The sequence below is a fragment of the Struthio camelus genome, chromosome 3 (genome assembly GCF_040807025.1).
Source record: "Struthio camelus isolate bStrCam1 chromosome 3, bStrCam1.hap1, whole genome shotgun sequence".
NCBI lineage: Eukaryota > Metazoa > Chordata > Aves > Struthioniformes > Struthionidae > Struthio > Struthio camelus.
The window spans coordinates 144,573,919-144,642,797 of record NC_090944.1 but is presented as its reverse complement, the minus strand read 5'-3'; positions in this window follow the sequence as shown (position 1 = coordinate 144,642,797).

The window sequence follows — 68,879 nt, the reverse complement described above, 5'->3', positions numbered from 1 at the left end:
CCATTTGGTGACTTAGTAGACTTTAGAGTTGGCAAACAAATAGTGATCTGAGTTGCATCATGGATTTTCCCAAACGATTGTATAAATTGTAAGATCAGATTTGCGTTACTAACAGGTAAACATAGTACAATTAAGAGTGTTCTTATCCATAGTCCTCTAGACATTGTAGTTTAGCTTGAAAAGATCAGTATTCTATGAATAAATCTTATGACTACAGGCAGCAATATTACTACAGGCAGCTTTTCCTTTCTTTCACACCCCCCCCCCCAGTGCCCGTTGTCCTTTTGATATATCCAACCCAAGATACCGGACTTTCTCTCTTGCAATTTGGACCTTTCTTTTTGAGACCCGGTCTCCAGCCAGTCCTAGAAAGTTCAACAGGCTTATTGTTGCTTCCATACAAGCTTGTTCAGTATCAGCTCCAATTAAGATGGCATCCACATGCTGCAAAAGAGTAACACCATCTTGAGCATTTCGCCACTGGTCTAATTCTTTGGCCAATGCCTTGCCAAACAAAGTAGGACTGTTTTTAAATCCCTGAGGAAGAACAGTCCAGCACAATTGTCCTTTCCTTCCAGGGGTCGGGTTCTCCCATTCAAAGGCAAAAAGAGTTTGACGTTGCTCATCTACTGGAATGCAGAAGGCGGCATCTTTTAAGCCTAATACTGTGCAATAGGCATTACTCTCCGGTGCAGATGCTAATCGGGTGTAAGGGTCAGACACCGTGGGATGTATATCTTTAGTTATTTGATTTATAGCCCTCAAATCTTGCACTAATCGGTATTCCTGGGAATGGGGCTTTCTTACTGGCAAAACCGGTGTATTATATTCAGATTGACATTCCCTAAGTAATCCATATTGTATGAAGATATTTGTCAGGGGCTCAAGGCCTTTGCGAGCTTCCAGCCTAATGGGGTACTGATGTACCCTTACCGGTTTTGCCCCATCTTTTAGTTCTATTTTGATCGGACTTTTTGGCTCTTCCTGGTTTCTTAGAAGCCCACACCGGTGGAATTACCGCATCTAGTACGATGTTCGGGATATTTTGCTCAGGTTCTTGCGGTGTCCTGTCCGTCAGCAAGTAGATCTGAGCCTTCCAGGCAGATTCTGGTGGGATGCGGAGCTGCACAGCGTTCTCGGAGAAAGTTACTTGTGCATTTAATTTGCACAGTAAGTCTCGTCCCAATTCTGGCATATATAGAAATTCATGAATGAATTTAGTGTCCCCAATTGTACATTCCGTCGGCTGTAAGAATGGCCTTAATGTTCTTTTTCCAGTTGCCCCAACAATAGGTATAGTTACTTTACTTAGAGGTGCTTTACAACTGTTAACTACTGAATGAGTGGCCCCACTGTCAATTAGAAAATCTATAGTTTCATTCCCCAACTTAACGGGAACCAGGGGATCAGCTGGGGAAACTTCAATATTTTCCCCCGGTCCCCTTCTGTCTGAATCTTCTAACACAATGAGGTTAGTCTCTCCCACCTGATCCTGCCTTCTTACCCCGCTTCGATTTGGGCTTTCATTCTTCCAGTGTCCTTCCTGTCTACAGACTGCACATTGATTTGGCCCCAATGGAATTCGGCTTTGTGAATCTCTTCCCCTTGTCATTCCACCTCGTCCCCCTCCACCTCTGCCTCTCCTGCTGTTTCTCCCTCTATTGTTATTCCCATTTATTGCTGCTGCTAACAGAGATGCTTGCAACTTTATGCTATTCTGCTTCTCTTTTCTTTCCTTCTCATCCCTACTGTTATACACTTTATATGCTATTTCTGTCAGTTGAGAAATTGGCATTCCTGCTGCTCCGTCAACTTTTTGTAGCTTTCTCCTTCTATCCTGGGCTGACTGGCCAATAAACAACATATTGAACATTTTCCAGTTTGCCTCCTCATCTGGAGTCAAATCAGTCCATTGTCTAGCTACTTCACATAACCTTCCATAAAAGGTTGATGGATTTTCCTCTAAGCCCTGCCTCCCTTCGTAACGTTTAGACACATTCTTCGGTGTAGGCACTCCATATCGAAGCCCGTATAGTATCAACTGCTGATATTGCTTCAGCTGAGCTCTTTCTCCCCTTACATTAGGATCCCACTCCGGGTCCTTTGTAGGTAGAAAAGTCTCAGAGTCATCCTGCCCATCGCTCCTTCTCTCCCCTCCTTCTCTGGCTTCTTCCACAACCATTCTCTTTTCCTCTAGCGTGAAAAATGTATTTAACAAAGCTTGTACATCTCCCCACTTGGGATTATGTGTTAGCATTATAGTCTCTAACAACTGGTGCATCTTTTCAGGGTTTTCTCTGTATGATCCAACAGATTGTTTCCGATTCGACAGGTCAGAGGTAGTAAACGGAACATGCACAAAGACTGGCTGTCGCTCTGGCCCCACCGCTTGTCTCAAGGGAGCTTGGGAAACTGGTTGGGCACGCCCTCTAGTCCGACTGGGAACAGGACTCAAATTTTCATTGCTCAATGGTGAGCTAGGATCACCTGGGCACTGCTCAATAGCTCGGTATGGAGGTGGGGCTATTGGGACCAGTAATTGTACATCCTCCTGTTCTTCTTCTCCTACAATTTTTCTATCCCCCCCACATCGACCACTTTCCTTTTTCCCAGTGGCCGCATACCTCACCGAGTCAGCTGTTAGCTTACATTCCTGACTAACATCAGGATGTCTGTACAGAGTCGTAAAAGCATCAGCATAAGGTACTTCATCCCCCTTTCCCGTCTGACGGCAAAATAACATCAATTGTAATATAGTACTGTAGTTTACCGATCCATTCTCTGGCCAAACCTCACCATCACCCAATTTATAATTTGGCCACCATTGATTACAGTATCTCTTCATCCTTTCTTTTGTCATCGGGTCGCCTCCAAACTTTTCCCAATTTTTCAAAACACACTCCAAAGGGCTACAGGGAGAGGAAGTCGTGGATTGCTTTGATCCCATAATTGTACTTATACCTGTACCTGTACCAATTTTTATACCTGGCTGCACCCCGTGTGAGCTCAGCTCTGACAGCCCCCTGCTGCCACGCGTCTACGCACACACGCTTCGCGAGACTAAGGAACCAAAACCCACCTTGTGTCTGCGCTCGGGCTATGGCAGCCCCCTGCTACCATGAGACTACGCACGGACACACTTCTTATTCCGCGGAAAAACCAACCGTAAAAAGGTGACACTTACGAATCCAGGAGTTCGCCCCCCCTTTCGCCCTTGATATTATAAATATCTCTGTGAGCGTTGCACCGTTGAGCCACTCACCGGTCCGACGCAGGAGGAGACCTGAAGGAGTCCCCGATCAATTAGTCGGTGCGTGCTGGAGTCCTGTCTGATCTGCCTCTGGTCTGCCGGGGACGGCAAGACGATCTGGGCAAGGCTTTACGGCCGTCCCATCTGGGTCGCCAAAAATGTTGTCCCAAAGAAGGGTTCTTTCGCCCGGTGTGCAATGAGCCTAAACCACACAGAGTCGAGATATTTGTTTAATTCATTTCTGCGCAGAGATGGGTGCTAGGTGGTAACTCCACCAAGCTAGCACACCTCATTACTACACAGCTTACACTTTATACAGTTTAAGCAACAGTTCTCAGTATAGTTTACAAGGCCATTAAGTCCTCCTCATTCTTATTGGTTCTGTTAGGTCTCCTCTTCATTGGAAGTCACAGTATCCTCTTTTTCTACTCGGCATGCTCTATGGGGAAGGGGCTTTGATCAGCAGGGGGCTTCCCTGCTTGCAGGTGGGTTTTTTATTATGCTAATTAGGATAGTTCACCCGGAGTTCAAGTAGTTCTCTCCTCTGTTTATCAGCTGTTTTTGTTCTCTTCGGGTTTATTTGGGAACTTCCTTATCTGGTTGCCTTATAGTGTTGTCTTGCTCCTTCCTTCAAGGCCTTGTTTTGTTAACTACCTGTGAAAGACTGAATAATACCTTACTCTCCTTTTTCCCCATACCTCCAAGAGTTCCCCCCTTTGAGACTTAGATTGATAATTCATTATTTCAAATAAGTCTCATTCAATGGCTTTTGTTTTTTTCCCATTGGCGTATATCTTGTTGGATTTCTCCTCTATTGCTTATAGGAAGACTTTTAGGGTGGGTCGTGCTTATCCTTACAGGTGAGGATTGTGACGTTGCAGCTCGGATGATTAGACCCTTGATACAGCTGAAGATTATGCAAACTACTAAAATCAATATTACAAGTATAACCAGGGTTTGAAGCAAATTCTGCGGCCATCTTATTAAAGAGATTCCCATCCTGTGAAGGGTGTTACTTAACCATTCACTTTCCATACTGCTCCTCAGATCACGCCTAGTGTTTGCCAGTTGTTCTAGTTGATCAAATTGTTTATCTAGATTTTCAGTGATGTTAGGGATATGGACACAGCAACTGTCATTTCTTAAGTCTGAATAGCCGCAGACTCCATGTTCATGTAATGAAAGTAAATCTAGGACCAAATGACTTTGTACAGTCATTTTGGAGGGGGCCTGCAAGTGAGAATTTAGTTTCCCCATCTCAGTTCGTGTCCATTTTAAAAAATATGTCCCTTCTCTGCTACACCATATTCTGGTACTATTGGGTACATTTTTCCACATATGTTCCCACGTTGATGTTAAGTTAGTTGTGAGTGTTCCCCAAGTCCCCCATTTGGTGACTTAGTAGACTTTAGAGTTGGCAAACAAATAGTGATCTGAGTTGCATCATGGATTTTCCCAAACGATTGTATAAATTGTAAGATCAGATTTGCGTTACTAACAGGTAAACATAGTACAATTAAGAGTGTTCTTATCCATAGTCCTCTAGACATTGTAGTTTAGCTTGAAAAGATCAGTATTCTATGAATAAATCTTATGACTACAGGCAGCAATATTACTACAGGCAGCTTTTCCTTTCTTTCACACCCCCAGTGCCCGTTGTCCTTTTGATATATCCAACCCAAGATACCGGACTTTCTCTCTTGCAATTTGGACCTTTCTTTTTGAGACCCGGTCTCCAGCCAGTCCTAGAAAGTTCAACAGGCTTATTGTTGCTTCCATACAAGCTTGTTCAGTATCAGCTCCAATTAAGATGGCATCCACATGCTGCAAAAGAGTAACACCATCTTGAGCATTTCGCCACTGGTCTAATTCTTTGGCCAATGCCTCGCCAAACAAAGTAGGACTGTTTTTAAATCCCTGAGGAAGAACAGTCCAGCACAATTGTCCTTTCCTTCCAGGGGTCGGGTTCTCCCATTCAAAGGCAAAAAGAGTTTGACGTTGCTCATCTACTGGAATGCAGAAGGCGGCATCTTTTAAGCCTAATACTGTGCAATAGGCATTACTCTCCGGTGCAGATGCTAATCGGGTGTAAGGGTCAGACACCGTGGGATGTATATCTTTAGTTATTTGATTTATAGCCCTCAAATCTTGCACTAATCGGTATTCCTGGGAATGGGGCTTTCTTACTGGCAAAACCGGTGTATTATATTCAGATTGACATTCCCTAAGTAATCCATATTGTATGAAGATATTTGTCAGGGGTTCAAGGCCTTTGCGAGCTTCCAGCCTAATGGGGTACTGATGTACCCTTACCGGTTTTGCCCCATCTTTTAGTTCTATTTTGATCGGACTTTTTGGCTCTTCCTGGTTTCTTAGAAGCCCACACCGGTGGAATTACCGCATCTAGTACGATGTTCGGGATATTTTGCTCAGGTTCTTGCGGTGTCCTGTCCGTCAGCAAGTAGATCTGAGCCTTCCAGGCAGATTCTGGTGGGATGCGGAGCTGCACAGCGTTCTCGGAGAAAGTTACTTGTGCATTTAATTTGCACAGTAAGTCTCGTCCCAATTCTGGCATATATAGAAATTCATGAATGAATTTAGTGTCCCCAATTGTACATTCCGTCGGCTGTAAGAATGGCCTTAATGTTCTTTTTCCAGTTGCCCCAACAATAGGTATAGTTACTTTACTTAGAGGTGCTTTACAACTGTTAACTACTGAATGAGTGGCCCCACTGTCAATTAGAAAATCTATAGTTTCATTCCCCAACTTAACGGGAACCAGGGGATCAGCTGGGGAAACTTCAATATTTTCCCCCGGTCCCCTTCTGTCTGAATCTTCTAACACAATGAGGTTAGTCTCTCCCACCTGATCCTGCCTTCTTACCCCGCTTCGATTTGGGCTTTCATTCTTCCAGTGTCCTTCCTGTCTACAGACTGCACATTGATTTGGCCCCAATGGAATTCGGCTTTGTGAATCTCTTCCCCTTGTCATTCCACCTCGTCCCCCTCCACCTCTGCCTCTCCTGCTGTTTCTCCCTCTATTGTTATTCCCATTTATTGCTGCTGCTAACAGAGATGCTTGCAACTTTATGCTATTCTGCTTCTCTTTTCTTTCCTTCTCATCCCTACTGTTATACACTTTATATGCTATTTCTGTCAGTTGAGAAATTGGCATTCCTGCTGCTCCGTCAACTTTTTGTAGCTTTCTCCTTCTATCCTGGGCTGACTGGCCAATAAACAACATATTGAACATTTTCCAGTTTGCCTCCTCATCTGGAGTCAAATCAGTCCATTGTCTAGCTACTTCACATAACCTTCCATAAAAGGTTGATGGATTTTCCTCTAAGCCCTGCCTCCCTTCGTAACGTTTAGACACATTCTTCGGTGTAGGCACTCCATATCGAAGCCCGTATAGTATCAACTGCTGATATTGCTTCAGCTGAGCTCTTTCTCCCCTTACATTAGGATCCCACTCCGGGTCCTTTGTAGGTAGAAAAGTCTCAGAGTCATCCTGCCCATCGCTCCTTCTCTCCCCTTCTTCTCTGGCTTCTTCCACAACCATTCTCTTTTCCTCTAGCGTGAAAAATGTATTTAACAAAGCTTGTACATCTCCCCACTTGGGATTATGTGTTAGCATTATAGTCTCTAACAACTGGTGCATCTTTTCAGGGTTTTCTCTGTATGATCCAACAGATTGTTTCCGATTCGACAGGTCAGAGGTAGTAAACGGAACATGCACAAAGACTGGCTGTCGCTCTGGCCCCACCGCTTGTCTCAAGGGAGCTTGGGAAACTGGTTGGGCACGCCCTCTAGTCCGACTGGGAACAGGACTCAAATTTTCATTGCTCAATGGTGAGCTAGGATCACCTGGGCACTGCTCAATAGCTCGGTATGGAGGTGGGGCTATTGGGACCAGTAATTGTACATCCTCCTGTTCTTCTTCTCCTACAATTTTTCTATCCCCCCCACATCGACCACTTTCCTTTTTCCCAGTGGCCGCATACCTCACCGAGTCAGCTGTTAGCTTACATTCCTGACTAACATCAGGATGTCTGTACAGAGTCGTAAAAGCATCAGCATAAGGTACTTCATCCCCCTTTCCCGTCTGACGGCAAAATAACATCAATTGTAATATAGTACTGTAGTTTACCGATCCATTCTCTGGCCAAACCTCACCATCACCCAATTTATAATTTGGCCACCATTGATTACAGTATCTCTTCATCCTTTCTTTTGTCATCGGGTCGCCTCCAAACTTTTCCCAATTTTTCAAAACACACTCCAAAGGGCTACAGGGAGAGGAAGTCGTGGATTGCTTTGATCCCATAATTGTACTTATACCTGTACCTGTACCAATTTTTATACCTGGCTGCACCCCGTGTGAGCTCAGCTCTGACAGCCCCCTGCTGCCACGCGTCTACGCACACACGCTTCGCGAGACTAAGGAACCAAAACCCACCTTGTGTCTGCGCTCGGGCTATGGCAGCCCCCTGCTACCATGAGACTACGCACGGACACACTTCTTATTCCGCGGAAAAACCAACCGTAAAAAGGTGACACTTACGAATCCAGGAGTTCGCCCCCCCTTTCGCCCTTGATATTATAAATATCTCTGTGAGCGTTGCACCGTTGAGCCACTCACCGGTCCGACGCAGGAGGAGACCTGAAGGAGTCCCCGATCAATTAGTCGGTGCGTGCTGGAGTCCTGTCTGATCTGCCTCTGGTCTGCCGGGGACGGCAAGACGATCTGGGCAAGGCTTTACGGCCGTCCCATCTGGGTCGCCAAAAATGTTGTCCCAAAGAAGGGTTCTTTCGCCCGGTGTGCAATGAGCCTAAACCACACAGAGTCGAGATATTTGTTTAATTCATTTCTGCGCAGAGATGGGTGCTAGGTGGTAACTCCACCAAGCTAGCACACCTCATTACTACACAGCTTACACTTTATACAGTTTAAGCAACAGTTCTCAGTATAGTTTACAAGGCCATTAAGTCCTCCTCATTCTTATTGGTTCTGTTAGGTCTCCTCTTCATTGGAAGTCACAGTATCCTCTTTTTCTACTCGGCATGCTCTATGGGGAAGGGGCTTTGATCAGCAGGGGGCTTCCCTGCTTGCAGGTGGGTTTTTTATTATGCTAATTAGGATAGTTCACCCGGAGTTCAAGTAGTTCTCTCCTCTGTTTATCAGCTGTTTTTGTTCTCTTCGGGTTTATTTGGGAACTTCCTTATCTGGTTGCCTTATAGTGTTGTCTTGCTCCTTCCTTCAAGGCCTTGTTTTGTTAACTACCTGTGAAAGACTGAATAATACCTTACTCTCCTTTTTCCCCATACCTCCAAGAGTTCCCCCCTTTGAGACTTAGATTGATAATTCATTATTTCAAATAAGTCTCATTCAATGGCTTTTGTTTTTTTCCCATTGGCGTATATCTTGTTGGATTTCTCCTCTATTGCTTATAGGAAGACTTTTAGGGTGGGTCGTGCTTATCCTTACAGGTGAGGATTGTGACGTTGCAGCTCGGATGATTAGACCCTTGATACAGCTGAAGATTATGCAAACTACTAAAATCAATATTACAAGTATAACCAGGGTTTGAAGCAAATTCTGCGGCCATCTTATTAAAGAGATTCCCATCCTGTGAAGGGTGTTACTTAACCATTCACTTTCCATACTGCTCCTCAGATCACGCCTAGTGTTTGCCAGTTGTTCTAGTTGATCAAATTGTTTATCTAGATTTTCAGTGATGTTAGGGATATGGACACAGCAACTGTCATTTCTTAAGTCTGAATAGCCGCAGACTCCATGTTCATGTAATGAAAGTAAATCTAGGACCAAATGACTTTGTACAGTCATTTTGGAGGGGGCCTGCAAGTGAGAATTTAGTTTCCCCATCTCAGTTCGTGTCCATTTTAAAAAATATGTCCCTTCTCTGCTACACCATATTCTGGTACTATTGGGTACATTTTTCCACATATGTTCCCACGTTGATGTTAAGTTAGTTGTGAGTGTTCCCCAAGTCCCCCATTTGGTGACTTAGTAGACTTTAGAGTTGGCAAACAAATAGTGATCTGAGTTGCATCATGGATTTTCCCAAACGATTGTATAAATTGTAAGATCAGATTTGCGTTACTAACAGGTAAACATAGTACAATTAAGAGTGTTCTTATCCATAGTCCTCTAGACATTGTAGTTTAGCTTGAAAAGATCAGTATTCTATGAATAAATCTTATGACTACAGGCAGCAATATTACTACAGGCAGCTTTTCCTTTCTTTCACACCCCCAGTGCCCGTTGTCCTTTTGATATATCCAACCCAAGATACCGGACTTTCTCTCTTGCAATTTGGACCTTTCTTTTTGAGACCCGGTCTCCAGCCAGTCCTAGAAAGTTCAACAGGCTTATTGTTGCTTCCATACAAGCTTGTTCAGTATCAGCTCCAATTAAGATGGCATCCACATGCTGCAAAAGAGTAACACCATCTTGAGCATTTCGCCACTGGTCTAATTCTTTGGCCAATGCCTCGCCAAACAAAGTAGGACTGTTTTTAAATCCCTGAGGAAGAACAGTCCAGCACAATTGTCCTTTCCTTCCAGGGGTCGGGTTCTCCCATTCAAAGGCAAAAAGAGTTTGACGTTGCTCATCTACTGGAATGCAGAAGGCGGCATCTTTTAAGCCTAATACTGTGCAATAGGCATTACTCTCCGGTGCAGATGCTAATCGGGTGTAAGGGTCAGACACCGTGGGATGTATATCTTTAGTTATTTGATTTTTTTGGTGACAAAGGATACAGAGAAGGCAGAGTTATTGAATGCCTTCTTTGCTTCTGTCTTCACTGCTAAGGCCAGTCCTGAGGAATTCCAGACCTTGGAGACAAGAGAGGAAGGCTGGAGAAAGGAAGACTCTCCCTTGGTTGAGGAGGATCAGGTTAGAGATCTTTTGTCCAAACTTGACATCCACAAATCCATGGGCCCCGATGGGATGCACCCACGAGTGCTGAGGGAGCTGGCGGATGTTATCGCTAGGCCTCTCTCCATCATCTTTGAAAGGTCCTGGAGATCAGGAGAGGTGCCTGAGGACTGGAAGAAAGCCAATGTCACGCCAGTCTTCAAAAAGGGCAAGAAGGAGGAGCCAGGAAACTACAGGCCTGTCAGCCTCACCTCCATCCCTGGAAAGGTGATGGAACAGCTCATCCTGGAGGTCATCACTAAGCATCTGGAGGACAAGAAGGTGATCAGGAGTAGTCAGCATGGATTCACCAAAGGGAAATCATGCTTGACCAATCTGATAGCCTTCTATGACAGAATGACTGGCTGGGTAGATGAGGGCAGAGCAGTGGATGTTGTCTTTCTGGACTTCAGCAAGGCTTTTGACACTGTCTCCCATCACATCCTCCTAGGTAAGCTCAGGAAGTGTGGGCTAGATGAGTGGACAGTGAGGTGGCTTGAGAACTGGCTGGATGGCCGAGCTCAGAGGGTTGTGGTGAATGGCGCAGAGTCAAGTTGGAGGCCTGTGGCTAGTGGTGTCCCCCAGGGGTCAGTCCTGGGCCCAGTCTTGTTCAATATATTCATCAATGACCTGGAGGAAGGGACAGAGTGCACCCTCAGCAAGTTTGCTGATGATACTAAACTGGGGGGAGTGGCTGACACACCAGAAGACTGTGCTGCCATTCAGAGGGACCTGGACAGGCTGGAGAGGTGGGCGGAGAGGAACCTCATGAAGTTCAACAAAGGCAAGTGCAAGGTCCTGCACCTAGGCAGGAATAATCCCATGCACCAGTACAGGCTGGGGACTGACCTGTTGGAAAGTAGCTCTGCCGAGAAGGACCTGGGAGTGCTGGTGGACAACAAGTTAAACATGAGCCAGCAGTGTGCCCTTGTGGCCAAGAAGGCCAATGGGATCCTAGGGTGCATTAGGCAGAGTGTTGCCAGCAGGTCGAGGGAGGTGATCCTGCCCCTCTATTCAGCCCTGGTGAGGCCTCACCTGGAGTACTGTGTCCAGTTCTGGGCTTCCCAGTACAAGAGAGACATGGCACTCCTGGAGAGAGTCCAGCGGAGGGCTACCAAGATGATTAGAGGGCTGGAGCATCTCTCCTATGAAGAAAGACTGCAAGAGCTGGGCCTGTTCAGCCTGGAGAAGAGAAGATTGAGAGGGGATCTCATCAACGTGTACAAGTATCTGAAGGGGGAGTGTCGAGAGGATGAGGCCAGCCTCTTCTCCGTGGTGCCCAGCAACAGGACAAGAGGCAATGGGCAGAAACTGAACCACAGGAAGTTCCATCTGAACCTGAGAAAAAACTTCTTCACTGTGAGGGTGACAGAGCATTGGAACAGGTTGCCCAGAGAGGTGGTGGAGTCTCCTTCGCTGGAGATATTCAAAACCCGTCTGGATGTGATCCTGGGCAATATGCTCTAGGTGACCCTGCTTGAGCAGGGAGGTTGGACTAGATGATCTCCAGAGGTCCCTTCCAACCTAAACGATTCTGTGATTCTGTGATTCTGTGATTTATAGCCCTCAAATCTTGCACTAATCGGTATTCCTGGGAATGGGGCTTTCTTACTGGCAAAACCGGTGTATTATATTCAGATTGACATTCCCTAAGTAATCCATATTGTATGAAGATATTTGTCAGGGGTTCAAGGCCTTTGCGAGCTTCCAGCCTAATGGGGTACTGATGTACCCTTACCGGTTTTGCCCCATCTTTTAGTTCTATTTTGATCGGACTTTTTGGCTCTTCCTGGTTTCTTAGAAGCCCACACCGGTGGAATTACCGCATCTAGTACGATGTTCGGGATATTTTGCTCAGGTTCTTGCGGTGTCCTGTCCGTCAGCAAGTAGATCTGAGCCTTCCAGGCAGATTCTGGTGGGATGCGGAGCTGCACAGCGTTCTCGGAGAAAGTTACTTGTGCATTTAATTTGCACAGTAAGTCTCGTCCCAATTCTGGCATATATAGAAATTCATGAATGAATTTAGTGTCCCCAATTGTACATTCCGTCGGCTGTAAGAATGGCCTTAATGTTCTTTTTCCAGTTGCCCCAACAATAGGTATAGTTACTTTACTTAGAGGTGCTTTACAACTGTTAACTACTGAATGAGTGGCCCCACTGTCAATTAGAAAATCTATAGTTTCATTCCCCAACTTAACGGGAACCAGGGGATCAGCTGGGGAAACTTCAATATTTTCCCCCGGTCCCCTTCTGTCTGAATCTTCTAACACAATGAGGTTAGTCTCTCCCACCTGATCCTGCCTTCTTACCCCGCTTCGATTTGGGCTTTCATTCTTCCAGTGTCCTTCCTGTCTACAGACTGCACATTGATTTGGCCCCAATGGAATTCGGCTTTGTGAATCTCTTCCCCTTGTCATTCCACCTCGTCCCCCTCCACCTCTGCCTCTCCTGCTGTTTCTCCCTCTATTGTTATTCCCATTTATTGCTGCTGCTAACAGAGATGCTTGCAACTTTATGCTATTCTGCTTCTCTTTTCTTTCCTTCTCATCCCTACTGTTATACACTTTATATGCTATTTCTGTCAGTTGAGAAATTGGCATTCCTGCTGCTCCGTCAACTTTTTGTAGCTTTCTCCTTCTATCCTGGGCTGACTGGCCAATAAACAACATATTGAACATTTTCCAGTTTGCCTCCTCATCTGGAGTCAAATCAGTCCATTGTCTAGCTACTTCACATAACCTTCCATAAAAGGTTGATGGATTTTCCTCTAAGCCCTGCCTCCCTTCGTAACGTTTAGACACATTCTTCGGTGTAGGCACTCCATATCGAAGCCCGTATAGTATCAACTGCTGATATTGCTTCAGCTGAGCTCTTTCTCCCCTTACATTAGGATCCCACTCCGGGTCCTTTGTAGGTAGAAAAGTCTCAGAGTCATCCTGCCCATCGCTCCTTCTCTCCCCTTCTTCTCTGGCTTCTTCCACAACCATTCTCTTTTCCTCTAGCGTGAAAAATGTATTTAACAAAGCTTGTACATCTCCCCACTTGGGATTATGTGTTAGCATTATAGTCTCTAACAACTGGTGCATCTTTTCAGGGTTTTCTCTGTATGATCCAACAGATTGTTTCCGATTCGACAGGTCAGAGGTAGTAAACGGAACATGCACAAAGACTGGCTGTCGCTCTGGCCCCACCGCTTGTCTCAAGGGAGCTTGGGAAACTGGTTGGGCACGCCCTCTAGTCCGACTGGGAACAGGACTCAAATTTTCATTGCTCAATGGTGAGCTAGGATCACCTGGGCACTGCTCAATAGCTCGGTATGGAGGTGGGGCTATTGGGACCAGTAATTGTACATCCTCCTGTTCTTCTTCTCCTACAATTTTTCTATCCCCCCCACATCGACCACTTTCCTTTTTCCCAGTGGCCGCATACCTCACCGAGTCAGCTGTTAGCTTACATTCCTGACTAACATCAGGATGTCTGTACAGAGTCGTAAAAGCATCAGCATAAGGTACTTCATCCCCCTTTCCCGTCTGACGGCAAAATAACATCAATTGTAATATAGTACTGTAGTTTACCGATCCATTCTCTGGCCAAACCTCACCATCACCCAATTTATAATTTGGCCACCATTGATTACAGTATCTCTTCATCCTTTCTTTTGTCATCGGGTCGCCTCCAAACTTTTCCCAATTTTTCAAAACACACTCCAAAGGGCTACAGGGAGAGGAAGTCGTGGATTGCTTTGATCCCATAATTGTACTTATACCTGTACCTGTACCAATTTTTATACCTGGCTGCACCCCGTGTGAGCTCAGCTCTGACAGCCCCCTGCTGCCACGCGTCTACGCACACACGCTTCGCGAGACTAAGGAACCAAAACCCACCTTGTGTCTGCGCTCGGGCTATGGCAGCCCCCTGCTACCATGAGACTACGCACGGACACACTTCTTATTCCGCGGAAAAACCAACCGTAAAAAGGTGACACTTACGAATCCAGGAGTTCGCCCCCCCTTTCGCCCTTGATATTATAAATATCTCTGTGAGCGTTGCACCGTTGAGCCACTCACCGGTCCGACGCAGGAGGAGACCTGAAGGAGTCCCCGATCAATTAGTCGGTGCGTGCTGGAGTCCTGTCTGATCTGCCTCTGGTCTGCCGGGGACGGCAAGACGATCTGGGCAAGGCTTTACGGCCGTCCCATCTGGGTCGCCAAAAATGTTGTCCCAAAGAAGGGTTCTTTCGCCCGGTGTGCAATGAGCCTAAACCACACAGAGTCGAGATATTTGTTTAATTCATTTCTGCGCAGAGATGGGTGCTAGGTGGTAACTCCACCAAGCTAGCACACCTCATTACTACACAGCTTACACTTTATACAGTTTAAGCAACAGTTCTCAGTATAGTTTACAAGGCCATTAAGTCCTCCTCATTCTTATTGGTTCTGTTAGGTCTCCTCTTCATTGGAAGTCACAGTATCCTCTTTTTCTACTCGGCATGCTCTATGGGGAAGGGGCTTTGATCAGCAGGGGGCTTCCCTGCTTGCAGGTGGGTTTTTTATTATGCTAATTAGGATAGTTCACCCGGAGTTCAAGTAGTTCTCTCCTCTGTTTATCAGCTGTTTTTGTTCTCTTCGGGTTTATTTGGGAACTTCCTTATCTGGTTGCCTTATAGTGTTGTCTTGCTCCTTCCTTCAAGGCCTTGTTTTGTTAACTACCTGTGAAAGACTGAATAATACCTTACTCTCCTTTTTCCCCATACCTCCAACACAACCACTCTGGCCTTTCTCGCTCTTCTCTTCACTTTTCCCCTGTAGCTTTTGCCTTGAGAACCGCTTCTGTAGCAGAGGAGCGGTCTTTCGTGCCAAAAACGTCCAAAGTGTAGAAGAGGTGGAAGCAGGTGGTCGCGTGCCTCAGGACACATAGCTGGAGACAGCGTGTGAGCAGGTGCGTGCGCATGCGCGCGAGGCTGGCATTAGGCAAGCTAAAGGCCCCCTGGAGTTGAAGCTGGCCAGGGCCACGAAAGGCAACAAGAAAGGCTCCTAAGCGTCCACCAGCAGCAAAAGGAAGGCGAGGGAAACCGGGGGCCTGCTGCGAGAGGGGGCGGGAGCCCTGGGCACAAAGGAGCCTGACAAGGCAGAGGTCCTGAAGGCTTTCTTCAGCTCAGGCTTCACCAGGAAGACTGGGCTTCAGCACTCGCAGGTGCCTGCGAGCAGAGGGGAAGGCTGCTCTAAGGGTGACTGCGCTCCCCAGTACAAGAGAGACCTGGCACTACTGGAGAGAGTCCAGCGGAGGGCTACAAAGATGATTGGAGGACTGGAGCACCTTTCCTATGAAGAAAGACTGCAAGAGCTGGGCCTGTTCAGCCTGGAGAAGAGAAGATTGAGAGGCGATCTCATAAACGTGTACAAGTATCTGAAGGGGGAGTGTCAAGAGGATGAGGCCAGACTTTTCTCTGGGGTGCCCAGCAACAGGACAAGAGGCAATGGGCAGAAACTGAAGCACAGGAAGTTCCACCTCAACCTGAGAAAAAACTTCACTATGAGGGTGACAGAGCCCAGAGAGGTAGTGGAGTCTCCTTCCCTGGAGATATTCAAAACCCGTCCGGATGTGATCCGGGGCAATATGCTCTAGAGGTCCCGGCTTGAGCAGGGAGGTTGGACTAGATGATCTCCAGAGGTCCCTTCCAACCTAAACGATTCTGTAATTCTGTGACCCTGGCTGGACGATCAGGTAAGGGAGCGTGGAAGCAAAGTGGACGCAGGCGCGTGCATGGGCCCGGGTGGGCTGCACGCGTGAGCGCGGCGGGCGCTGGCCCATGTCATTGTAAGGCCACGCGCAATCATCTCGGAAAGGTCGTGGCGATGAGGCGAGGGGCCTGCGGACGGGAGGAGGGCAAAAGTGGCTCCAGCCTTCCAGAAGGGCAAGACGGAGGATCTGGGAAACTCCGAGCAGCCTCTGCCCTGCACCTCCTCCTAGACAAGCCGAGCAAGGACAGGCTAGGTAAGCGGTCAGGGAGGTGCAGGCAACACTGCCTCGAGCGCTGGTCTCCGCGGGCTGTGCTCGGGGGCACAGGGAGCAGCGAGAGGCCAGGCACCACAGGTGTCCTCCAGGGCTCAATGCTGGAGCCAAGCGTGTGGAACATAGTGCTCAGGAGGTGGGCAAGAGAGGCTCGGCTACTGGCCGAGAGACCCTCAAAGCAAGTGGGTTGGGGGGGGTGGGTAACACAGGAAAGGACTTGCAGTCCGAGCTGCACGGGGAGCCGCGGGAACCGCGTGGCGGGGCTCGCTGATGGGAGGCTGCTGGAGGCACGGGCCGGCCGCCCAGGCGGACTGGACTCGTTGCAGCCTACGGGCCCCTTAAAGCTATGCCAACTCTTCCCTTAGCTCAGCTGTGCTAAGCCTGAGAACCTGCTGTCCGGGAAGCAGCTAGACATTGTTGCCAAAAGGGCGACTAGGCCCGCCTGGCCCTGGTGGGCACTTGGTCAGGGTGTAGTTGCACACACTGGGCCTGCTAGCAGCTACTCTGCCAGGCACTGACAGGTGTGCCAGAGCTTGCACAGGTGTTCTCACTCCAGAGGTCTTCCTTAGCAGCCTGGCAGATGCAACTGAATGCACCTGCAGCAAGGTCACACAGGTGATGCAAGCCTGGGAGGAGTGGCTGATGGCCCAAGTTGCTGTGCTGCTTTTCCCAGGGCCCTGCAGAGGCTGGCAAAAGGGGCAGAGAGCAAGCTCCTGGCGTGCCACAAAGGCAAAGGGTGCGCCCCGGGGCGGGGGAGACGAAGAACGCGGGCACCGGTCCGTGCTAGGGGCCAGGCAGCTGGAGAGCGGCTCGGCGGAGAAGGCCCTGGGGGTGGTGGTGGTGCACGAGCTGAGCAGGAGGCAGCAATGTGCCCTTGTGGCCAAGAAGGTATCCTGGGAAGCATGAGAAGAGCATTGCCAGCAGGTAGCGGGGGAAGGGTGGGTGTGGGGGAGGCTCCTTGCCCTCTCCTCAGCCCTGGGCAGGCCACCCGCGGAGTACTGGCTCCAGCTGTGGGCTGCCCAGGACACGAGAGACATGGACCGACTGCAGCGAGTCCAGCAAAGGGTCACCAAGGCGAGGAAGGGGCGGCAGCCTCTCTCCTCGGAGGAGAGGCTGAGCAAGCTGGGAGCGTTCAGCCTGGAGAAGAGAAGGTGGCGGCGGGTGGAGCTTGGCAAGCTCTTCTCTGGTGCTGAGCTGGGCCTCTGCCTCGCACTGGCTAAGGGAGGGCATCGGAGGGGCCCAAGACTGCTTTTCTGCAACTTCAGGCGAGTGCGTGACCGTTGCGAGGGGGAGGGGGGGCTGATGCTTTGGTGTCAGGGTCTGAGTGGGCACGGTGTGGGTTTGGGAGGAGCGAGCAGAAGCGTGGACGGGCAGGTCTCTGGAGGCTGCACTTGGCACGCCAATGCTACGGGGGGGTGGGGGGGCAGGGGCCGAAGAGGGCTTCTCGGCAAGCGCTTGGCGGTGGGTGAGCTGTTGGAGAAGCTGTTGCATGCTGTGCGACTCTCGCCAAAGCAGAGAGTTGACTTGTCGTTAGTGCCACTCGTGTCCTGCGTGCCCACTGCAATCTCAGAAGAGCTGCGCTGGTGTGTGGGGAGGTTGGTGTTGGGCACTTGTGGGTGCAGAGAGCGAGCCTTGGGCTGCTTTTGGGACAGGTTTGCTGGTGTTGGTCTTGACCCCCCAGCTCCAGCCCCCGACCTGGTGTCATTTGGGAAAGCTGAACCGGGGGCCTTGGTCTTTTTTCCCTGCAACGTCCCCTCGGTGTGGTGCATCCGAATTGGGCGGCCATTGCTGGCTGGGGGAAGGGGTGCCTGCGGCCTGAGCAGCGTGCCCATCATGTCGCCCTTTTTGGTGTGGGCAGACGGAGCGTGGGCTGTGTGCCTGCAGCGTGGAGGGGGTGGTGGTGGGTCAGGTGAATGGGGGAGCTGCTGCCCTTGGGGAGAAGTGTGCTGGGAAAGAGTCGCCGTATAGCCTGCTTCTGCTGGCAAAGGTGAGCCTGCACTTTGCCACTGTGTTTGGTGGTGGGAAGAGAGAGAAAAGGGCCAGTGGGCAGGGGGCTCCTGGGGCCAGAGCGTTGGCGTTGGGTGTGGCGGGGCTGGCGGGGGTGGTTTGTCCAGGCAGCGGCTTCTTGCCGCCTTTGCTTTGCGTGGCGGCCGAGCGCCTGTCGTCTTCTTGGCAGGGTGTCCTTGTGTGAGGCAGCCTTTGCGAGAGCAAGTGTCGAGTGCTGCAGAGGGATCGGGAGGTTGCGGATGAGGCCGGAGCAGCGGGAGGGTTTCTGAGCATGGGCTTTTGGCTGCCTGGGGCCCTTGTGCCAGGCTGCTTGGCGTACGGGTGCCACGGTGGGAGAGTTTGGTGGGGGGACTGGGGCGCTTGTTGGTCTTGCCGGGGAGGTAGTGCCTGTTGCTGAGGGCATTGTCACCGTTGCCCGGGGTGGCAGTGAGTTCTGTGTTCTGGTGGCCGTGGAGGGCGGCTCCCCTGGCCGCAAGGTTGGTGTCCTCGTGGGCAGCCGGGGAGCTAGCGTGGGGCTCAGCACTGTCATTGCCGTGGTGCAGCGTGGAGGGCCCCGAGCTGTGTGCGGGCCTTGGGGCCGAGGGAGCTGTGGGGAGTTGTTTGGGGCCTGGGGCCTGGCAGCTGCTGCTGCTGGCTTTGCTCATCGTTTGCTTTGCGCAGGGGCCGAGGGTGGCGGAGAGCAGCTCCCGAGGACGTCCCAGGCCCCTGCAGTGCAGTGCAGGCGAGCGCGCCGGTGTTGGCGTGCGGAGGGGCCGCGTGCCATGGCGGAGGTACGCAGCCACGGGCCGGGCCCCGGAGGGTTGGGGCTGTTTGGGAGGGGTTGGAGAGCCCCGAGGAGCCTTTTGGCTTGTGCTGCCTGGCCCCTCAGGGGTCTCGCTGGAGTCCTCCACAAGGGTGGGATGAGAGTGCCGTCGGGGCCCAGGGGGCTTGTCTCTTGGGGCTGTGGCCTGGTGGCAGCCGCTGATGGCCTCACTCCTCCTTTGCTTTGCACGGCGGCCGAGCGTGGCGGTGAGCAGCTGCCGAGGATGTCCCGGGCCCATGCGCTGCAGTGTGCAGGCAAGCACGCTGGCGTTGGTGTGTGTGGCCCCGGGAGGAGGTGGTGGGGGGTGGAGGGGGTCCCTTTGCAGCAGAGCAGCTAAGCGGCTGCGTGCTGGGCTCTGGTGGGCAGGAGGTGCTTGGGAGGTTTGGGAGAGGTGGCAGGGCCCTTTTGGGTGGTCCCAGCTGGTGCCTCGGGGGGGATCCTCAGTGGAGTTGCCCAGGGCAGCAGGAAGGGAGTCCCCTAGGGCTGGGGAATGTGTGTCACGGAGGGGAGGGGGGGGTCGGCTGCTTGTTTCTGGGGCGGCTGGGGCCCATCTGCGGCCACTGCTGGTCTCGTGGCTGCTTTGCTTTGCATGCCGGACGAGCGTGGTGGCGGCGGTCAGCTCCCGAGGGCGTCCTGGCGCTGAGCGGCTTGGCGGTGCACAGGTGATGGCACCAGTGTTTGCATGCGGGCCGCCCGCCCCCGGCTGCATCAGAGGTAAGCGTCTGCATGCCAGGCCAGCTGGGGGAGAGCTGGGTGTGCAGGCGGGGCCGGAGAGTGCCCAGGGCCCTTCTGGGTGGTCCTGCCAGGCGCCTCAGGGCTCTGGCTGGGGTTGCCCAGGGCAGGGGGTCCCCTGAGGCTGCAGCCTTTGGGGGCGCGCCTTTCTTTGGAGGGCTGGGACTGGCATGGAGCGCTGACGGCCTCGCTCCTCCTTTTCCTTTGCCCAGCAGCCAAGGGCGGCGGCGGCGAGCAGCTCCCGAGGGCATCCTGGGGCCGTGCGTCTTGGTGGCGGAGGCGAGCGCGCCGGCGGCACCTGAGGGAGGGCATTCGCTTTGCCCCTGAGAAACAACATGTGTCTCGTCCACTTTTGTAGAAAAGGAAAGACCTTATTAAAGAAATGATGCTCGCTGAGTGGCTCTTTGGGTTTGTCCGTCGCAGTCTCGAAGAGAGAGCGGTGTGCCTAACGAGGTCACTGCTACCGAGCAAAACAAAATAGCAAGGCAAGAAACAGCTCCCGGTGGAACTGCTCCCCCTGTGCTTTGGGAGTTTGTCTGGACGTCAGCTTGGCGTTCTGAAAGGCGCGCTCTTGCAAGCACGGGGAGTGCGTTTGCGACTTTCTGCTGGCCACCCACATGGAGCAGCAGCTGCTTGCTGGGCATATGGCAGCGTGCGCGTGGTGAGGGAACCGCCAGGGTGATGAGCGGCAGAGGAGCCTTTGGAAGCCAGCAGCAAAGAGCAAGAGCCGAGAAGCAGCAGATGGCAAAAGTGCTCTCGTGAGGCTGTTGAAGCCCAGGCAGTGTCCAGGCAGCTGAGGCCGGGCAAAGGCAAGGCTGCAGGCAGCTAGGGCTTTGACGTCTTTCCGAGGTAGTGGTGCTAGTACCCTCCTCTCAGCCTTCGAGAAGAAGCCCTGCTGCAAGGTAGCTCGATGCCTCTGAGTGCCTGTGCTCGGTGTTGACTTTTTCCCGTGTGTTTGTGATGGCTTGGCCGCTGAGCGCCAAAAGCAGCTGCAGCTCTTGTAAAAGGGCCTGTATGCCTGGAAGAGGCCTAGCCTTCTGCCTGCGCCATTTCCTTGCCAAAGGCTGCAAGTTGCTCAGGCCTTGCTCTTGATGCGCTGCCAAAGGTGCTGTAGCCCCCACACAGGTACTGTCCGCGTTCCAGTTGGCAGCACGCTGGGGAAGCCAAAACCGTCCCTGGCTTGTTTGAAATAAGGCAACCAGTGTTTTGCCTGAGACCACTGGTGCCTGTTTTGCCCACGGAAAACAGCCCTGGCTGCTGTGCGGTTTTCCCACTCGGGAACTCACGGAGCCCTTGCTGACGGGAAGGGCTGTGTTGGGACAGACCGCTCTCCCGCGATGCCTTGCTCTTCTGCTCTGCGCTAGCCCTCTGCTGTTAGCCAGCGCCAGCGAGAGGCTCCTGGAGCACAACTGGCCTTACCTAATGACCATGTTCATCCGAGGGCTCAGCAGCTTGACGTTCTGCACAGTGTGCACCTGTTGTCCCAAAGAAGGGTTCTTTCGCCCGGTGTGCAATGCGCCTAAACCACACAGAGTCGAGATATTTGTTTAATTCATTTCTGCGCAGAGATGGGTGCTAGGTGGTAACTCCACCAAGCTAGCACACCTGATTACTACACAGCTTACACTTTATACAGTTTAAGCAACAGTTCTCAGTATAGTTTACAAGGCCATTAAGTCCTCCTCATTCTTATTGGTTCTGTTAGGTCTCCTCTTCATTGGAAGTCACAGTATCCTCTTTTTCTACTCGGCATGCTCTATGGGGAAGGGGCTTTGATCAGCAGGGGGCTTCCCTGCTTGCAGGTGGGTTTTTTATTATGCTAATTAGGATAGTTCACCCGGAGTTCAAGTAGTTCTCTCCTCTGTTTATCAGCTGTTTTTGTTCTCTTCAGGTTTATTTGGGAACTTCCTTATCTGGTTGCCTTATAGTGTTGTCTTGCTCCTTCCTTCAAGGCCTTGTTTTGTTAACTACCTGTGAAAGACTGAATAATACCTTACTCTCCTTTTTCCCCATACCTCCAACACAACCACTCTGGCCTTTCTCGCTCTTCTCTTCACTTTTCCCCTGTAGCTTTTGCCTTGAGAACCGCTTCTGTAGCAGAGGAGCGGTCTTTCGTGCCAAAAACGTCCAAAGTGTAGAAGAGGTGGAAGCAGGTGGTCGCGTGCCTCAGGACACATAGCTGGAGACAGCGTGTGAGCAGGTGCGTGCGCATGCGCGCGAGGCTGGCATTAGGCAAGCTAAAGGCCCCCTGGAGTTGAAGCTGGCCAGGGCCACGAAAGGCAACAAGAAAGGCTCCTAAGCGTCCACCAGCAGCAAAAGGAAGGCGAGGGAAACCGGGGGCCTGCTGCGAGAGGGGGCGGGAGCCCTGGGCACAAAGGAGCCTGACAAGGCAGAGGTCCTGAAGGCTTTCTTCAGCTCAGGCTTCACCAGGAAGACCGGGCTTCAGCACTCGCAGGTGCCTGCGAGCAGAGGGGAAGGCTGCTCTAAGGGTGACTGCGCTCCCCAGTACAAGAGAGACCTGGCACTACTGGAGAGAGTCCAGCGGAGGGCTACAAAGATGATTGGAGGACTGGAGCACCTTTCCTATGAAGAAAGACTGCAAGAGCTGGGCCTGTTCAGCCTGGAGAAGAGAAGATTGAGAGGCGATCTCATAAACGTGTACAAGTATCTGAAGGGGGAGTGTCAAGAGGATGAGGCCAGACTTTTCTCTGTGGTGCCCAGCAACAGGACAAGAGGCAATGGGCAGAAACTGAAGCACAGGAAGTTCCACCTCAACCTGAGAAAAAACTTCACTATGAGGGTGACAGAGCCCAGAGAGGTAGTGGAGTCTCCTTCCCTGGAGATATTCAAAACCCGTCCGGATGTGATCCGGGGCAATATGCTCTAGAGGTCCCGGCTTGAGCAGGGAGGTTGGACTAGATGATCTCCAGAGGTCCCTTCCAACCTAAACGATTCTGTAATTCTGTGACCCTGGCTGGACGATCAGGTAAGGGAGCGTGGAAGCAAAGTGGACGCAGGCGCGTGCATGGGCCCGGGTGGGCTGCACGCGTGAGCGCGGCGGGCGCTGGCCCGTGTCATTGTAAGGCCACGCGCAATCATCTCGGAAAGGTCGTGGCGATGAGGCGAGGGGCCTGCGGACGGGAGGAGGGCAAAAGTGGCTCCAGCCTTCCAGAAGGGCAAGACGGAGGATCTGGGAAACTCCGAGCAGCCTCTGCCCTGCACCTCCTCCTAGACAAGCCGAGCAAGGACAGGCTAGGTAAGCGGTCAGGGAGGTGCAGGCAACACTGCCTCGAGCGCTGGTCTCCGCGGGCTGTGCTCGGGGGCACAGGGAGCAGCGAGAGGCCAGGCACCACAGGTGTCCGCCAGGGCTCAATGCTGGAGCCAAGCGTGTGGAACATAGTGCTCAGGAGGTGGGCAAGAGAGGCTCGGCTACTGGCCGAGAGACCCTCAAAGCAAGTGGGTTGGGGGGGGGTGGGTAACACAGGAAAGGACTTGCAGTCCGAGCTGCACGGGGAGCCGCGGGAACCGCGTGGCGGGGCTCGCTGATGGGAGGCTGCTGGAGGCACGGGCCGGCCGCCCAGGCGGACTGGACTCGTTGCAGCCTACGGGCCCCTTAAAGCTATGCCAACTCTTCCCTTAGCTCAGCTGTGCTAAGCCTGAGAACCTGCTGTCCGGGAAGCAGCTAGACATTGTTGCCAAAAGGGCGACTAGGCCCGCCTGGCCCTGGTGGGCACTTGGTCAGGGTGTAGTTGCACACACTGGGCCTGCTAGCAGCTACTCTGCCAGGCACTGACAGGTGTGCCAGAGCTTGCACAGGTGTTCTCACTCCAGAGGTCTTCCTTAGCAGCCTGGCAGATGCAACTGAATGCACCTGCAGCAAGGTCACACAGGTGATGCAAGCCTGGGAGGAGTGGCTGATGGCCCAAGTTGCTGTGCTGCTTTTCCCAGGGCCCTGCAGAGGCTGGCAAAAGGGGCAGAGAGCAAGCTCCTGGCGTGCCACAAAGGCAAAGGGTGCGCCCCGGGGCGGGGTAGACGAAGAACGCGGGCACCGGTCCGTGCTAGGGGCCAGGCAGCTGGAGAGCGGCTCGGCGGAGAAGGCCCTGGGGGTGGTGGTGGTGCACGAGCTGAGCAGGAGGCAGCAATGTGCCCTTGTGGCCAAGAAGGTATCCTGGGAAGCATGAGAAGAGCATTGCCAGCAGGTAGCGGGGGAAGGGTGGGTGTGGGGGAGGCTCCTTGCCCTCTCCTCAGCCCTGGGCAGGCCACCCGCGGAGTACTGGCTCCAGCTGTGGGCTGCCCAGGACACGAGAGACATGGACCGACTGCAGCGAGTCCAGCAAAGGGTCACCAAGGCGAGGAAGGGGCGGCAGCCTCTCTCCTCGGAGGAGAGGCTGAGCAAGCTGGGAGCGTTCAGCCTGGAGAAGAGAAGGTGGCGGCGGGTGGAGCTTGGCAAGCTCTTCTCTGGTGCTGAGCTGGGCCTCTGCCTCGCACTGGCTAAGGGAGGGCATCGGAGGGGCCCAAGACCGCTTTTCTGCAACTTCAGGCGAGTGCGTGACCGTTGCGAGGGGGAGGGGGGGCTGATGCTTTGGTGTCAGGGTCTGAGTGGGCACGGTGTGGGTTTGGGAGGAGCGAGCAGAAGCGTGGACGGGCAGGTCTCTGGAGGCTGCACTTGGCACGCCAATGCTACGGGGGGGTGGGGGGGCAGGGGCCGAAGAGGGCTTCTCGGCAAGCGCTTGGTGGTGGGTGAGCTGTTGGAGAAGCTGTTGCATGCTGTGCGACTCTCGCCAAAGCAGAGAGTTGACTTGTCGTTAGTGCCACTCGTGTCCTGCGTGCCCACTGCAATCTCAGAAGAGCTGCGCTGGTGTGTGGGGAGGTTGGTGTTGGGCACTTGTGGGTGCAGAGAGCGAGCCTTGGGCTGCTTTTGGGACAGGTTTGCTGGAGTTGGTCTTGACCCCCCAGCTCCAGCCCCCGACCTGGTGTCATTTGGGAAAGCTGAGCCGGGGGCCTTGGTCTTTTTTCCCTGCAACGTCCCCTCGGTGTGGTGCATCCGAATTGGGCGGCCATTGCTGGCTGGGGGAAGGGGTGCCTGCGGCCTGAGCAGCGTGCCCATCATGTCGCCCTTTTTGGTGTGGGCAGACGGAGCGTGGGCTGTGTGCCTGCAGCGTGGAGGGGGTGGTGGTGGGTCAGGTGAATGGGGGAGCTGCTGCCCTTGGGGAGAAGTGTGCTGGGAAAGAGTCGCCGTATAGCCTGCTTCTGCTGGCAAAGGTGAGCCTGCACTTTGCCACTGTGTTTGGTGGTGGGAAGAGAGAGAAAAGGGCCAGTGGGCAGGGGGCTCCTGGGGCCAGAGCGTTGGCGTTGGGTGTGGCGGGGCTGGCGGGGGTGGTTTGTCCAGGCAGCGGCTTCTTGCCGCCTTTGCTTTGCGTGGCGGCCGAGCGCCTGTCGTCTTCTTGGCAGGGTGTCCTTGTGTGAGGCAGCCTTTGCGAGAGCAAGTGTCGAGTGCTGCAGAGGGATCGGGAGGTTGCGGATGAGGCCGGAGCAGCGGGAGGGTTTCTGAGCATGGGCTTTTGGCTGCCTGGGGCCCTTGTGCCAGGCTGCTTGGCGTACGGGTGCCACGGTGGGAGAGTTTGGTGGGGGGACTGGGGCGCTTGTTGGTCTTGCCGGGGAGGTAGTGCCTGTTGCTGAGGGCATTGTCACCGTTGCCCGGGGTGGCAGCGAGTTCTGTGTTCTGGTGGCCGTGGAGGGCGGCTCCCCTGGCCGCAAGGTTGGTGTCCTCGTGGGCAGCCGGGGAGCTAGCGTGGGGCTCAGCACTGTCATTGCCGTGGTGCAGCGTGGAGGGCCCCGAGCTGTGTGCGGGCCTTGGGGCCGAGGGAGCTGTGGGGAGTTGTTTGGGGCCTGGGGCCTGGCAGCTGCTGCTGCTGGCTTTGCTCATCGTTTGCTTTGCGCAGGGGCCGAGGGTGGCGGAGAGCAGCTCCCGAGGACGTCCCAGGCCCCTGCAGTGCAGTGCAGGCGAGCGCGCCGGTGTTGGCGTGCGGAGGGGCCGCGTGCCATGGCGGAGGTACGCAGCCACGGGCCGGGCCCCGGAGGGTTGGGGCTGTTTGGGAGGGGTTGGAGAGCCCCGAGGAGCCTTTTGGCTTGTGCTGCCTGGCCCCTCAGGGGTCTCGCTGGAGTCCTCCACAAGGGTGGGATGAGAGTGCCGTCGGGGCCCAGGGGGCTTGTCTCTTGGGGCTGTGGCCTGGTGGCAGCCGCTGATGGCCTCACTCCTCCTTTGCTTTGCACGGCGGCCGAGCGTGGCGGTGAGCAGCTGCCGAGGATGTCCCGGGCCCATGCGCTGCAGTGTGCAGGCAAGCACGCTGGCGTTGGTGTGTGTGGCCCCGGGAGGAGGTGGTGGGGGGTGGAGGGGGTCCCTTTGCAGCAGAGCAGCTAAGCGGCTGCGTGCTGGGCTCCGGTGGGCAGGAGGTGCTTGGGAGGTTTGGGAGAGGTGGCAGGGCCCTTTTGGGTGGTCCCAGCTGGTGCCTCAGGGGGGATCCTCAGTGGAGTTGCCCAGGGCAGCAGGAAGGGAGTCCCCTAGGGCTGGGGAATGTGTGTCACGGAGGGGAGGGGGGGGTCGGCTGCTTGTTTCTGGGGCGGCTGGGGCCCATCTGCGGCCACTGCTGGTCTCGTTGCTGCTTTGCTTTGCATGCCGGACGAGCGTGGTGGCGGCGGTCAGCTCCCGAGGGCGTCCTGGCGCTGAGCGGCTTGGCGGTGCACAGGTGATGGCACCAGTGTTTGCATGCGGGCCGCCCGCCCCCGGCTGCATCAGAGGTAAGCGTCTGCATGCCAGGCCAGCTGGGGGAGAGCTGGGTGTGCAGGCGGGGCCGGAGAGTGCCCAGGGCCCTTCTGGGTGGTCCTGCCAGGCGCCTCAGGGCTCTGGCTGGGGTTGCCCAGGGCAGGGGGTCCCCTGAGGCTGCAGCCTTTGGGGGCGCGCCTTTCTTTGGAGGGCTGGGACTGGCATGGAGCGCTGACGGCCTCGCTCCTCCTTTTCCTTTGCCCAGCAGCCAAGGGCGGCGGCGGCGAGCAGCTCCCGAGGGCATCCTGGGGCCGTGCGTCTTGGTGGCGGAGGCGAGCGCGCCGGCGGCACCTGAGGGAGGGCATTCGCTTTGCCCCTGAGAAACAACATGTGTCTCGTCCACTTTTGTAGAAAAGGAAAGACCTTATTAAAGAAATGATGCTCGCTGAGTGGCTCTTTGGGTTTGTCCGTCGCAGTCTCGAAGAGAGAGCGGTGTGCCTAACGAGGTCACTGCTACCGAGCAAAACAAAATAGCAAGGCAAGAAACAGCTCCCGGTGGAACTGCTCCCCCTGTGCTTTGGGAGTTTGTCTGGACGTCAGCTTGGCGTTCTGAAAGGCGCGCTCTTGCAAGCACGGGGAGTGCGTTTGCGACTTTCTGCTGGCCACCCACATGGAGCAGCAGCTGCTTGCTGGGCATATGGCAGCGTGCGCGTGGTGAGGGAACCGCCAGGGTGATGAGCGGCAGAGGAGCCTTTGGAAGCCAGCAGCAAAGAGCAAGAGCCGAGAAGCAGCAGATGGCAAAAGTGCTCTCGTGAGGCTGTTGAAGCCCAGGCAGTGTCCAGGCAGCTGAGGCCGGGCAAAGGCAAGGCTGCAGGCAGCTAGGGCTTTGACGTCTTTCCGAGGTAGTGGTGCTAGTACCCTCCTCTCAGCCTTCGAGAAGAAGCCCTGCTGCAAGGTAGCTCGATGCCTCTGAGTGCCTGTGCTCGGTGTTGACTTTTTCCCGTGTGTTTGTGATGGCTTGGCCGCTGAGCGCCAAAAGCAGCTGCAGCTCTTGTAAAAGGGCCTGTATGCCTGGAAGAGGCCTAGCCTTCTGCCTGCGCCATTTCCTTGCCAAAGGCTGCAAGTTGCTCCGGCCTTGCTCTTGATGCGCTGCCAAAGGTGCTGTAGCCCCCACACAGGTACTGTCCGCGTTCCAGTTGGCAGCACGCTGGGGAAGCCAAAACCGTCCCTGGCTTGTTTGAAATAAGGCAACCAGTGTTTTGCCTGAGACCACTGGTGCCTGTTTTGCCCACGGAAAACAGCCCTGGCTGCTGTGCGGTTTTCCCACTCGGGAACTCACGGAGCCCTTGCTGACGGGAAGGGCTGTGTTGGGACAGACCGCTCTCCCGCGATGCCTTGCTCTTCTGCTCTGCGCTAGCCCTCTGCTGTTAGCCAGCGCCAGCGAGAGGCTCCTGGAGCACAACTGGCCTTACCTAATGACCATGTTCATCCGAGGGCTCAGCAGCTTGACGTTCTGCACAGTGTGCACCTGTTGTCCCAAAGAAGGGTTCTTTCACCCGGTGTGCAATGCGCCTAAACCACACAGAGTCGAGATATTTGTTTAATTCATTTCTGCGCAGAGATGGGTGCTAGGTGGTAACTCCACCAAGCTAGCACACCTGATTACTACACAGCTTACACTTTATACAGTTTAAGCAACAGTTCTCAGTATAGTTTACAAGGCCATTAAGTCCTCCTCATTCTTATTGGTTCTGTTAGGTCTCCTCTTCATTGGAAGTCACAGTATCCTCTTTTTCTACTCGGCATGCTCTATGGGGAAGGGGCTTTGATCAGCAGGGGGCTTCCCTGCTTGCAGGTGGGTTTTTTATTATGCTAATTAGGATAGTTCACCCGGAGTTCAAGTAGTTCTCTCCTCTGTTTATCAGCTGTTTTTGTTCTCTTCAGGTTTATTTGGGAACTTCCTTATCTGGTTGCCTTATAGTGTTGTCTTGCTCCTTCCTTCAAGGCCTTGTTTTGTTAACTACCTGTGAAAGACTGAATAATACCTTACTCTCCTTTTTCCCCATACCTCCAACACAACCACTCTGGCCTTTCTCGCTCTTCTCTTCACTTTTCCCCTGTAGCTTTTGCCTTGAGAACCGCTTCTGTAGCAGAGGAGCGGTCTTTCGTGCCAAAAACGTCCAAAGTGTAGAAGAGGTGGAAGCAGGTGGTCGCGTGCCTCAGGACACATAGCTGGAGACAGCGTGTGAGCAGGTGCGTGCGCATGCGCGCGAGGCTGGCATTAGGCAAGCTAAAGGCCCCCTGGAGTTGAAGCTGGCCAGGGCCACGAAAGGCAACAAGAAAGGCTCCTAAGCGTCCACCAGCAGCAAAAGGAAGGCGAGGGAAACCGGGGGCCTGCTGCGAGAGGGGGCGGGAGCCCTGGGCACAAAGGAGCCTGACAAGGCAGAGGTCCTGAAGGCTTTCTTCAGCTCAGGCTTCACCAGGAAGACCGGGCTTCAGCACTCGCAGGTGCCTGCGAGCAGAGGGGAAGGCTGCTCTAAGGGTGACTGCGCTCCCCAGTACAAGAGAGACCTGGCACTACTGGAGAGAGTCCAGCGGAGGGCTACAAAGATGATTGGAGGACTGGAGCACCTTTCCTATGAAGAAAGACTGCAAGAGCTGGGCCTGTTCAGCCTGGAGAAGAGAAGATTGAGAGGCGATCTCATAAACGTGTACAAGTATCTGAAGGGGGAGTGTCAAGAGGATGAGGCCAGACTTTTCTCTGGGGTGCCCAGCAACAGGACAAGAGGCAATGGGCAGAAACTGAAGCACAGGAAGTTCCACCTCAACCTGAGAAAAAACTTCACTATGAGGGTGACAGAGCCCAGAGAGGTAGTGGAGTCTCCTTCCCTGGAGATATTCAAAACCCGTCCGGATGTGATCCGGGGCAATATGCTCTAGAGGTCCCGGCTTGAGCAGGGAGGTTGGACTAGATGATCTCCAGAGGTCCCTTCCAACCTAAACGATTCTGTAATTCTGTGACCCTGGCTGGACGATCAGGTAAGGGAGCGTGGAAGCAAAGTGGACGCAGGCGCGTGCATGGGCCCGGGTGGGCTGCACGCGTGAGCGCGGCGGGCGCTGGCCCGTGTCATTGTAAGGCCACGCGCAATCATCTCGGAAAGGTCGTGGCGATGAGGCGAGGGGCCTGCGGACGGGAGGAGGGCAAAAGTGGCTCCAGCCTTCCAGAAGGGCAAGACGGAGGATCTGGGAAACTCCGAGCAGCCTCTGCCCTGCACCTCCTCCTAGACAAGCCGAGCAAGGACAGGCTAGGTAAGCGGTCAGGGAGGTGCAGGCAACACTGCCTCGAGCGCTGGTCTCCGCGGGCTGTGCTCGGGGGCACAGGGAGCAGCGAGAGGCCAGGCACCACAGGTGTCCGCCAGGGCTCAATGCTGGAGCCAAGCGTGTGGAACATAGTGCTCAGGAGGTGGGCAAGAGAGGCTCGGCTACTGGCCGAGAGACCCTCAAAGCAAGTGGGTTGGGGGGGGGTGGGTAACACAGGAAAGGACTTGCAGTCCGAGCTGCACGGGGAGCCGCGGGAACCGCGTGGCGGGGCTCGCTGATGGGAGGCTGCTGGAGGCACGGGCCGGCCGCCCAGGCGGACTGGACTCGTTGCAGCCTACGGGCCCCTTAAAGCTATGCCAACTCTTCCCTTAGCTCAGCTGTGCTAAGCCTGAGAACCTGCTGTCCGGGAAGCAGCTAGACATTGTTGCCAAAAGGGCGACTAGGCCTGCCTGACCCTGGTGGGCACTTGGTCAGGGTGTAGTTGCACACACTGGGCCTGCTAGCAGCTACTCTGCCAGGCACTGACAGGTGTGCCAGAGCTTGCACAGGTGTTCTCACTCCAGAGGTCTTCCTTAGCAGCCTGGCAGATGCAACTGAATGCACCTGCAGCAAGGTCACACAGGTGATGCAAGCCTGGGAGGAGTGGCTGATGGCCCAAGTTGCTGTGCTGCTTTTCCCAGGGCCCTGCAGAGGCTGGCAAAAGGGGCAGAGAGCAAGCTCCTGGCGTGCCACAAAGGCAAAGGGTGCGCCCCGGGGCGGGGTAGACGAAGAACGCGGGCACCGGTCCGTGCTAGGGGCCAGGCAGCTGGAGAGCGGCTCGGCGGAGAAGGCCCTGGGGGTGGTGGTGGTGCACGAGCTGAGCAGGAGGCAGCAATGTGCCCTTGTGGCCAAGAAGGTATCCTGGGAAGCATGAGAAGAGCATTGCCAGCAGGTAGCGGGGGAAGGGTGGGTGTGGGGGAGGCTCCTTGCCCTCTCCTCAGCCCTGGGCAGGCCACCCGCGGAGTACTGGCTCCAGCTGTGGGCTGCCCAGGACACGAGAGACATGGACCGACTGCAGCGAGTCCAGCAAAGGGTCACCAAGGCGAGGAAGGGGCGGCAGCCTCTCTCCTCGGAGGAGAGGCTGAGCAAGCTGGGAGCGTTCAGCCTGGAGAAGAAGGTGGCGGCGGGTGGAGCTTGGCAAGCTCTTCTCTGGTGCTGAGCTGGGCCTCTGCCTCGCACTGGCTAAGGGAGGGCATCGGAGGGGCCCAAGACCGCTTTTCTGCAACTTCAGGCGAGTGCGTGACCGTTGCGAGGGGGAGGGGGGGCTGATGCTTTGGTGTCAGGGTCTGAGTGGGCACGGTGTGGGTTTGGGAGGAGCGAGCAGAAGCGTGGACGGGCAGGTCTCTGGAGGCTGCACTTGGCACGCCAATGCTACGGGGGGGGTGGGGGGGCAGGGGCCGAAGAGGGCTTCTCGGCAAGCGCTTGGTGGTGGGTGAGCTGTTGGAGAAGCTGTTGCATGCTGTGCGACTCTCGCCAAAGCAGAGAGTTGACTTGTCGTTAGTGCCACTCGTGTCCTGCGTGCCCACTGCAATCTCAGAAGAGCTGCGCTGGTGTGTGGGGAGGTTGGTGTTGGGCACTTGTGGGTGCAGAGAGCGAGCCTTGGGCTGCTTTTGGGACAGGTTTGCTGGAGTTGGTCTTGACCCCCCAGCTCCAGCCCCCGACCTGGTGTCATTTGGGAAAGCTGAGCCGGGGGCCTTGGTCTTTTTTCCCTGCAACGTCCCCTCGGTGTGGTGCATCCGAATTGGGCGGCCATTGCTGGCTGGGGGAAGGGGTGCCTGCGGCCTGAGCAGCGTGCCCATCATGTCGCCCTTTTTGGTGTGGGCAGACGGAGCGTGGGCTGTGTGCCTGCAGCGTGGAGGGGGTGGTGGTGGGTCAGGTGAATGGGGGAGCTGCTGCCCTTGGGGAGAAGTGTGCTGGGAAAGAGTCGCCGTATAGCCTGCTTCTGCTGGCAAAGGTGAGCCTGCACTTTGCCACTGTGTTTGGTGGTGGGAAGAGAGAGAAAAGGGCCAGTGGGCAGGGGGCTCCTGGGGCCAGAGCGTTGGCGTTGGGTGTGGCGGGGCTGGCGGGGGTGGTTTGTCCAGGCAGCGGCTTCTTGCCGCCTTTGCTTTGCGTGGCGGCCGAGCGCCTGTCGTCTTCTTGGCAGGGTGTCCTTGTGTGAGGCAGCCTTTGCGAGAGCAAGTGTCGAGTGCTGCAGAGGGATCGGGAGGTTGCGGATGAGGCCGGAGCAGCGGGAGGGTTTCTGAGCATGGGCTTTTGGCTGCCTGGGGCCCTTGTGCCAGGCTGCTTGGCGTGCGGGTGCCACGGTGGGAGAGTTTGGTGGGGGGACTGGGGCGCTTGTTGGTCTTGCCGGGGAGGTAGTGCCTGTTGCTGAGGGCATTGTCACCGTTGCCCGGGGTGGCAGTGAGTTCTGTGTTCTGGTGGCCGTGGAGGGCGGCTCCCCTGGCCGCAAGGTTGGTGTCCTCGTGGGCAGCCGGGGAGCTAGCGTGGGTCTCAGCACTGTCATTGCCATGGTGCAGCGTGGAGGGCCCCGAGCTGTGTGCGGGCCTTGGGGCCGAGGGAGCTGTGGGGAGTTGTTTGGGGCCTGGGGCCTGGCAGCTGCTGCTGCTGGCTTTGCTCGTCGTTTGCTTTGCGCAGGGGCCGAGGGTGGCGGAGAGCAGCTCCCGAGGACGTCCCAGGCCCCTGCAGTGCAGTGCAGGCGAGCGCGCCGCGGTGTTGGCGTGCGGAGGGGCCGCGTGCCGTGGCGGAGGTACGCAGCCACGGGCCGGGCCCCGGAGGGTTGGGGCTGTTTGGGAGGGGTTGGAGAGCCCCGAGGAGCCTTTTGGCTTGTGCTGCCTGGCCCCTCAGGGGTCTCGCTGGAGTCCTCCACAAGGGTGGGATGAGAGTGCCGTCGGGGCCCAGGGGGCTTGTCTCTTGGGGCTGTGGCCTGGTGGCAGCCGCTGATGGCCTCACTCCTCCTTTGCTTTGCACGGCGGCCGAGCGTGGCGGTGAGCAGCTGCCGAGGATGTCCCGGGCCCGTGCGCTGCAGTGTGCAGGCAAGCACGCTGGCGTTGGTGTGTGTGGCCCCGGGAGGAGGTGGTGGGGGGTGGAGGGGGTCCCTTTGCAGCAGAGCAGCTAAGCGGCTGCGTGCTGGGCTCCGGTGGGCAGGAGGTGCTTGGGAGGTTTGGGAGAGGTGGCAGGGCCCTTTTGGGTGGTCCCAGCTGGTGCCTCGGGGGGGATCCTCAGTGGAGTTGCCCAGGGCAGCAGGAAGGGAGTCCCCTAGGGCTGGGGAATGTGTGTCACGGAGGGGAGGGGGGGGTCGGCTGCTTGTTTCTGGGGCGGCTGGGGCCCATCTGCGGCCACTGCTGGTCTCGTGGCTGCTTTGCTTTGCATGCCGGACGAGCGTGGTGGCGGCGGTCAGCTCCCGAGGGCGTCCTGGCGCTGAGCGGCTTGGCGGTGCACAGGTGATGGCACCAGTGTTTGCATGCGGGCCCCCCGCCCCCGGCTGCATCAGAGGTAAGCGTCTGCATGCCAGGCCAGCTGGGGGAGAGCTGGGTGTGCAGGCGGGGCCGGAGAGTGCCCAGGGCCCTTCTGGGTGGTCCTGCCAGGCGCCTCGGGGCTCTGGCTGGGGTTGCCCAGGGCAGGGGGTCCCCTGAGGCTGCAGCCTTTGGGGGCGCGCCTTTCTTTGGAGGGCTGGGACTGGCATGGAGCGCTGACGGCCTCGCTCCTCCTTTTCCTTTGCCCAGCAGCCAAGGGCGGCGGCGGCGAGCAGCTCCCGAGGGCATCCTGGGGCCGTGCGTCTTGGTGGCGGAGGCGAGCGCGCCGGCGGCACCTGAGGGAGGGCATTCGCTTTGCCCCTGAGAAACAACATGTGTCTCGTCCACTTTTGTAGAAAAGGAAAGACCTTATTAAAGAAATGATGCTCGCTGAGTGGCTCTTTGGGTTTGTCCGTTGCAGTCTCGAAGAGAGAGCGGTGTGCCTAACGAGGTCACTGCTACCGAGCAAAACAAAATAGCAAGGCAAGAAACAGCTCCCGGTGGAACTGCTCCCCCTGTGCTTTGGGAGTTTGTCTGGACGTCAGCTTGGCGTTCTGAAAGGCGCGCTCTTGCAAGCACGGGGAGTGCGTTTGCGACTTTCTGCTGGCCACCCACATGGAGCAGCAGCTGCTTGCTGGGCATATGGCAGCGTGCGCGTGGTGAGGGAACCGCCAGGGTGATGAGCGGCAGAGGAGCCTTTGGAAGCCAGCAGCAAAGAGCAAGAGCCGAGAAGCAGCAGATGGCAAAAGTGCTCTCGTGAGGCTGTTGAAGCCCAGGCAGTGTCCAGGCAGCTGAGGCCGGGCAAAGGCAAGGCTGCAGGCAGCTAGGGCTTTGACGTCTTTCCGAGGTAGTGGTGCTAGTACCCTCCTCTCAGCCTTCGAGAAGAAGCCCTGCTGCAAGGTAGCTCGATGCCTCTGAGTGCCTGTGCTCGGTGTTGACTTTTTCCCGTGTGTTTGTGATGGCTTGGCCGCTGAGCGCCAAAAGCAGCTGCAGCTCTTGTAAAAGGGCCTGTATGCCTGGAAGAGGCCTAGCCTTCTGCCTGCGCCATTTCCTTGCCAAAGGCTGCAAGTTGCTCCGGCCTTGCTCTTGATGCGCTGCCAAAGGTGCTGTAGCCCCCACACAGGTACTGTCCGCGTTCCAGTTGGCAGCACGCTGGGGAAGCCAAAACCGTCCCTGGCTTGTTTGAAATAAGGCAACCAGTGTTTTGCCTGAGACCACTGGTGCCTGTTTTGCCCACGGAAAACAGCCCTGGCTGCTGTGCGGTTTTCCCACTCGGGAACTCACGGAGCCCTTGCTGACGGGAAGGGCTGTGTTGGGACAGACCGCTCTCCCGCGATGCCTTGCTCTTCTGCTCTGCGCTAGCCCTCTGCTGTTAGCCAGCGCCAGCGAGAGGCTCCTGGAGCACAACTGGCCTTACCTAATGACCATGTTCATCCGAGGGCTCAGCAGCTTGACGTTCTGCACAGTGTGCCCCTGTTGTCCCAAAGAAGGGTTCTTTCGCCCGGTGTGCAATGAGCCTAAACCACACAGAGTCGAGATATTTGTTTAATTCATTTCTGCGCAGAGATGGGTGCTAGGTGGTAACTCCACCAAGCTAGCACACCTGATTACTACACAGCTTACACTTTATACAGTTTAAGCAACAGTTCTCAGTATAGTTTACAAGGCCATTAAGTCCTCCTCATTCTTATTGGTTCTGTTAGGTCTCCTCTTCATTGGAAGTCACAGTATCCTCTTTTTCTACTCGGCATGCTCTATGGGGAAGGGGCTTTGATCAGCAGGGGGCTTCCCTGCTTGCAGGTGGGTTTTTTATTATGCTAATTAGGATAGTTCACCCGGAGTTCAAGTAGTTCTCTCCTCTGTTTATCAGCCGTTTTTGTTCTCTTCAGGTTTATTTGGGAACTTCCTTATCTGGTTGCCTTATAGTGTTGTCTTGCTCCTTCCTTCAAGGCCTTGTTTTGTTAACTACCTGTGAAAGACTGAATAATACCTTACTCTCCTTTTTCCCCATACCTCCAACACAACCACTCTGGCCTTTCTCGCTCTTCTCTTCACTTTTCCCCTGTAGCTTTTGCCTTGAGAACCGCTTCTGTAGCAGAGGAGCGGTCTTTCGTGCCAAAAACGTCCAAAGTGTAGAAGAGGTGGAAGCAGGTGGTCGCGTGCCTCAGGACACATAGCTGGAGACAGCGTGTGAGCAGGTGCGTGCGCATGCGCGCGAGGCTGGCATTAGGCAAGCTAAAGGCCCCCTGGAGTTGAAGCTGGCCAGGGCCACGAAAGGCAACAAGAAAGGCTCCTAAGCGTCCACCAGCAGCAAAAGGAAGGCGAGGGAAACCGGGGGCCTGCTGCGAGAGGGGGCGGGGGCCCTGGGCACAAAGGAGCCTGACAAGGCAGAGGTCCTGAAGGCTTTCTTCAGCTCAGGCTTCACCAGGAAGACCGGGCTTCAGCACTCGCAGGTGCCTGCGAGCAGAGGGGAAGGCTGCTCTAAGGGTGACTGCGCTCCCCAGTACAAGAGAGACCTGGCACTACTGGAGAGAGTCCAGCGGAGGGCTACAAAGATGATTGGAGGACTGGAGCACCTTTCCTATGAAGAAAGACTGCAAGAGCTGGGCCTGTTCAGCCTGGAGAAGAGAAGATTGAGAGGCGATCTCATAAACGTGTACAAGTATCTGAAGGGGGAGTGTCAAGAGGATGAGGCCAGACTTTTCTCTGTGGTGCCCAGCAACAGGACAAGAGGCAATGGGCAGAAACTGAAGCACAGGAAGTTCCACCTCAACCTGAGAAAAAACTTCACTATGAGGGTGACAGAGCCCAGAGAGGTAGTGGAGTCTCCTTCCCTGGAGATATTCAAAACCCGTCCGGATGTGATCCGGGGCAATATGCTCTAGAGGTCCCGGCTTGAGCAGGGAGGTTGGACTAGATGATCTCCAGAGGTCCCTTCCAACCTAAACGATTCTGTAATTCTGTGACCCTGGCTGGACGATCAGGTAAGGGAGCGTGGAAGCAAAGTGGACGCAGGCGCGTGCATGGGCCCGGGTGGGCTGCACGCGTGAGCGCGGCGGGCGCTGGCCCGTGTCATTGTAAGGCCACGCGCAATCATCTCGGAAAGGTCGTGGCGATGAGGCGAGGGGCCTGCGGACGGGAGGAGGGCAAAAGTGGCTCCAGCCTTCCAGAAGGGCAAGACGGAGGATCTGGGAAACTCCGAGCAGCCTCTGCCCTGCACCTCCTCCTAGACAAGCCGAGCAAGGACAGGCTAGGTAAGCGGTCAGGGAGGTGCAGGCAACACTGCCTCGAGCGCTGGTCTCCGCGGGCTGTGCTCGGGGGCACAGGGAGCAGCGAGAGGCCAGGCACCACAGGTGTCCGCCAGGGCTCAATGCTGGAGCCAAGCGTGTGGAACATAGTGCTCAGGAGGTGGGCAAGAGAGGCTCGGCTACTGGCCGAGAGACCCTCAAAGCAAGTGGGTTGGGGGGGGGTGGGTAACACAGGAAAGGACTTGCAGTCCGAGCTGCACGGGGAGCCGCGGGAACCGCGTGGCGGGGCTCGCTGATGGGAGGCTGCTGGAGGCACGGGCCGGCCGCCCAGGCGGACTGGACTCGTTGCAGCCTACGGGCCCCTTAAAGCTATGCCAACTCTTCCCTTAGCTCAGCTGTGCTAAGCCTGAGAACCTGCTGTCCGGGAAGCAGCTAGACATTGTTGCCAAAAGGGCGACTAGGCCCGCCTGGCCCTGGTGGGCACTTGGTCAGGGTGTAGTTGCACACACTGGGCCTGCTAGCAGCTACTCTGCCAGGCACTGACAGGTGTGCCAGAGCTTGCACAGGTGTTCTCACTCCAGAGGTCTTCCTTAGCAGCCTGGCAGATGCAACTGAATGCACCTGCAGCAAGGTCACACAGGTGATGCAAGCCTGGGAGGAGTGGCTGATGGCCCAAGTTGCTGTGCTGCTTTTCCCAGGGCCCTGCAGAGGCTGGCAAAAGGGGCAGAGAGCAAGCTCCTGGCGTGCCACAAAGGCAAAGGGTGCGCCCCGGGGCGGGGTAGACGAAGAACGCGGGCACCGGTCCGTGCTAGGGGCCAGGCAGCTGGAGAGCGGCTCGGCGGAGAAGGCCCTGGGGGTGGTGGTGGTGCACGAGCTGAGCAGGAGGCAGCAATGTGCCCTTGTGGCCAAGAAGGTATCCTGGGAAGCATGAGAAGAGCATTGCCAGCAGGTAGCGGGGGAAGGGTGGGTGTGGGGGAGGCTCCTTGCCCTCTCCTCAGCCCTGGGCAGGCCACCCGCGGAGTACTGGCTCCAGCTGTGGGCTGCCCAGGACACGAGAGACATGGACCGACTGCAGCGAGTCCAGCAAAGGGTCACCAAGGCGAGGAAGGGGCGGCAGCCTCTCTCCTCGGAGGAGAGGCTGAGCAAGCTGGAAGCGTTCAGCCTGGAGAAGAGAAGGTGGCGGCGGGTGGAGCTTGGCAAGCTCTTCTCTGGTGCTGAGCTGGGCCTCTGCCTCGCACTGGCTAAGGGAGGGCATCGGAGGGGCCCAAGACCGCTTTTCTGCAACTTCAGGCGAGTGCGTGACCGTTGCGAGGGGGAGGGGGGGCTGATGCTTTGGTGTCAGGGTCTGAGTGGGCACGGTGTGGGTTTGGGAGGAGCGAGCAGAAGCGTGGACGGGCAGGTCTCTGGAGGCTGCACTTGGCACGCCAATGCTACGGGGGGGTGGGGGGGCAGGGGCCGAAGAGGGCTTCTCGGCAAGCGCTTGGTGGTGGGTGAGCTGTTGGAGAAGCTGTTGCATGCTGTGCGACTCTCGCCAAAGCAGAGAGTTGACTTGTCGTTAGTGCCACTCGTGTCCTGCGTGCCCACTGCAATCTCAGAAGAGCTGCGCTGGTGTGTGGGGAGGTTGGTGTTGGGCACTTGTGGGTGCAGAGAGCGAGCCTTGGGCTGCTTTTGGGACAGGTTTGCTGGAGTTGGTCTTGACCCCCCAGCTCCAGCCCCCGACCTGGTGTCATTTGGGAAAGCTGAACCGGGGGCCTTGGTCTTTTTCCCTGCAACGTCCCCTCGGTGTGGTGCATCCGAATTGGGCGGCCATTGCTGGCTGGGGGAAGGGGTGCCTGCGGCCTGAGCAGCGTGCCCATCATGTCGCCCTTTTTGGTGTGGGCAGACGGAGCGTGGGCTGTGTGCCTGCAGCGTGGAGGGGGTGGTGGTGGGTCAGGTGAATGGGGGAGCTGCTGCCCTTGGGGAGAAGTGTGCTGGGAAAGAGTCGCCGTATAGCCTGCTTCTGCTGGCAAAGGTGAGCCTGCACTTTGCCACTGTGTTTGGTGGTGGGAAGAGAGAGAAAAGGGCCAGTGGGCAGGGGGCTCCTGGGGCCAGAGCATTGGCGTTGGGTGTGGCGGGGCTGGCGGGGGTGGTTTGTCCAGGCAGCGGCTTCTTGCCGCCTTTGCTTTGCGTGGCGGCCGAGCGCCTGTCGTCTTCTTGGCAGGGTGTCCTTGTGTGAGGCAGCCTTTGCGAGAGCAAGTGTCGAGTGCTGCAGAGGGATCGGGAGGTTGCGGATGAGGCCGGAGCAGCGGGAGGGTTTCTGAGCATGGGCTTTTGGCTGCCTGGGGCCCTTGTGCCAGGCTGCTTGGCGTACGGGTGCCACGGTGGGAGAGTTTGGTGGGGGGACTGGGGCGCTTGTTGGTCTTGCCGGGGAGGTAGTGCCTGTTGCTGAGGGCATTGTCACCGTTGCCCGGGGTGGCAGTGAGTTCTGTGTTCTGGTGGCCGTGGAGGGCGGCTCCCCTGGCCGCAAGGTTGGTGTCCTCGTGGGCAGCCGGGGAGCTAGCGTGGGGCTCAGCACTGTCATTGCCGTGGTGCAGCGTGGGGGGCCCCGAGCTGTGTGCGGGCCTTGGGGCCGAGGGAGCTGTGGGGAGTTGTTTGGGGCCTGGGGCCTGGCAGCTGCTGCTGCTGGCTTTGCTCGTCGTTTGCTTTGCGCAGGGGCCGAGGGTGGCGGAGAGCAGCTCCCGAGGACGTCCCAGGCCCCTGCAGTGCAGTGCAGGCGAGCGCGCCGGTGTTGGCGTGCGGAGGGGCCGCGTGCCATGGCGGAGGTACGCAGCCACGGGCCGGGCCCCGGAGGGTTGGGGCTGTTTGGGAGGGGTTGGAGAGCCCCGAGGAGCCTTTTGGCTTGTGCTGCCTGGCCCCTCAGGGGTCTCGCTGGAGTCCTCCACAAGGGTGGGATGAGAGTGCCGTCGGGGCCCAGGGGGCTTGTCTCTTGGGGCTGTGGCCTGGTGGCAGCCGCTGATGGCCTCACTCCTCCTTTGCTTTGCACGGCGGCCGAGCGTGGCGGTGAGCAGCTGCCGAGGATGTCCCGGGCCCGTGCGCTGCAGTGTGCAGGCAAGCACGCTGGCGTTGGTGTGTGTGGACCCGGGAGGAGGTGGTGGGGGGTGGAGGGGGTCCCTTTGCAGCAGAGCAGCTAAGCGGCTGCGTGCTGGGCTCCGGTGGGCAGGAGGTGCTTGGGAGGTTTGGGAGAGGTGGCAGGGCCCTTTTGGGTGGTCCCAGCTGGTGCCTCGGGGGGGATCCTCAGTGGAGTTGCCCAGGGCAGCAGGAAGGGAGTCCCCTAGGGCTGGGGAATGTGTGTCACGGAGGGGAGGGGGGGGTCGGCTGCTTGTTTCTGGGGCGGCTGGGGCCCATCTGCGGCCACTGCTGGTCTCGTTGCTGCTTTGCTTTGCATGCCGGACGAGCGTGGTGGCGGCGGTCAGCTCCCGAGGGCGTCCTGGCGCTGAGCGGCTTGGCGGTGCACAGGTGATGGCACCAGTGTTTGCATGCGGGCCCCCCGCCCCCGGCTGCATCAGAGGTAAGCGTCTGCATGCCAGGCCAGCTGGGGGAGAGCTGGGTGTGCAGGCGGGGCCGGAGAGTGCCCAGGGCCCTTCTGGGTGGTCCTGCCAGGCGCCTCGGGGCTCTGGCTGGGGTTGCCCAGGGCAGGGGGTCCCCTGAGGCTGCAGCCTTTGGGGGCGCGCCTTTCTTTGGAGGGCTGGGACTGGCATGGAGCGCTGACGGCCTCGCTCCTCCTTTTCCTTTGCCCAGCAGCCAAGGGCGGCGGCGGCGAGCAGCTCCCGAGGGCATCCTGGGGCCGTGCGTCTTGGTGGCGGAGGCGAGCGCGCCGGCGGCACCTGAGGGAGGGCATTCGCTTTGCCCCTGAGAAACAACATGTGTCTCGTCCACTTTTGTAGAAAAGGAAAGACCTTATTAAAGAAATGATGCTCGCTGAGTGGCTCTTTGGGTTTGTCCGTTGCAGTCTCGAAGAGAGAGCGGTGTGCCTAATGAGGTCACTGCTACCGAGCAAAACAAAATAGCAAGGCAAGAAACAGCTCCCGGTGGAACTGCTCCCCCTGTGCTTTGGGAGTTTGTCTGGACGTCAGCTTGGCGTTCTGAAAGGCGCGCTCTTGCAAGCACGGGGAGTGCGTTTGCGACTTTCTGCTGGCCACCCACATGGAGCAGCAGCTGCTTGCTGGGCATATGGCAGCGTGCGCGTGGTGAGGGAACCGCCAGGGTGATGAGCGGCAGAGGAGCCTTTGGAAGCCAGCAGCAAAGAGCAAGAGCCGAGAAGCAGCAGATGGCAAAAGTGCTCTCGTGAGGCTGTTGAAGCCCAGGCAGTGTCCAGGCAGCTGAGGCCGGGCAAAGGCAAGGCTGCAGGCAGCTAGGGCTTTGACGTCTTTCCGAGGTAGTGGTGCTAGTACCCTCCTCTCAGCCTTCGAGAAGAAGCCCTGCTGCAAGGTAGCTCGATGCCTCTGAGTGCCTGTGCTCGGTGTTGACTTTTTCCCGTGTGTTTGTGATGGCTTGGCCGCTGAGCGCCAAAAGCAGCTGCAGCTCTTGTAAAAGGGCCTGTATGCCTGGAAGAGGCCTAGCCTTCTGCCTGCGCCATTTCCTTGCCAAAGGCTGCAAGTTGCTCCGGCCTTGCTCTTGATGCGCTGCCAAAGGTGCTGTAGCCCCCACACAGGTACTGTCCGCGTTCCAGTTGGCAGCACGCTGGGGAAGCCAAAACCGTCCCTGGCTTGTTTGAAATAAGGCAACCAGTGTTTCGCCTGAGACCACTGGTGCCTGTTTTGCCCACGGAAAACAGCCCTGGCTGCTGTGCGGTTTTCCCACTCGGGAACTCACGGAGCCCTTGCTGACGGGAAGGGCTGTGTTGGGACAGACCGCTCTCCCGCGATGCCTTGCTCTTCTGCTCTGCGCTAGCCCTCTGCTGTTAGCCAGCGCCAGCGAGAGGCTCCTGGAGCACAACTGGCCTTACCTAATGACCATGTTCATCCGAGGGCTCAGCAGCTTGACGTTCTGCACAGTGTGCACCTGTTGTCCCAAAGAAGGGTTCTTTCGCCCGGTGTGCAATGCGCCTAAACCACACAGAGTCGAGATATTTGTTTAATTCATTTCTGCGCAGAGATGGGTGCTAGGTGGTAACTCCACCAAGCTAGCACACCTCATTACTACACAGCTTACACTTTATACAGTTTAAGCAACAGTTCTCAGTATAGTTTACAAGGCCATTAAGTCCTCCTCATTCTTATTGGTTCTGTTAGGTCTCCTCTTCATTGGAAGTCACAGTATCCTCTTTTTCTACTCGGCATGCTCTATGGGGAAGGGGCTTTGATCAGCAGGGGGCTTCCCTGCTTGCAGGTGGGTTTTTTATTATGCTAATTAGGATAGTTCACCCGGAGTTCAAGTAGTTCTCTCCTCTGTTTATCAGCCGTTTTTGTTCTCTTCAGGTTTATTTGGGAACTTCCTTATCTGGTTGCCTTATAGTGTTGTCTTGCTCCTTCCTTCAAGGCCTTGTTTTGTTAACTACCTGTGAAAGACTGAATAATACCTTACTCTCCTTTTTCCCCATACCTCCAACACAACCACTCTGGCCTTTCTCGCTCTTCTCTTCACTTTTCCCCTGTAGCTTTTGCCTTGAGAACCGCTTCTGTAGCAGAGGAGCGGTCTTTCGTGCCAAAAACGTCCAAAGTGTAGAAGAGGTGGAAGCAGGTGGTCGCGTGCCTCAGGACACATAGCTGGAGACAGCGTGTGAGCAGGTGCGTGCGCATGCGCGCGAGGCTGGCATTAGGCAAGCTAAAGGCCCCCTGGAGTTGAAGCTGGCCAGGGCCACGAAAGGCAACAAGAAAGGCTCCTAAGCGTCCACCAGCAGCAAAAGGAAGGCGAGGGAAACCGGGGGCCTGCTGCGAGAGGGGGCGGGAGCCCTGGGCACAAAGGAGCCTGACAAGGCAGAGGTCCTGAAGGCTTTCTTCAGCTCAGGCTTCACCAGGAAGACCGGGCTTCAGCACTCGCAGGTGCCTGCGAGCAGAGGGGAAGGCTGCTCTAAGGGTGACTGCGCTCCCCAGTACAAGAGAGACCTGGCACTACTGGAGAGAGTCCAGCGGAGGGCTACAAAGATGATTGGAGGACTGGAGCACCTTTCCTATGAAGAAAGACTGCAAGAGCTGGGCCTGTTCAGCCTGGAGAAGAGAAGATTGAGAGGCGATCTCATAAACGTGTACAAGTATCTGAAGGGGGAGTGTCAAGAGGATGAGGCCAGACTTTTCTCTGTGGTGCCCAGCAACAGGACAAGAGGCAATGGGCAGAAACTGAAGCACAGGAAGTTCCACCTCAACCTGAGAAAAAACTTCACTATGAGGGTGACAGAGCCCAGAGAGGTAGTGGAGTCTCCTTCCCTGGAGATATTCAAAACCCGTCCGGATGTGATCCGGGGCAATATGCTCTAGGGGTCCCGGCTTGAGCAGGGAGGTTGGACTAGATGATCTCCAGAGGTCCCTTCCAACCTAAACGATTCTGTAATTCTGTGACCCTGGCTGGACGATCAGGTAAGGGAGCGTGGAAGCAAAGTGGACGCAGGCGCGTGCATGGGCCCGGGTGGGCTGCACGCGTGAGCGCGGCGGGCGCTGGCCCGTGTCATTGTAAGGCCACGCGCAATCATCTCGGAAAGGTCGTGGCGATGAGGCGAGGGGCCTGCGGACGGGAGGAGGGCAAAAGTGGCTCCAGCCTTCCAGAAGGGCAAGACGGAGGATCTGGGAAACTCCGAGCAGCCTCTGCCCTGCACCTCCTCCTAGACAAGCCGAGCAAGGACAGGCTAGGTAAGCGGTCAGGGAGGTGCAGGCAACACTGCCTCGAGCGCTGGTCTCCGCGGGCTGTGCTCGGGGGCACAGGGAGCAGCGAGAGGCCAGGCACCACAGGTGTCCGCCAGGGCTCAATGCTGGAGCCAAGCGTGTGGAACATAGTGCTCAGGAGGTGGGCAAGAGAGGCTCGGCTACTGGCCGAGAGACCCTCAAAGCAAGTGGGTTGGGGGGGGGTGGGTAACACAGGAAAGGACTTGCAGTCCGAGCTGCACGGGGAGCCGCGGGAACCGCGTGGCGGGGCTCGCTGATGGGAGGCTGCTGGAGGCACGGGCCGGCCGCCCAGGCGGGACTGGACTCGTTGCAGCCTACGGGCCCCTTAAAGCTATGCCAACTCTTCCCTTAGCTCAGCTGTGCTAAGCCTGAGAACCTGCTGTCCGGGAAGCAGCTAGACATTGTTGCCAAAAGGGCGACTAGGCCCGCCTGACCCTGGTGGGCACTTGGTCAGGGTGTAGTTGCACACACTGGGCCTGCTAGCAGCTACTCTGCCAGGCACTGACAGGTGTGCCAGAGCTTGCACAGGTGTTCTCACTCCAGAGGTCTTCCTTAGCAGCCTGGCAGATGCAACTGAATGCACCTGCAGCAAGGTCACACAGGTGATGCAAGCCTGGGAGGAGTGGCTGATGGCCCAAGTTGCTGTGCTGCTTTTCCCAGGGCCCTGCAGAGGCTGGCAAAAGGGGCAGAGAGCAAGCTCCTGGCGTGCCACAAAGGCAAAGGGTGCGCCCCGGGGCGGGGGAGACGAAGAACGCGGGCACTGGTCCGTGCTAGGGGCCAGGCAGCTGGAGAGCGGCTCGGCGGAGAAGGCCCTGGGGGTGGTGGTGGTGCACGAGCTGAGCAGGAGGCAGCAATGTGCCCTTGTGGCCAAGAAGGTATCCTGGGAAGCATGAGAAGAGCATTGCCAGCAGGTAGCGGGGGAAGGGTGGGTGTGGGGGAGGCTCCTTGCCCTCTCCTCAGCCCTGGGCAGGCCACCCGCGGAGTACTGGCTCCAGCTGTGGGCTGCCCAGGACACGAGAGACATGGACCGACTGCAGCGAGTCCAGCAAAGGGTCACCAAGGCGAGGAAGGGGCGGCAGCCTCTCTCCTCGGAGGAGAGGCTGAGCAAGCTGGGAGCGTTCAGCCTGGAGAAGAGAAGGTGGCGGCGGGTGGAGCTTGGCAAGCTCTTCTCTGGTGCTGAGCTGGGCCTCTGCCTCGCACTGGCTAAGGGAGGGCATCGGAGGGGCCCAAGACCGCTTTTCTGCAACTTCAGGCGAGTGCGTGACCGTTGCGAGGGGGAGGGGGGGCTGATGCTTTGGTGTCAGGGTCTGAGTGGGCACGGTGTGGGTTTGGGAGGAGCGAGCAGAAGCGTGGACGGGCAGGTCTCTGGAGGCTGCACTTGGCACGCCAATGCTACGGGGGGGTGGGGGGGCAGGGGCCGAAGAGGGCTTCTCGGCAAGCGCTTGGCGGTGGGTGAGCTGTTGGAGAAGCTGTTGCATGCTGTGCGACTCTCGCCAAAGCAGAGAGTTGACTTGTCGTTAGTGCCACTCGTGTCCTGCGTGCCCACTGCAATCTCAGAAGAGCTGCGCTGGTGTGTGGGGAGGTTGGTGTTGGGCACTTGTGGGTGCAGAGAGCGAGCCTTGGGCTGCTTTTGGGACAGGTTTGCTGGAGTTGGTCTTGACCCCCCAGCTCCAGCCCCCGACCTGGTGTCATTTGGGAAAGCTGAGCCGGGGGCCTTGGTCTTTTTCCCTGCAACGTCCCCTCGGTGTGGTGCATCCGAATTGGGCGGCCATTGCTGGCTGGGGGAAGGGGTGCCTGCGGCCTGAGCAGCGTGCCCATCATGTCGCCCTTTTTGGTGTGGGCAGACGGAGCGTGGGCTGTGTGCCTGCAGCGTGGAGGGGGTGGTGGTGGGTCAGGTGAATGGGGGAGCTGCTGCCCTTGGGGAGAAGTGTGCTGGGAAAGAGTCGCCGTATAGCCTGCTTCTGCTGGCAAAGGTGAGCCTGCACTTTGCCACTGTGTTTGGTGGTGGGAAGAGAGAGAAAAGGGCCAGTGGGCAGGGGGCTCCTGGGGCCAGAGCGTTGGCGTTGGGTGTGGCGGGGCTGGCGGGGGTGGTTTGTCCAGGCAGCGGCTTCTTGCCGCCTTTGCTTTGCGTGGCGGCCGAGCGCCTGTCGTCTTCTTGGCAGGGTGTCCTTGTGTGAGGCAGCCTTTGCGAGAGCAAGTGTCGAGTGCTGCAGAGGGATCGGGAGGTTGCGGATGAGGCCGGAGCAGCGGGAGGGTTTCTGAGCATGGGCTTTTGGCTGCCTGGGGCCCTTGTGCCAGGCTGCTTGGCGTACGGGTGCCACGGTGGGAGAGTTTGGTGGGGGGACTGGGGCGCTTGTTGGTCTTGCCGGGGAGGTAGTGCCTGTTGCTGAGGGCATTGTCACCGTTGCCCGGGGTGGCAGTGAGTTCTGTGTTCTGGTGGCCGTGGAGGGCGGCTCCCCTGGCCGCAAGGTTGGTGTCCTCGTGGGCAGCCGGGGAGCTAGCGTGGGGCTCAGCACTGTCATTGCCGTGGTGCAGCGTGGGGGGCCCCGAGCTGTGTGCGGGCCTTGGGGCCGAGGGAGCTGTGGGGAGTTGTTTGGGGCCTGGGGCCTGGCAGCTGCTGCTGCTGGCTTTGCTCGTCGTTTGCTTTGCGCAGGGGCCGAGGGTGGCGGAGAGCAGCTCCCGAGGACGTCCCAGGCCCCTGCAGTGCAGTGCAGGCGAGCGCGCCGGTGTTGGCGTGCGGAGGGGCCGCGTGCCATGGCGGAGGTACGCAGCCACGGGCCGGGCCCCGGAGGGTTGGGGCTGTTTGGGAGGGGTTGGAGAGCCCCGAGGAGCCTTTTGGCTTGTGCTGCCTGGCCCCTCAGGGGTCTCGCTGGAGTCCTCCACAAGGGTGGGATGAGAGTGCCGTCGGGGCCCAGGGGGCTTGTCTCTTGGGGCTGTGGCCTGGTGGCAGCCGCTGATGGCCTCACTCCTCCTTTGCTTTGCACGGCGGCCGAGCGTGGCGGTGAGCAGCTGCCGAGGATGTCCCGGGCCCGTGCGCTGCAGTGTGCAGGCAAGCACGCTGGCGTTGGTGTGTGTGGACCCGGGAGGAGGTGGTGGGGGGTGGAGGGGGTCCCTTTGCAGCAGAGCAGCTAAGCGGCTGCGTGCTGGGCTCTGGTGGGCAGGAGGTGCTTGGGAGGTTTGGGAGAGGTGGCAGGGCCCTTTTGGGTGGTCCCAGCTGGTGCCTCGGGGGGGATCCTCAGTGGAGTTGCCCAGGGCAGCAGGAAGGGAGTCCCCTAGGGCTGGGGAATGTGTGTCACAGAGGGGAGGGGGGGGTCGGCTGCTTGTTTCTGGGGCGGCTGGGGCCCATCTGCGGCCACTGCTGGTCTCGTTGCTGCTTTGCTTTGCATGCCGGACGAGCGTGGTGGCGGCGGTCAGCTCCCGAGGGCGTCCTGGCGCTGAGCGGCTTGGCGGTGCACAGGTGATGGCACCAGTGTTTGCATGCGGGCCCCCCGCCCCCGGCTGCATCAGAGGTAAGCGTCTGCATGCCAGGCCAGCTGGGGGAGAGCTGGGTGTGCAGGCGGGGCCGGAGAGTGCCCAGGGCCCTTCTGGGTGGTCCTGCCAGGCGCCTCGGGGCTCTGGCTGGGGTTGCCCAGGGCAGGGGGTCCCCTGAGGCTGCAGCCTTTGGGGGCGCGCCTTTCTTTGGAGGGCTGGGACTGGCATGGAGCGCTGACGGCCTCGCTCCTCCTTTTCCTTTGCCCAGCAGCCAAGGGCGGCGGCGGCGAGCAGCTCCCGAGGGCATCCTGGGGCCGTGCGTCTTGGTGGCGGAGGCGAGCGCGCCGGCGGCACCTGAGGGAGGGCATTCGCTTTGCCCCTGAGAAACAACATGTGTCTCGTCCACTTTTGTAGAAAAGGAAAGACCTTATTAAAGAAATGATGCTCGCTGAGTGGCTCTTTGGGTTTGTCCGTTGCAGTCTCGAAGAGAGAGCGGTGTGCCTAACGAGGTCACTGCTACCGAGCAAAACAAAATAGCAAGGCAAGAAACAGCTCCCGGTGGAACTGCTCCCCCTGTGCTTTGGGAGTTTGTCTGGACGTCAGCTTGGCGTTCTGAAAGGCGCGCTCTTGCAAGCACGGGGAGTGCGTTTGCGACTTTCTGCTGGCCACCCACATGGAGCAGCAGCTGCTTGCTGGGCATATGGCAGCGTGCGCGTGGTGAGGGAACCGCCAGGGTGATGAGCGGCAGAGGAGCCTTTGGAAGCCAGCAGCAAAGAGCAAGAGCCGAGAAGCAGCAGATGGCAAAAGTGCTCTCGTGAGGCTGTTGAAGCCCAGGCAGTGTCCAGGCAGCTGAGGCCGGGCAAAGGCAAGGCTGCAGGCAGCTAGGGCTTTGACGTCTTTCCGAGGTAGTGGTGCTAGTACCCTCCTCTCAGCCTTCGAGAAGAAGCCCTGCTGCAAGGTAGCTCGATGCCTCTGAGTGCCTGTGCTCGGTGTTGACTTTTTCCCGTGTGTTTGTGATGGCTTGGCCGCTGAGCGCCAAAAGCAGCTGCAGCTCTTGTAAAAGGGCCTGTATGCCTGGAAGAGGCCTAGCCTTCTGCCTGCGCCATTTCCTTGCCAAAGGCTGCAAGTTGCTCCGGCCTTGCTCTTGATGCGCTGCCAAAGGTGCTGTAGCCCCCACACAGGTACTGTCCGCGTTCCAGTTGGCAGCACGCTGGGGAAGCCAAAACCGTCCCTGGCTTGTTTGAAATAAGGCAACCAGTGTTTCGCCTGAGACCACTGGTGCCTGTTTTGCCCACGGAAAACAGCCCTGGCTGCTGTGCGGTTTTCCCACTCGGGAACTCACGGAGCCCTTGCTGACGGGAAGGGCTGTGTTGGGACAGACCGCTCTCCCGCGATGCCTTGCTCTTCTGCTCTGCGCTAGCCCTCTGCTGTTAGCCAGCGCCAGCGAGAGGCTCCTGGAGCACAACTGGCCTTACCTAATGACCATGTTCATCCGAGGGCTCAGCAGCTTGACGTTCTGCACAGTGTGCACCTGTTGTCCCAAAGAAGGGTTCTTTCGCCCGGTGTGCAATGCGCCTAAACCACACAGAGTCGAGATATTTGTTTAATTCATTTCTGCGCAGAGATGGGTGCTAGGTGGTAACTCCACCAAGCTAGCACACCTCATTACTACACAGCTTACACTTTATACAGTTTAAGCAACAGTTCTCAGTATAGTTTACAAGGCCATTAAGTCCTCCTCATTCTTATTGGTTCTGTTAGGTCTCCTCTTCATTGGAAGTCACAGTATCCTCTTTTTCTACTCGGCATGCTCTATGGGGAAGGGGCTTTGATCAGCAGGGGGCTTCCCTGCTTGCAGGTGGGTTTTTTATTATGCTAATTAGGATAGTTCACCCGGAGTTCAAGTAGTTCTCTCCTCTGTTTATCAGCCGTTTTTGTTCTCTTCAGGTTTATTTGGGAACTTCCTTATCTGGTTGCCTTATAGTGTTGTCTTGCTCCTTCCTTCAAGGCCTTGTTTTGTTAACTACCTGTGAAAGACTGAATAATACCTTACTCTCCTTTTTCCCCATACCTCCAGCACAACCACTCTGGCCTTTCTCGCTCTTCTCTTCACTTTTCCCCTGTAGCTTTTGCCTTGAGAACCGCTTCTGTAGCAGAGGAGCGGTCTTTCGTGCCAAAAACGTCCAAAGTGTAGAAGAGGTGGAAGCAGGTGGTCGCGTGCCTCAGGACACATAGCTGGAGACAGCGTGTGAGCAGGTGCGTGCGCATGCGTGCGAGGCTGGCATTAGGCAAGCTAAAGGCCCCCTGGAGTTGAAGCTGGCCAGGGCCACGAAAGGCAACAAGAAAGGCTCCTAAGCGTCCACCAGCAGCAAAAGGAAGGTGAGGGAAACCGGGGGCCTGCTGCGAGAGGGGGCGGGGGCCCTGGGCACAAAGGAGCCTGACAAGGCAGAGGTCCTGAAGGCTTTCTTCAGCTCAGGCTTCACCAGGAAGACCGGGCTTCAGCACTCGCAGGTGCCTGCGAGCAGAGGGGAAGGCTGCTCTAAGGGTGACTGCGCTCCCCAGTACAAGAGAGACCTGGCACTACTGGAGAGAGTCCAGTGGAGGGCTACAAAGATGATTGGAGGACTGGAGCACCTTTCCTATGAAGAAAGACTGCAAGAGCTGGGCCTGTTCAGCCTGGAGAAGAGAAGATTGAGAGGCGATCTCATAAACGTGTACAAGTATCTGAAGGGGGAGTGTCAAGAGGATGAGGCCAGACTTTTCTCTGTGGTGCCCAGCAACAGGACAAGAGGCAATGGGCAGAAACTGAAGCACAGGAAGTTCCACCTCAACCTGAGAAAAAACTTCACTATGAGGGTGACAGAGCCCAGAGAGGTAGTGGAGTCTCCTTCCCTGGAGATATTCAAAACCCGTCCGGATGTGATCCGGGGCAATATGCTCTAGAGGTCCCGGCTTGAGCAGGGAGGTTGGACTAGATGATCTCCAGAGGTCCCTTCCAACCTAAACGATTCTGTAATTCTGTGACCCTGGCTGGACGATCAGGTAAGGGAGCATGGAAGCAAAGTGGACGCAGGCGCGTGCATGGGCCCGGGTGGGCTGCACGCGTGAGCGCGGCGGGCGCTGGCCCGTGTCATTGTAAGGCCACGCGCAATCATCTCGGAAAGGTCGTGGCGATGAGGCGAGGGGCCTGCGGACGGGAGGAGGGCAAAAGTGGCTCCAGCCTTCCAGAAGGGCAAGACGGAGGATCTGGGAAACTCCGAGCAGCCTCTGCCCTGCACCTCCTCCTAGACAAGCCGAGCAAGGACAGGCTAGGTAAGCGGTCAGGGAGGTGCAGGCAACACTGCCTCGAGCACTGGTCTCCGCGGGCTGTGCTCGGGGGCACAGGGAGCAGCGAGAGGCCAGGCACCACAGGTGTCCGCCAGGGCTCAATGCTGGAGCCAAGCGTGTGGAACATAGTGCTCAGGAGGTGGGCAAGAGAGGCTCGGCTACTGGCCGAGAGACCCTCAAAGCAAGTGGGTTGGGGGGGGGTGGGTAACACAGGAAAGGACTTGCAGTCCGAGCTGCACGGGGAGCCGCGGGAACCGCGTGGCGGGGCTCGCTGATGGGAGGCTGCTGGAGGCACGGGCCGGCCGCCCAGGCGGACTGGACTCGTTGCAGCCTACGGGCCCCTTAAAGCTATGCCAACTCTTCCCTTAGCTCAGCTGTGCTAAGCCTGAGAACCTGCTGTCCGGGAAGCAGCTAGACATTGTTGCCAAAAGGGCGACTAGGCCCGCCTGGCCCTGGTGGGCACTTGGTCAGGGTGTAGTTGCACACACTGGGCCTGCTAGCAGCTACTCTGCCAGGCACTGACAGGTGTGCCAGAGCTTGCACAGGTGTTCTCACTCCAGAGGTCTTCCTTAGCAGCCTGGCAGATGCAACTGAATGCACCTGCAGCAAGGTCACACAGGTGATGCAAGCCTGGGAGGAGTGGCTGATGGCCCAAGTTGCTGTGCTGCTTTTCCCAGGGCCCTGCAGAGGCTGGCAAAAGGGGCAGAGAGCAAGCTCCTGGCGTGCCACAAAGGCAAAGGGTGCGCCCCGGGGCGGGGTAGACGAAGAACGCGGGCACCGGTCCGTGCTAGGGGCCAGGCAGCTGGAGAGCGGCTCGGCGGAGAAGGCCCTGGGGGTGGTGGTGGTGCACGAGCTGAGCAGGAGGCAGCAATGTGCCCTTGTGGCCAAGAAGGTATCCTGGGAAGCATGAGAAGAGCATTGCCAGCAGGTAGCGGGGGAAGGGTGGGTGTGGGGGAGGCTCCTTGCCCTCTCCTCAGCCCTGGGCAGGCCACCTGCGGAGTACTGGCTCCAGCTGTGGGCTGCCCAGGACACGAGAGACATGGACCGACTGCAGCGAGTCCAGCAAAGGGTCACCAAGGCGAGGAAGGGGCGGCAGCCTCTCTCCTCGGAGGAGAGGCTGAGCAAGCTGGGAGCGTTCAGCCTGGAGAAGAGAAGGTGGCGGCGGGTGGAGCTTGGCAAGCTCTTCTCTGGTGCTGAGCTGGGCCTCTGCCTCGCACTGGCTAAGGGAGGGCATCGGAGGGGCCCAAGACCGCTTTTCTGCAACTTCAGGCGAGTGCGTGACCGTTGCAAGGGGGAGGGGGGGCTGATGCTTTGGTGTCAGGGTCTGAGTGGGCACGGTGTGGGTTTGGGAGGAGCGAGCAGAAGCGTGGACGGGCAGGTCTCTGGAGGCTGCACTTGGCACGCCAATGCTACGGGGGGGTGGGGGGGCAGGGGCCGAAGAGGGCTTCTCGGCAAGCGCTTGGTGGTGGGTGAGCTGTTGGAGAAGCTGTTGCATGCTGTGCGACTCTCGCCAAAGCAGAGAGTTGACTTGTCGTTAGTGCCACTTCCTGCGTGCCCACTGCAATCTCAGAAGAGCTGCGCTGGTGTGTGGGGAGGTTGGTGTTGGGCACTTGTGGGTGCAGAGAGTGAGCCTTGGGCTGCTTTTGGGACAGGTTTGCTGGAGTTGGTCTTGACCCCCCAGCTCCAGCCCCCGACCTGGTGTCATTTGGGAAAGCTGAGCCGGGGGCCTTGGTCTTTTTTCCCTGCAACGTCCCCTCGGTGTGGTGCATCTGAATTGGGCGGCCATTGCTGGCTGGGGGAAGGGGTGCCTGCGGCCTGAGCAGCGTGCCCATCATGTCGCCCTTTTTGGTGTGGGCAGACGGAGCGTGGGCTGTGTGCCTGCAGCGTGGAGGGGGTGGTGGTGGGTCAGGTGAATGGGGGAGCTGCTGCCCTTGGGGAGAAGTGTGCTGGGAAAGAGTCGCCGTATAGCCTGCTTCTGCTGGCAAAGGTGAGCCTGCACTTTGCCACTGTGTTTGGTGGTGGGAAGAGAGAGAAAAGGGCCAGTGGGCAGGGGGCTCCTGGGGCCAGAGCGTTGGCGTTGGGTGTGGCGGGGCTGGCGGGGGTGGTTTGTCCAGGCAGCGGCTTCTTGCCGCCTTTGCTTTGCGTGGCGGCCGAGCGCCTGTCGTCTTCTTGGCAGGGTGTCCTTGTGTGAGGCAGCCTTTGCGAGAGCAAGTGTCGAGTGCTGCAGAGGGATCGGGAGGTTGCGGATGAGGCCGGAGCAGCGGGAGGGTTTCTGAGCATGGGCTTTTGGCTGCCTGGGGCCCTTGTGCCAGGCTTCTTGGCGTGCGGGTGCCACGGTGGGAGAGTTTGGTGGGGGGACTGGGGCGCTTGTTGGTCTTGCCGGGGAGGTAGTGCCTGTTGCTGAGGGCATTGTCACCGTTGCCCGGGGTGGCAGTGAGTTGTGTGTTCTGGTGGCCGTGGAGGGCGGCTCCCCTGGCCGCAAGGTTGGTGTCCTCGTGGGCAGCCGGGGAGCTAGCGTGGGGCTCAGCACTGTCATTGCCGTGGTGCAGCGTGGAGGGCCCCGAGCTGTGTGCGGGCCTTGGGGCCGAGGGAGCTGTGGGGAGTTGTTTGGGGCCTGGGGCCTGGCAGCTGCTGCTGCTGGCTTTGCTCGTCGTTTGCTTTGCGCAGGGGCCAAGGGTGGCGGAGAGCAGCTCCCGAGGACGTCCCAGGCCCCTGCAGTGCAGTGCAGGCGAGCGCGCCGGTGTTGGCGTGCGGAGGGGCCGCGTGCCATGGCGGAGGTACGCAGCCACGGGCCGGGCCCCGGAGGGTTGGGGCTGTTTGGGAGGGGTTGGAGAGCCCCGAGGAGCCTTTTGGCTTGTGCTGCCTGGCCCCTCAGGGGTCTCGCTGGAGTCCTCCACAAGGGTGGGATGAGAGTGCCGTCGGGGCCCAGGGGGCTTGTCTCTTGGGGCTGTGGCCTGGTGGCAGCCGCTGATGGCCTCACTCCTCCTTTGCTTTGCACGGCGGCCGAGCGTGGCGGTGAGCAGCTGCCGAGGATGTCCCGGGCCCGTGCGCTGCAGTGTGCAGGCAAGCACGCTGGCGTTGGTGTGTGTGGCCCCGGGAGGAGGTGGTGGGGGGTGGAGGGGGTCCCTTCGCAGCAGAGCAGCTAAGCGGCTGCGTGCTGGGCTCCGGTGGGCAGGAGGTGCTTGGGAGGTTTGGGAGAGGTGGCAGGGCCCTTTTGGGTGGTCCCAGCTGGTGCCTCGGGGGGGATCCTCAGTGGAGTTGCCCAGGGCAGCAGGAAGGGAGTCCCCTAGGGCTGGGGAATGTGTGTCACAGAGGGGAGGGGGGGGTCGGCTGCTTGTTTCTGGGGCGGCTGGGGCCCATCTGCGGCCACTGCTGGTCTCGTGGCTGCTTTGCTTTGCATGCCGGACGAGCGTGGTGGCGGCGGTCAGCTCCCGAGGGCGTCCTGGCGCTGAGCGGCTTGGCGGTGCACAGGTGATGGCACCAGTGTTTGCATGCGGGCCGCCCGCCCCCGGCTGCATCAGAGGTAAGCGTCTGCATGCCAGGCCAGCTGGGGGAGAGCTGGGTGTGCAGGCGGGGCCGGAGAGTGCCCAGGGCCCTTCTGGGTGGTCCTGCCAGGCGCCTCGGGGCTCTGGCTGGGGTTGCCCAGGGCAGGGGGTCCCCTGAGGCTGCAGCCTTTGGGGGCGCGCCTTTCTTGGGAGGGCTGGGACTGGCATGGAGCGCTGACGGCCTCGCTCCTCCTTTTCCTTTGCCCAGCAGCCAAGGGCGGCGGCGGCGAGCAGCTCCCGAGGGCATCCTGGGGCCGTGCGTCTTGGTGGCGGAGGCGAGCGCGCCGGCGGCACCTGAGGGAGGGCATTCGCTTTGCCCCTGAGAAACAACATGTGTCTCGTCCACTTTTGTAGAAAAGGAAAGACCTTATTAAAGAAATGATGCTCGCTGAGTGGCTCTTTGGGTTTGTCCGTTGCAGTCTCGAAGAGAGAGCGGTGTGCCTAACGAGGTCACTGCTACCGAGCAAAACAAAATAGCAAGGCAAGAAACAGCTCCCGGTGGAACTGCTCCCCCTGTGCTTTGGGAGTTTGTCTGGACGTCAGCTTGGCGTTCTGAAAGGCGCGCTCTTGCAAACACGGGGAGTGCGTTTGCGACTTTCTGCTGGCCACCCACATGGAGCAGCAGCTGCTTGCTGGGCATATGGCAGCGTGCGCGTGGTGAGGGAACCGCCAGGGTGATGAGCGGCAGAGGAGCCTTTGGAAGCCAGCAGCAAAGAGCAAGAGCCGAGAAGCAGCAGATGGCAAAAGTGCTCTCGTGAGGCTGTTGAAGCCCAGGCAGTGTCCAGGCAGCTGAGGCCGGGCAAAGGCAAGGCTGCAGGCAGCTAGGGCTTTGACGTCTTTCCGAGGTAGTGGTGCTAGTACCCTCCTCTCAGCCTTCGAGAAGAAGCCCTGCTGCAAGGTAGCTCGATGCCTCTGAGTGCCTGTGCTCGGTGTTGACTTTTTCCCGTGTGTTTGTGATGGCTTGGCCGCTGAGCGCCAAAAGCAGCTGCAGCTCTTGTAAAAGGGCCTGTATGCCTGGAAGAGGCCTAGCCTTCTGCCTGCGCCATTTCCTTGCCAAAGGCTGCAAGTTGCTCCGGCCTTGCTCTTGATGCGCTGCCAAAGGTGCTGTAGCCCCCACACAGGTACTGTCCGCGTTCCAGTTGGCAGCACGCTGGGGAAGCCAAAACCGTCCCTGGCTTGTTTGAAATAAGGCAACCAGTGTTTCGCCTGAGACCACTGGTGCCTGTTTTGCCCACGGAAAACAGCCCTGGCTGCTGTGCGGTTTTCCCACTCGGGAACTCACGGAGCCCTTGCTGACGGGAAGGGCTGTGTTGGGACAGACCGCTCTCCCGCGATGCCTTGCTCTTCTGCTCTGCGCTAGCCCTCTGCTGTTAGCCAGCGCCAGCGAGAGGCTCCTGGAGCACAACTGGCCTTACCTAATGACCATGTTCATCCGAGGGCTCAGCAGCTTGACGTTCTGCAGAGCGTGCACCTGTTGTCCCAAAGAAGGGTTCTTTCGCCCGGTGTGCAATGCGCCTAAACCACACAGAGTCGAGATATTTGTTTAATTCATTTCTGCGCAGAGATGGGTGCTAGGTGGTAACTCCACCAAGCTAGCACACCTCATTACTACACAGCTTACACTTTATACAGTTTAAGCAACAGTTCTCAGTATAGTTTACAAGGCCATTAAGTCCTCCTCATTCTTATTGGTTCTGTTAGGTCTCCTCTTCATTGGAAGTCACAGTATCCTCTTTTTCTACTCGGCATGCTCTATGGGGAAGGGGCTTTGATCAGCAGGGGGCTTCCCTGCTTGCAGGTGGGTTTTTTATTATGCTAATTAGGATAGTTCACCCGGAGTTCAAGTAGTTCTCTCCTCTGTTTATCAGCTGTTTTTGTTCTCTTCAGGTTTATTTGGGAACTTCCTTATCTGGTTGCCTTATAGTGTTGTCTTGCTCCTTCCTTCAAGGCCTTGTTTTGTTAACTACCTGTGAAAGACTGAATAATACCTTACTCTCCTTTTTCCCCATACCTCCAACACAACCACTCTGGCCTTTCTCGCTCTTCTCTTCACTTTTCCCCTGTAGCTTTTGCCTTGAGAACCGCTTCTGTAGCAGAGGAGCGGTCTTTCGTGCCAAAAACGTCCAAAGTGTAGAAGAGGTGGAAGCAGGTGGTCGCGTGCCTCAGGACACATAGCTGGAGACAGCGTGTGAGCAGGTGCGTGCGCATGCGTGCGAGGCTGGCATTAGGCAAGCTAAAGGCCCCCTGGAGTTGAAGCTGGCCAGGGCCACGAAAGGCAACAAGAAAGGCTCCTAAGCGTCCACCAGCAGCAAAAGGAAGGTGAGGGAAACCGGGGGCCTGCTGCGAGAGGGGGCGGGGGCCCTGGGCACAAAGGAGCCTGACAAGGCAGAGGTCCTGAAGGCTTTCTTCAGCTCAGGCTTCACCAGGAAGACCGGGCTTCAGCACTCGCAGGTGCCTGCGAGCAGAGGGGAAGGCTGCTCTAAGGGTGACTGCGCTCCCCAGTACAAGAGAGACCTGGCACTACTGGAGAGAGTCCAGCGGAGGGCTACAAAGATGATTGGAGGACTGGAGCACCTTTCCTATGAAGAAAGACTGCAAGAGCTGGGCCTGTTCAGCCTGGAGAAGAGAAGATTGAGAGGCGATCTCATAAACGTGTACAAGTATCTGAAGGGGGAGTGTCAAGAGGATGAGGCCAGACTTTTCTCTGTGGTGCCCAGCAACAGGACAAGAGGCAATGGGCAGAAACTGAAGCACAGGAAGTTCCACCTCAACCTGAGAAAAAACTTCACTATGAGGGTGACAGAGCCCAGAGAGGTAGTGGAGTCTCCTTCCCTGGAGATATTCAAAACCCGTCCGGATGTGATCCGGGGCAATATGCTCTAGAGGTCCCGGCTTGAGCAGGGAGGTTGGACTAGATGATCTCCAGAGGTCCCTTCCAACCTAAACGATTCTGTAATTCTGTGACCCTGGCTGGACGATCAGGTAAGGGAGCGTGGAAGCAAAGTGGACGCAGGCGCGTGCATGGGCCCGGGTGGGCTGCACGCGTGAGCGCGGCGGGCGCTGGCCCGTGTCATTGTAAGGCCACGCGCAATCATCTCGGAAAGGTCGTGGCGATGAGGCGAGGGGCCTGCGGACGGGAGGAGGGCAAAAGTGGCTCCAGCCTTCCAGAAGGGCAAGACGGAGGATCTGGGAAACTCCGAGCAGCCTCTGCCCTGCACCTCCTCCTAGACAAGCCGAGCAAGGACAGGCTAGGTAAGCGGTCAGGGAGGTGCAGGCAACACTGCCTCGAGCGCTGGTCTCCGCGGGCTGTGCTCGGGGGCACAGGGAGCAGCGAGAGGCCAGGCACCACAGGTGTCCGCCAGGGCTCAATGCTGGAGCCAAGCGTGTGGAACATAGTGCTCAGGAGGTGGGCAAGAGAGGCTCGGCTACTGGCCGAGAGACCCTCAAAGCAAGTGGGTTGGGGGGGGGTGGGTAACACAGGAAAGGACTTGCAGTCCGAGCTGCACGGGGAGCCGCGGGAACCGCGTGGCGGGGCTCGCTGATGGGAGGCTGCTGGAGGCACGGGCCGGCCGCCCAGGCGGGACTGGACTCGTTGCAGCCTACGGGCCCCTTAAAGCTATGCCAACTCTTCCCTTAGCTCAGCTGTGCTAAGCCTGAGAACCTGCTGTCCGGGAAGCAGCTAGACATTGTTGCCAAAAGGGCGACTAGGCCCGCCTGACCCTGGTGGGCACTTGGTCAGGGTGTAGTTGCACACACTGGGCCTGCTAGCAGCTACTCTGCCAGGCACTGACAGGTGTGCCAGAGCTTGCACAGGTGTTCTCACTCCAGAGGTCTTCCTTAGCAGCCTGGCAGATGCAACTGAATGCACCTGCAGCAAGGTCACACAGGTGATGCAAGCCTGGGAGGAGTGGCTGATGGCCCAAGTTGCTGTGCTGCTTTTCCCAGGGCCCTGCAGAGGCTGGCAAAAGGGGCAGAGAGCAAGCTCCTGGCGTGCCACAAAGGCAAAGGGTGCGCCCCGGGGCGGGGTAGACGAAGAACGCGGGCACCGGTCCGTGCTAGGGGCCAGGCAGCTGGAGAGCGGCTCGGCGGAGAAGGCCCTGGGGGTGGTGGTGGTGCACGAGCTGAGCAGGAGGCAGCAATGTGCCCTTGTGGCCAAGAAGGTATCCTGGGAAGCATGAGAAGAGCATTGCCAGCAGGTAGCGGGGGAAGGGTGGGTGTGGGGGAGGCTCCTTGCCCTCTCCTCAGCCCTGGGCAGGCCACCCGCGGAGTACTGGCTCCAGCTGTGGGCTGCCCAGGACACGAGAGACATGGACCGACTGCAGCGAGTCCAGCAAAGGGTCACCAAGGTGAGGAAGGGGCGGCAGCCTCTCTCCTCGGAGGAGAGGCTGAGCAAGCTGGGAGCGTTCAGCCTGGAGAAGAGAAGGTGGCGGCGGGTGGAGCTTGGCAAGCTCTTCTCTGGTGCTGAGCTGGGCCTCTGCCTCGCACTGGCTAAGGGAGGGCATCGGAGGGGCCCAAGACCGCTTTTCTGCAACTTCAGGCGAGTGCGTGACCGTTGCGAGGGGGAGGGGGGGCTGATGCTTTGGTGTCAGGGTCTGAGTGGGCACGGTGTGGGTTTGGGAGGAGCGAGCAGAAGCGTGGACGGGCAGGTCTCTGGAGGCTGTACTTGGCACGCCAATGCTACGGGGGGGTGGGGGGGCAGGGGCCGAAGAGGGCTTCTCGGCAAGCGCTTGGTGGTGGGTGAGCTGTTGGAGAAGCTGTTGCATGCTGTGCGACTCTCGCCAAAGCAGAGAGTTGACTTGTCGTTAGTGCCACTCGTGTCCTGCGTGCCCACTGCAATCTCAGAAGAGCTGCGCTGGTGTGTGGGGAGGTTGGTGTTGGGCACTTGTGGGTGCAGAGAGCGAGCCTTGGGCTGCTTTTGGGACAGGTTTGCTGGTGCTGGTCTTGACCCCCCAGCTCCAGCCCCCGACCTGGTGTCATTTGGGAAAGCTGAACCGGGGGCCTTGGTCTTTTTCCCTGCAACGTCCCCTCGGTGTGGTGCATCCGAATTGGGCGGCCATTGCTGGCTGGGGGAAGGGGTGCCTGCGGCCTGAGCAGCGTGCCCATCATGTCGCCCTTTTTGGTGTGGGCAGACGGAGCGTGGGCTGTGTGCCTGCAGCGTGGAGGGGGTGGTGGTGGGTCAGGTGAATGGGGGAGCTGCTGCCCTTGGGGAGAAGTGTGCTGGGAAAGAGTCGCCGTATAGCCTGCTTCTGCTGGCAAAGGTGAGCCTGCGCTTTGCCACTGTGTTTGGTGGTGGGAAGAGAGAGAAAAGGGCCAGTGGGCAGGGGGCTCCCGGGGCCAGAGCGTTGGCGTTGGGTGTGGCGGGGCTGGCGGGGGTGGTTTGTCCAGGCAGCGGCTTCTTGCCGCCTTTGCTTTGCGTGGCGGCCGAGCGCCTGTCGTCTTCTTGGCAGGGTGTCCTTGTGTGAGGCAGCCTTTGCGAGAGCAAGTGTCGAGTGCTGCAGAGGGATCGGGAGGTTGCGGATGAGGCCGGAGCAGCGGGAGGGTTTCTGAGCATGGGCTTTTGGCTGCCTGGGGCCCTTGTGCCAGGCTGCTTGGCGTGCGGGTGCCACGGTGGGAGAGTTTGGTGGGGGGACTGGGGCGCTTGTTGGTCTTGCCGGGGAGGTAGTGCCTGTTGCTGAGGGCATTGTCACCGTTGCCCGGGGTGGCAGTGAGTTCTGTGTTCTGGTGGCCGTGGAGGGCGGCTCCCCTGGCCGCAAGGTTGGTGTCCTCGTGGGCAGCCGGGGAGCTAGCGTGGGGCTCAGCACTGTCATTGCCGTGGTGCAGCGTGGAGGGCCCCGAGCTGTGTGCGGGCCTTGGGGCCGAGGGAGCTGTGGGGAGTTGTTTGGGGCCTGGGGCCTGGCAGCTGCTGCTGCTGGCTTTGCTCGTCGTTTGCTTTGCGCAGGGGCCGAGGGTGGCGGAGAGCAGCTCCCGAGGACGTCCCAGGCCCCTGCAGTGCAGTGCAGGCGAGCGCGCCGCGGTGTTGGCGTGCGGAGGGGCCGCGTGCCATGGCGGAGGTACGCAGCCACGGGCCGGGCCCCGGAGGGTTGGGGCTGTTTGGGAGGGGTTGGAGAGCCCCGAGGAGCCTTTTGGCTTGTGCTGCCTGGCCCCTCAGGGGTCTCGCTGGAGTCCTCCACAAGGGTGGGATGAGAGTGCCGTCGGGGCCCAGGGGGCTTGTCTCTTGGGGCTGTGGCCTGGTGGCAGCCGCTGATGGCCTCACTCCTCCTTTGCTTTGCACGGCGGCCGAGCGTGGCGGTGAGCAGCTGCCGAGGATGTCCCGGGCCCGTGCGCTGCAGTGTGCAGGCAAGCACGCTGGCGTTGGTGTGTGTGGCCCCGGGAGGAGGTGGTGGGGGGTGGAGGGGGTCCCTTTGCAGCAGAGCAGCTAAGCGGCTGCGTGCTGGGCTCTGGTGGGCAGGAGGTGCTTGGGAGGTTTGGGAGAGGTGGCAGGGCCCTTTTGGGTGGCCCCAGCTGGTGCCTCGGGGGGGATCCTCAGTGGAGTTGCCCAGGGCAGCAGGAAGGGAGTCCCCTAGGGCTGGGGAATGTGTGTCACAGAGGGGAGGGGGGGGTCGGCTGCTTGTTTCTGGGGCGGCTGGGGCCCATCTGCGGCCACTGCTGGTCTCGTTGCTGCTTTGCTTTGCATGCCGGACGAGCGTGGTGGCGGCGGTCAGCTCCCGAGGGCGTCCTGGCGCTGAGCGGCTTGGCGGTGCACAGGTGATGGCACCAGTGTTTGCATGCGGGCCGCCTGCCCCCGGCTGCATCAGAGGTAAGCGTCTGCATGTCAGGCCAGCTGGGGGAGAGCTGGGTGTGCAGGCGGGGCCGGAGAGTGCCCAGGGCCCTTCTGGGTGGTCCTGCCAGGCGCCTCGGGGCTCTGGCTGGGGTTGCCCAGGGCAGGGGGTCCCCTGAGGCTGCAGCCTTTGGGGGCGCGCCTTTCTTTGGAGGGCTGGGACTGGCATGGAGCGCTGACGGCCTCGCTCCTCCTTTTCCTTTGCCCAGCAGCCAAGGGCGGCGGCGGCGAGCAGCTCCCGAGGGCATCCTGGGGCCGTGCGTCTTGGTGGCGGAGGCGAGCGCGCCGGCGGCACCTGAGGGAGGGCATTCGCTTTGCCCCTGAGAAACAACATGTGTCTCGTCCACTTTTGTAGAAAAGGAAAGACCTTATTAAAGAAATGATGCTCGCTGAGTGGCTCTTTGGGTTTGTCCGTTGCAGTCTCGAAGAGAGAGCGGTGTGCCTAACGAGGTCACTGCTACCGAGCAAAACAAAATAGCAAGGCAAGAAACAGCTCCCGGTGGAACTGCTCCCCCTGTGCTTTGGGAGTTTGTCTGGACGTCAGCTTGGCGTTCTGAAAGGCGCGCTCTTGCAAGCACGGGGAGTGCGTTTGCGACTTTCTGCTGGCCACCCACATGGAGCAGCAGCTGCTTGCTGGGCATATGGCAGCGTGCGCGTGGTGAGGGAACCGCCAGGGTGATGAGCGGCAGAGGAGCCTTTGGAAGCCAGCAGCAAAGAGCAAGAGCCGAGAAGCAGCAGATGGCAAAAGTGCTCTCGTGAGGCTGTTGAAGCCCAGGCAGTGTCCAGGCAGCTGAGGCCGGGCAAAGGCAAGGCTGCAGGCAGCTAGGGCTTTGACGTCTTTCCGAGGTAGTGGTGCTAGTACCCTCCTCTCAGCCTTCGAGAAGAAGCCCTGCTGCAAGGTAGCTCGATGCCTCTGAGTGCCTGTGCTCGGTGTTGACTTTTTCCCGTGTGTTTGTGATGGCTTGGCCGCTGAGCGCCAAAAGCAGCTGCAGCTCTTGTAAAAGGGCCTGTATGCCTGGAAGAGGCCTAGCCTTCTGCCTGCGCCATTTCCTTGCCAAAGGCTGCAAGTTGCTCCGGCCTTGCTCTTGATGCGCTGCCAAAGGTGCTGTAGCCCCCACACAGGTACTGTCCGCGTTCCAGTTGGCAGCACGCTGGGGAAGCCAAAACCGTCCCTGGCTTGTTTGAAATAAGGCAACCAGTGTTTCGCCTGAGACCACTGGTGCCTGTTTTGCCCACGGAAAACAGCCCTGGCTGCTGTGCGGTTTTCCCACTCGGGAACTCACGGAGCCCTTGCTGACGGGAAGGGCTGTGTTGGGACAGACCGCTCTCCCGCGATGCCTTGCTCTTCTGCTCTGCGCTAGCCCTCTGCTGTTAGCCAGCGCCAGCAAGAGGCTCCTGGAGCACAACTGGCCTTACCTAATGACCATGTTCATCCGAGGGCTCAGCAGCTTGACGTTCTGCACAGTGTGCACCTGTTGTCCCAAAGAAGGGTTCTTTCGCCCGGTGTGCAATGAGCCTAAACCACACAGAGTCGAGATATTTGTTTAATTCATTTCTGCGCAGAGATGGGTGCTAGGTGGTAACTCCACCAAGCTAGCACACCTCATTACTACACAGCTTACACTTTATACAGTTTAAGCAACAGTTCTCAGTATAGTTTACAAGGCCATTAAGTCCTCCTCATTCTTATTGGTTCTGTTAGGTCTCCTCTTCATTGGAAGTCACAGTATCCTCTTTTTCTACTCGGCATGCTCTATGGGGAAGGGGCTTTGATCAGCAGGGGGCTTCCCTGCTTGCCGGTGGGTTTTTTATTATGCTAATTAGGATAGTTCACCCGGAGTTCAAGTAGTTCTCTCTCCTCTGTTTATCAGCTGTTTTTGTTCTCTTCAGGTTTATTTGGGAACTTCCTTATCTGGTTGCCTTATAGTGTTGTCTTGCTCCTTCCTTCAAGGCCTTGTTTTGTTAACTACCTGTGAAAGACTGAATAATACCTTACTCTCCTTTTTCCCCATACCTCCAACACAACCACTCTGGCCTTTCTCGCTCTTCTCTTCACTTTTCCCCTGTAGCTTTTGCCTTGAGAACCGCTTCTGTAGCAGAGGAGCGGTCTTTCGTGCCAAAAACGTCCAAAGTGTAGAAGAGGTGGAAGCAGGTGGTCGCGTGCCTCAGGACACATAGCTGGAGACAGCGTGTGAGCAGGTGCGTGCGCATGCGTGCGAGGCTGGCATTAGGCAAGCTAAAGGCCCCCTGGAGTTGAAGCTGGCCAGGGCCACGAAAGGCAACAAGAAAGGCTCCTAAGCGTCCACCAGCAGCAAAAGGAAGGTGAGGGAAACCGGGGGCCTGCTGCGAGAGGGGGCGGGGGCCCTGGGCACAAAGGAGCCTGACAAGGCAGAGGTCCTGAAGGCTTTCTTCAGCTCAGGCTTCACCAGGAAGACCGGGCTTCAGCACTCGCAGGTGCCTGCGAGCAGAGGGGAAGGCTGCTCTAAGGGTGACTGCGCTCCCCAGTACAAGAGAGACCTGGCACTACTGGAGAGAGTCCAGCGGAGGGCTACAAAGATGATTGGAGGACTGGAGCACCTTTCCTATGAAGAAAGACTGCAAGAGCTGGGCCTGTTCAGCCTGGAGAAGAGAAGATTGAGAGGCGATCTCATAAACGTGTACAAGTATCTGAAGGGGGAGTGTCAAGAGGATGAGGCCAGACTTTTCTCTGTGGTGCCCAGCAACAGGACAAGAGGCAATGGGCAGAAACTGAAGCACAGGAAGTTCCACCTCAACCTGAGAAAAAACTTCACTATGAGGGTGACAGAGCCCAGAGAGGTAGTGGAGTCTCCTTCCCTGGAGATATTCAAAACCCGTCCGGATGTGATCCGGGGCAATATGCTCTGGAGGTCCCGGCTTGAGCAGGGAGGTTGGACTAGATGATCTCCAGAGGTCCCTTCCAACCTAAACGATTCTGTAATTCTGTGACCCTGGCTGGACGATCAGGTAAGGGAGCGTGGAAGCAAAGTGGACGCAGGCGCGTGCATGGGCCCGGGTGGGCTGCACGCGTGAGCGCGGTGGGCGCTGGCCCGTGTCATTGTAAGGCCACGCGCAATCATCTCGGAAAGGTCGTGGCGATGAGGCGAGGGGCCTGCGGACGGGAGGAGGGCAAAAGTGGCTCCAGCCTTCCAGAAGGGCAAGACGGAGGATCTGGGAAACTCCGAGCAGCCTCTGCCCTGCACCTCCTCCTAGACAAGCCGAGCAAGGACAGGCTAGGTAAGCGGTCAGGGAGGTGCAGGCAACACTGCCTCGAGCGCTGGTCTCCGCGGGCTGTGCTCGGGGGCACAGGGAGCAGCGAGAGGCCAGGCACCACAGGTGTCCGCCAGGGCTCAATGCTGGAGCCAAGCGTGTGGAACATAGTGCTCAGGAGGTGGGCAAGAGAGGCTCGGCTACTGGCCGAGGGACCCTCAAAGCAAGTGGGTTGGGGGGGGGTGGGTAACACAGGAAAGGACTTGCAGTCCGAGCTGCACGGGGAGCCGCGGGAACCGCGTGGCGGGGCTCGCTGATGGGAGGCTGCTGGAGGCACGGGCCGGCCGCCCAGGCGGGACTGGACTCGTTGCAGCCTACGGGCCCCTTAAAGCTATGCCAACTCTTCCCTTAGCTCAGCTGTGCTAAGCCTGAGAACCTGCTGTCCGGGAAGCAGCTAGACATTGTTGCCAAAAGGGCGACTAGGCCCGCCTGGCCCTGGTGGGCACTTGGTCAGGGTGTAGTTGCACACACTGGGCCTGCTAGCAGCTACTCTGCCAGGCACTGACAGGTGTGCCAGAGCTTGCACAGGTGTTCTCACTCCAGAGGTCTTCCTTAGCAGCCTGGCAGATGCAACTGAATGCACCTGCAGCAAGGTCACACAGGTGATGCAAGCCTGGGAGGAGTGGCTGATGGCCCAAGTTGCTGTGCTGCTTTTCCCAGGGCCCTGCAGAGGCTGGCAAAAGGGGCAGAGAGCAAGCTCCTGGCGTGCCACAAAGGCAAAGGGTGCGCCCCGGGGCGAGGTAGACGAAGAACGCGGGCACCGGTCCGTGCTAGGGGCCAGGCAGCTGGAGAGCGGCTCGGCGGAGAAGGCCCTGGGGGTGGTGGTGGTGCACGAGCTGAGCAGGAGGCAGCAATGTGCCCTTGTGGCCAAGAAGGTATCCTGGGAAGCATGAGAAGAGCATTGCCAGCAGGTAGCGGGGGAAGGGTGGGTGTGGGGGAGGCTCCTTGCCCTCTCCTCAGCCCTGGGCAGGCCACCCGCGGAGTACTGGCTCCAGCTGTGGGCTGCCCAGGACACGAGAGACATGGACCGACTGCAGCGAGTCCAGCAAAGGGTCACCAAGGCGAGGAAGGGGCGGCAGCCTCTCTCCTCGGAGGAGAGGCTGAGCAAGCTGGGAGCGTTCAGCCTGGAGAAGAGAAGGTGGCGGCGGGTGGAGCTTGGCAAGCTCTTCTCTGGTGCTGAGCTGGGCCTCTGCCTCGCACTGGCTAAGGGAGGGCATCGGAGGGGCCCAAGACCGCTTTTCTGCAACTTCAGGCGAGTGCGTGACCGTTGCGAGGGGGAGGGGGGGCTGATGCTTTGGTGTCAGGGTCTGAGTGGGCACGGTGTGGGTTTGGGAGGAGCGAGCAGAAGCGTGGACGGGCAGGTCTCTGGAGGCTGCACTTGGCACGCCAATGCTACGGGGGGGTGGGGGGGCAGGGGCCGAAGAGGGCTTCTCGGCAAGCGCTTGGCGGTGGGTGAGCTGTTGGAGAAGCTGTTGCATGCTGTGCGACTCTCGCCAAAGCAGAGAGTTGACTTGTCGTTAGTGCCACTCGTGTCCTGCGTGCCCACTGCAATCTCAGAAGAGCTGCGCTGGTGTGTGGGGAGGTTGGTGTTGGGCACTTGTGGGTGCAGAGAGCGAGCCTTGGGCTGCTTTTGGGACAGGTTTGCTGGTGTTGGTCTTGACCCCCCAGCTCCAGCCCCCGACCTGGTGTCATTTGGGAAAGCTGAACCGGGGGCCTTGGTCTTTTTTCCCTGCAACGTCCCCTCGGTGTGGTGCATCCGAATTGGGCGGCCATTGCTGGCTGGGGGAAGGGGTGCCTGCGGCCTGAGCAGCGTGCCCATCATGTCGCCCTTTTTGGTGTGGGCAGACGGAGCGTGGGCTGTGTGCCTGCAGTGTGGAGGGGGTGGTGGTGGGTCAGGTGAATGGGGGAGCTGCTGCCCTTGAGGAGAAGTGTGCTGGGAAAGAGTCGCCGTATAGCCTGCTTCTGCTGGCAAAGGTGAGCCTGCACTTTGCCACTGTGTTTGGTGGTGGGAAGAGAGAGAAAAGGGCCAGTGGGCAGGGGGCTCCTGGGGCCAGAGCGTTGGCGTTGGGTGTGGCGGGGCTGGCGGGGGTGGTTTGTCCAGGCAGCGGCTTCTTGCCGCCTTTGCTTTGCGTGGCGGCCGAGCGCCTGTCGTCTTCTTGGCAGGGTGTCCTTGTGTGAGGCAGCCTTTGCGAGAGCAAGTGTCGAGTGCTGCAGAGGGATCGGGAGGTTGCGGATGAGGCCGGAGCAGCGGGAGGGTTTCTGAGCATGGGCTTTTGGCTGCCTGGGGCCCTTGTGCCAGGCTTCTTGGCGTGCGGGTGCCACGGTGGGAGAGTTTGGTGGGGGGACTGGGGCGCTTGTTGGTCTTGCTGGGGAGGTAGTGCCTGTTGCTGAGGGCATTGTCACCGCTGCCCGGGGTGGCAGCGAGTTGTGTGTTCTGGTGGCCGTGGAGGGCGGCTCCCCTGGCCGCAAGGTTGGTGTCCTCGTGGGCAGCCGGGGAGCTAGCGTGGGGCTCAGCACTGTCATTGCCGTGGTGCAGCGTGGAGGGCCCCGAGCTGTGTGCGGGCCTTGGGGCCGAGGGAGCTGTGGGGAGTTGTTTGGGGCCTGGGGCCTGGCAGCTGCTGCTGCTGGCTTTGCTCGTCGTTTGCTTTGCGCAGGGGCCGAGGGTGGCGGAGAGCAGCTCCCGAGGACGTCCCAGGCCCCTGCAGTGCAGTGCAGGCGAGCGCGCCGCGGTGTTGGCGTGCGGAGGGGCCGCGTGCCATGGCGGAGGTACGCAGCCACGGGCCGGGCCCCGGAGGGTTGGGGCTGTTTGGGAGGGGTTGGAGAGCCCCGAGGAGCCTTTTGGCTTGTGCTGCCTGGCCCCTCAGGGGTCTCGCTGGAGTCCTCCACAAGGGTGGGATGAGAGTGCCGTCGGGGCCCAGGGGGCTTGTCTCTTGGGGCTGTGGCCTGGTGGCAGCCGCTGATGGCCTCACTCCTCCTTTGCTTTGCACGGCGGCCGAGCGTGGCGGTGAGCAGCTGCCGAGGATGTCCCGGGCCCGTGCGCTGCAGTGTGCAGGCAAGCACGCTGGCGTTGGTGTGTGTGGCCCCGGGAGGAGGTGGTGGGGGGTGGAGGGGGTCCCTTTGCAGCAGAGCAGCTAAGTGGCTGCGTGCTGGGCTCCGGTGGGCAGGAGGTGCTTGGGAGGTTTGGGAGAGGTGGCAGGACCCTTTTGGGTGGTCCCAGCTGGTGCCTCAGGGGGGATCCTCAGTGGAGTTGCCCAGGGCAGCAGGAAGGGAGTCCCCTAGGGCTGGGGAATGTGTGTCACGGAGGGGAGGGGGGGGTCGGCTGCTTGTTTCTGGGGCGGCTGGGGCCCATCTGTGGCCACTGCTGGTCTCGTTGCTGCTTTGCTTTGCATGCCGGACGAGCGTGGTGGCGGCGGTCAGCTCCCGAGGGCGTCCTGGCGCTGAGCGGCTTGGCGGTGCACAGGTGATGGCACCAGTGTTTGCATGCGGGTCCCCCGCCCCCGGCTGCATCAGAGGTAAGCGTCTGCATGCCAGGCCAGCTGGGGGAGAGCTGGGTGTGCAGGCGGGGCCGGAGAGTGCCCAGGGCCCTTCTGGGTGGTCCTGCCAGGCGCCTCGGGGCTCTGGCTGGGGTTGCCCAGGGCAGGGGGTCCCCTGAGGCTGCAGCCTTTGGGGGCGCGCCTTTCTTTGGAGGGCTGGGACTGGCATGGAGCGCTGACGGCCTCGCTCCTCCTTTTCCTTTGCCCAGCAGCCAAGGGCGGCGGCGGCGAGCAGCTCCCGAGGGCATCCTGGGGCCGTGCGTCTTGGTGGCGGAGGCGAGCGCGCCGGCGGCACCTGAGGGAGGGCATTCGCTTTGCCCCTGAGAAACAACATGTGTCTCGTCCACTTTTGTAGAAAAGGAAAGACCTTATTAAAGAAATGATGCTCGCTGAGTGGCTCTTTGGGTTTGTCCGTTGCAGTCTCGAAGAGAGAGCGGTGTGCCTAACGAGGTCACTGCTACCGAGCAAAACAAAATAGCAAGGCAAGAAACAGCTCCCGGTGGAACTGCTCCCCCTGTGCTTTGGGAGTTTGTCTGGACGTCAGCTTGGCGTTCTGAAAGGCGCGCTCTTGCAAGCACGGGGAGTGCGTTTGCGACTTTCTGCTGGCCACCCACATGGAGCAGCAGCTGCTTGCTGGGCATATGGCAGCGTGCGCGTGGTGAGGGAACCGCCAGGGTGATGAGCGGCAGAGGAGCCTTTGGAAGCCAGCAGCAAAGAGCAAGAGCCGAGAAGCAGCAGATGGCAAAAGTGCTCTCGTGAGGCTGTTGAAGCCCAGGCAGTGTCCAGGCAGCTGAGGCCGGGCAAAGGCAAGGCTGCAGGCAGCTAGGGCTTTGACGTCTTTCCGAGGTAGTGGTGCTAGTACCCTCCTCTCAGCCTTCGAGAAGAAGCCCTGCTGCAAGGTAGCTCGATGCCTCTGAGTGCCTGTGCTCGGTGTTGACTTTTTCCCGTGTGTTTGTGATGGCTTGGCCGCTGAGCGCCAAAAGCAGCTGCAGCTCTTGTAAAAGGGCCTGTATGCCTGGAAGAGGCCTAGCCTTCTGCCTGCGCCATTTCCTTGCCAAAGGCTGCAAGTTGCTCCGGCCTTGCTCTTGATGCGCTGCCAAAGGTGCTGTAGCCCCCACACAGGTACTGTCCGCGTTCCAGTTGGCAGCACGCTGGGGAAGCCAAAACTGTCCCTGGCTTGTTTGAAATAAGGCAACCAGTGTTTTGCCTGAGACCACTGGTGCCTGTTTTGCCCACGGAAAACAGCCCTGGCTGCTGTGCGGTTTTCCCACTCGGGAACTCACGGAGCCCTTGCTGACGGGAAGGGCTGTGTTGGGACAGACCGCTCTCCCGCGATGCCTTGCTCTTCTGCTCTGTGCTAGCCCTCTGCTGTTAGCCAGCGCCAGCGAGAGGCTCCTGGAGCACAACTGGCCTTACCT